This window comes from Marmota flaviventris, chromosome 8, assembly GCF_047511675.1.
Source record: "Marmota flaviventris isolate mMarFla1 chromosome 8, mMarFla1.hap1, whole genome shotgun sequence".
In the NCBI taxonomy this organism is placed as follows: Eukaryota; Metazoa; Chordata; class Mammalia; order Rodentia; family Sciuridae; genus Marmota; species Marmota flaviventris.
This window is the reverse complement of record NC_092505.1, coordinates 108,176,241-108,248,329: the sequence shown is the minus strand read 5'-3', so window position 1 is coordinate 108,248,329 and position 72,089 is coordinate 108,176,241. Positions and strand designations below refer to the sequence as shown.

General features: G+C 42.1%; 1 protein-coding gene across 1 annotated transcript; it reads right to left on the bottom strand.

The window, feature by feature from the left end:
- Nucleotides 1–42,075: 42,075 nt before the first annotated feature.
- Sucnr1 (succinate receptor 1) lies at nt 42,076–54,758 on the bottom strand. Its single transcript, XM_071615525.1, has 3 exons — nt 54,684–54,758; nt 47,419–47,484; nt 42,076–46,685 (listed from the first exon to the last, which is right to left on the bottom strand). The coding sequence occupies exons 1-3, from the start codon at nt 54,684–54,686 to the stop codon at nt 45,738–45,740; spliced, it is 1,017 nt and encodes a 338-aa protein (XP_071471626.1). The 5' UTR covers nt 54,687–54,758; the 3' UTR covers nt 42,076–45,737.
- Nucleotides 54,759–72,089: the final 17,331 nt, after the last annotated feature.

Genomic DNA, 72,089 nt, shown 5'->3' with positions numbered 1-72,089 from the left:
GAAAACTGGAAATCCATATGCAATGAAATGAAACTAAACCCCTATCTCTCACCATTCACAAAATTCAACTCAAAGTGGATCAAGGACTTAGAAATTAAACCTGAGACTCTGTGTCTAATAGAAGAAAAAGTAGGCCCTAATCTTCATCATGTTGGATTAGGCCCCAACTTGCTTAATACGACTCCTATAGTGTAAGAATTAAAATCAAGAATCAATAAATAGAGTGGATTCTAGCTAAAAAGTTTCTTCTCAACAAAAGAAACAATCTGTGAGTAAATAGAGAGCCTACATCTTAACAGCAATTCTTTACCCCTCACACATCAGATTGAGCACTAATCTCTAGGGTATATAAAAACTCAAAAAGCTAAACACACACACACACACACACACACACACACACACACACAAAGTAACCCAATCAATAAATGGACCAAGGACCTGAATAGACACTTCTCAAAAGAGGATATACAATCATTCAACAAATATATGACAAAATGTTCATCATCTCTAGCAATTAGAGAAATGCAAATCAAAATTACTCTAATATATCATCTCATTCCAGTCAGAATGGCAGCTATTAAGAATACAAACAACAATAAATCTTGGTGAGGATGTGGGGGAAAAGGTACACTCAAACATTTCTGGTAGGACTGCATATTGGTGCAGCCAATATGGAAAGCAGTATGGAGATTCCTTAGAAAACTTGGAATGGAACCACCATTTGACCCAGCTATCCCTCTCCTTGGTTTATACCCAAATGTCTTAAAAACAGCATACTACAGGGACACAGCCATATCAATGTTTATAGCAGCACAGCCTAAATGCACTTCAGTAGATGAACGGATAAAACATATGTGTTATATATACACAATGGAATATTACTCAGCAATAAAAGAGAATAACATCATGGCATTTTCAGGTAACTGGATGGAGTTGGAGTTGGAGAAAATAATGCTGAGTAAAGTTAGCCAATCCCAAAAAACCAAATGCCAAATGTTTTCTCTGATATAAGGTGATTGACTCATAGTGGGGTAGGGATGGGGAGCATAGGAGGAATAGACAAACTCTAGACTGGGCAGAGGGTGGAAGGGGAAGGAAGAGGGAAGGGGGCTAGAAATGATGGTGGAATGGGATGGACATTATTATTCAAAGTACATTTATGAAGACACAAATTAGTGTGAATATACTTTGTATACAACCAGAGATATGAAAAATTGTGATCTATATGTATAATATGAATTGTAATGCATTTTGCTGTCATATAAAAATAAATTAATTTAAAAAGATATAAATACCTATAGATCTTCCCCCCCAAATTGGAAAGAAGTACAATTTACTGTCATTACAATGCTTAACCTTTTGCCTTATGATAGAAACCTATGAATGATATCGTATCATGAGCAGTTTTCCATGCCATTATATCCTTGCAGGGTGCTATGAAAATAAATCAGACAAAAAATATATGCATCCTTCAAGAAATTTTTACTGCTTGTTTCATCTCTGTGTTTGAATATCTAATACAACTCAATTATTCTAATCCTTACATAAAAAAATAAAGAGCGAGTTTGGGCGTCCAGTCTACAGATGAGTCCTGTTGATACACACCTGAAAGTCTTTCAGATGCTTGGTATTTTTAAAGAATACTATGAATTTCTTGCTCCCACAGTGTAACCTGAAAAAAGATTCACATACTGTAGTATTAGGGCCCCTGCTGGCCCACTGGTGGTAGGTGTGGCTAAAAAGCTGGTAGAAATCCCCAGCTCCATGACTGCAAAGATGCTTGTCACACTAAGGTATTAGAAATATCCTTGTGTGTCTGCCTTCAAAGAGGCATAAGCTCTGTGATGGGAGTCACGAGATGACGGGTTGTCTCATGAAGTGTTTCCCACACAGGCCCTCCTTGGTCTCTAGTTTGGGGGTTAGAATTGTGTGGAAGGAGTTGGTGATGGAAGTTCAAGAACATGGAAGTCTTTGTTCTTTCTGTTGACAACTGATCCCTCTTTTATTTACAGGTAATTATTCTTATTTGAACCAAGTCCCTTTTTCTCTCACTTATTGTTTTTCTGTGGCTGCGTCTACGTGAGAATAGATTTGATTTTAGGCAAAGTGTTTTAGGCCAAGCAGCTCTCATGGTTTGCAATTCGTTAGCTCTACCTTGGTGGCCAATGCCGAGCACTTGGAGCTACCTTGCAGCAGAAGGTTCTATGAGCACTTCTGCTTCCCATGCCGTGGTGGGGTGGGATGCTGTGGAGCTGGCTTGTGCACCAAGGCAGAAGGCTGCCTCCAACCTCATTGTTAGTAACATTTTAGTGGAAAAACTCAGGAATCACAGCAAAGTACATATTAAAACTCTTGTTTTTCTTCCTTGGAGAAGCACTGGCTTTATACAATTAAGGGTCAAATTAATGAGTTTTTGTTATTTTGTTTTATTTTAGCCATCAAATCAGGCTTTCAGGGCTTGAAGTACTCTTTTATGGCCTTTGTGAACCTGAAAAAAAAAAGAAAAGAAAAGAAAAAAAAAAAAAACCTCTGGATACTCAAATCTCCTGCTCTTGATGAGTCTAGACTCCTCTAATGGACCTCACCACAAGCTAAAATCACACTGTGGCATGAAAGGAGAGCAGATATTTCCCAGAAAAGCCAAAGCAGCAATGAGTAAATATCCATAATTTTGTAAGGTGGCTTTTATATTCTTATAAACCACTGACTATAACCCTGGGGGAATGAACCCCATAGTTATAAACTGATTTTTCTCTTTAATGTACTTTTTCTAGTTTATATTAAAACTATAATATTTTAATAAATTTAAGGAGATGAATAGGAATATAAAATCTCAGACATTTATTTATGGAAATAAATAGACATAAATATACACATTTCCCCTAATGATGAATTGTGATACAGCTGGGCCCATGGACACACAGTGCTAGTCCCCTTTATTGGCCAAGAGGCAAAGAAAGCACCATGTGGACGGGAAGCCAGCCTCTGACCAGCCCTGGCACCTACACAGGAGTCGTACTGGAGGAGATGTAAATTTATTTTGAACAGTGAATCAAATGTCCTCTGCACAGATAGGGTTTTCTCTAACCCTATGGGCGGGCCTTTTCTACTTACATTTCCTGGAAAATAAGCACATATTTGTAACCAGTTTATGAATACTGAAACACCTTCTCATGAATGGCAGACTTCAGAAGGGTTAGAATTTTAACCTGGGTAAACAAGCATATATTTATAAGTCTGTCTAGGTGTATGTGTACCTACCCTCCGGTCCACAAACCGCCTCACAAAAAGGGTTTCTGAAGCCCTCTCCTGCCCCCACTGCCCACTTTTGATGAAGGGGGTGGGTGAGCAGCTCTTCATGCTAGGGCTCTGTTACGTGCTTCTGTCTCAGGACCGGCTGTGGAAGCTTTAGAAAGGAGAGCAGCCTTCCTCACAAGCTCTCCCTGCCTCAGTAGCACTCTGGGAAGAAGAGAGAGTAAGTGTCCTCATTTATCAGGGAGTACAGATGCTTCTTGCCATTGGAAAGAGCCAAATAAGAAGTTGATTACTGTGAAATAGAACAAGAAAGACCTCTGTGCCCCATTAAGTGAGGAAACAGAGGTTGAGGCCAGTGGTCATTGTCCAAGATGTGCCAGGCAGGGGGCTGGTCAGGCCTGAGGGACTGTTCTCTGGATATTGGCACCTCTTATTGCATTCAGCATTTAATTTAAAAAAACAAACAAACAAATAAAAGAAAAAAACCTCATGTCAGTTATGTCCCATAGAGCTGAGGGAAAAGGTGAAGTCACCTCTCAGTCCCCACCTCATATACAACTTAGGTGGACAAAGAGCTCTCAGGACCCCTGAGGCCACAGAAGGTACAGTTGATCTGCAGATGGCTACTGGCATCTCTCCATGATCAGGTTCCCAAGACTGAATGAGATGGAAACTCACAGACAGAGATACTCAGATGAACATTTAGATCCCATTTACTATTTGAAAAAAATTATTTTAAAGAAATCATAATTTATATGTTGTTTAATATCTGGAAATTTAGATAAATTTATCAGCTTTAGTTGGCTAAGTAGAGGCTGGGCTTTATTTTTATCTTAAATAATTCCCCTGCAATTGGTATCAGTTAATAAGTGGCTCACGGTGCCTGGATATGGTTCCCTTGACTGAATGGGATGCAAACCTTGGAAATGAAGATTGTTAACCAAATGTAAGAGTTTGCTTTCTACTCAAACTCACAATTGTACAAAAAGAATTTAAAAAAAAACTCCTGAGAAAGTTCAGTGTGGTTGCTGTTCTTGTGTATTTGACTTGTATGAATTACTATTACAATATAATCTTAAGTTTTCTTTCTTTATCAATTTCAAAATGCTATTAATTTGAAAATGGTAATGAATTGCAAGTTGTGTTTGTGCTATTGCTCAACAGTGGCACCCGTATAGGTGCTGAACAGAAATACCAGCTCTGTTTTGTTGTAATGAATCCTGGGTTTTGCAAGGATTTGTTACGCAATAGGTTCAGAGATGCGTCTATTGCATAAATGTGGCCAGCTGTAATTATGTGACCGTTGTGAGTTATCCAGGCAATAAAACAAATGAAGAAAGTCAAAGTCATCAACCAAGCCACTAAGAAACACGATTATTGTTGTTAACGATTAAAAAATGCTAAAATAATTAAGAAAATGTGGATTTATATTTGTTTACATGATACAAGATTACAGTAAGGTTAGAAGAAATGCTGATGTCAGTTAAGTATGCATATAGTTAAATATGGAACCCCCAGAAGTATACACCACCCCTATTGCCACTTCTAGATTGGAAGGGGCACAAGTCCCTGGGTGCCTTCAACCACAGGGTCTTTCTCCTTAGGTCCCTTCACTCCTCATGGCAAAGGACTGTATACTGTGTTCTTCCAAACTACACCTCAAAGTGGGCCCTGTTCCTCTACCTGGGTTGGCTCTGCCCTGTCCAGTCCTCCCCACATGTCCCTGGACTACACCCAAACTTCCTGAGCAAACTTCCTCCCACTCTGCAGCCTAAAATTGCTTCTTGGAGCAACAGTGGCCAGTGTTTGCTATGCCCAGCATTCAGGGCCCGGGACCTACTTTGAGTCTGGCACCCTTCGAGGCCTTGAGGCTGAAGCCAGCAGCCTGCTGGTCTCCAGCTGCTCCAGCTGTCCCTTGCTTGGGCTACACACGCCACCCAGAATGTGTGTCCTCCTACTTCTTCCCCAGGTTTACTTGCACCAGTCCTAGCAGATTCAGCAGGAGGCATCACATTCTTAAGGGAGAACGCTGTGGCCCACCTCTCCCATCCCTCACCCCAAAGCCAGGTCAGGAGACGTGGCTAGGGGCTCATGGCTGTTTCAGAGTTCCCTGAGAGTTCCTGTCTCTCAAGCTGACCTGAACTTTATTGTTGTAGCTTATTACTTTTCTTCTTCATGCTGCAGACTGTGAAATCCTCCCGAGACGAGGAGCTGGGTCCCTGTATATGGCTTTAGACCATGACCCAGGACTTGTTGGAACACTATTAAGGAAAAAAAAAAGGCCCAGACAACTGAAATTCAGCATCACAGAGTTATAAGGTAGAAAATGAGAGAGTCTCAGGCTCAGAAATCCACTTTGGAATTTTCCTTTTATTCCTTCTCCAAAGGTTTTAGAGCTTGGTTGGCTGTGAAATGCCTTAAGTGAGGCAGGGATCATGGAAGAGGAATAGGCTTGTGGAGAAGAAAATGGACACAGCCAAAACCAAACCACTTTTAAGCTTCCAGCTGGGGGATTATATACAAGTTATATAAACACGCGACTCCGTTTTTTTCATTACTTTCTCAATAGTTGACACCGAGGTCATGGACCGATCCATCTTCCCCTGGACAAGTTAAATGTGGTGGTGACGCTAATAGCGAGATGAGCCCATGAGGCATGAGCTCTATTTAGAGGAGCCCAGTACAATGTGACCTGCGGTTTTGTTTTCCACAGTTTCAGTTACCCACAGTCAACTCAGGACCAGAACTACTGAGTGGAAAATTCCAGGAATAAATAACTCACAAGTTTGAAATAACTTTTATTGTAGTATAGTGTTATAATTGTTCTTTTTTTTTTTTTTTGCTAGTAGTTATTGTTAGTCTCTGACTGTGCCTGACTTATAAATTAAACTTCATCACTGGTGTATGCAAATAGAAAGAACCCAGCATACAGGGTCAGGCAGCCAAGGGGGTCTTGGAAGGCATCCCCCCCGCCCCCCCGGAGGAGAGGAGGGCTGTTCTCCTGCAACTGGAGACTTCTGGCTCTTGTCCTGGAAGTCGGGCCACCCCTCAGGGCCTGTCCTCTGCATCCTCCTACTTCTCCGGCAGAGGAATGCCGTGGGGTGTATTGGGCACTAGTTTACAGCCAAACATCATTTTTTCTGATCGTTCAGAGAATGTTTTTCTAAGGTTCTGACTGAGCAAAGAACATTGAATCCACATGTGTTGTTTTCTCTTGTTGCCACCGACGTCTAGTAGTCGACATCTGGTTCTGTCTTCAGTTTTTAGATTTTTTTTCCTTTCTTTTTGTTCTAATGTGCCTTTCCTAGTTTTCTAAACTGACTGCAGATGCCAAGACTGCCTCCGTGCTAACTTTTTCTCCAGGGCTTTATTTCCTAGTGTGGAAGAGTCAACGGCTACAATCACTCTGCTCTGTAAATAAAGGATGATAATTGGCTGTTTAAACAACAACAAAAAAAAATTTAAAGCCGAATTTTTATGTTTTTCTAATTAAAGGGAGGGATTTTTTAAAACTAATTGACAAAAGTTGTCCATCCGCCTGCACAATACTGTAATATCACTTTCATCTTGGCTCAGGATGAATCGAGTTGGTTTTCTGAAGGCTAAGGGACTTTTTCTGTCAGTGCTAAATCCATTCATTTCTTAGGCTTGGTTTGAAATACATAATGGTGTGTGTGGAATGGAGGTTGAGGAACTAAGGACACCCTCTGAGTGTCACTTGGAAGAAAAAAAGAGTCATATTTGGATGCCTTGGAGTTATTCTTATATTCGCCCATGATCACCTACCAAAATAAAAGGACCCTGTATTTTTGGGAAAAAAAGAGTGATCAGAAGCTCTGATTAGCCATAGTTTCAACCCCTTAAAAGAACCAAAATGCTCTGTTTTAATCTTAAACCCATGTGAACTTCTCGAATCTCAGCTGCTTCTATTTGATAGTTGGAAAGTACCAGACCCACCCTGAAAAGAAAAACAACAGAAGATTACTTTATCCTTTAAAAAGAAAAAGGTTCATTAAGTAAATATTGATTTTCAAAAGAAAATCTCAAACTGCAGACATCCACACCCAATATCTAGCTAATGTAGGCTGAATGCCCAAGATGAACAGGCAGAGCTAGAAGATGGAATTCCAGCTTTTACCCACAGCAGGACAGGTGTGGGAAGACTACCAGAAGATCTCAGCTGCCGAGAGCTTGCTTAGGTTGCCAAATGCTTCACTGCTTTGGTTTTAAATATTGAATGGATTTTTTATCAAATTGTTTGAATAGAAAGTGCTGCTTAAATAGATCTTCTTGGTGTTCTCACACCCTTCCCTATGACTAATGATTGAGAAAGCCCAGTCAATTCCCCAAGATGGTGTTCCAAGCTCTGTCGCTTCTTCACCTCCAGTGTTCGAATGAGCACCGCTGTCATTCACACTTCCTGCTCAGCACCCTCCAGTAAGAACAGGAGGCCTGGGCAGGTATGAAGTGATCTGCGAAGTGTTCACACTTCAATCCACTGCCATCATTTCAAATGCTTTAATGTTAATATGGGAAATTAAATTATTCTCTTCTTGTATTTACTAATGGATGTCACTATGTTCCAGAATTTTCTTTTATGAAATTGATTTGTACATGCAGTATTATGAAATTTGTTATTAATATAGAAACCCATGATTGTGGACATACAGTCAGAGCTAGTGTATATTGACTAGTCCTATTCATGACTTATATTTGTGGAAAACAGAATCATAACAAAATGTGTTCTGATGATAAGGATGAGAGTGTTTCTCAGTAGAACACCACCTGAATATTTTACGCAGTACCTTATTGTCTAGAAGTCAGCTTAGTAAATAATATGGAGATAAGAAAGCTATTCCCCTCACTCCCTAGCAATGAAGGCCTCGTCAGTGCCTTGGTCATCTTTCTGAAGGATTGAGTGTCAGGGTTGTCACCACCATCTGGCTTCGTTTTTCTCACTCTGTTTTTACCAACAGTTAAGTTTCCTTCAAAGCAACTCCAGAGCTGGGGTAGAACTCAGAGGTGGAGCACGTACCTGCATGTACAAGGCCCTGGGCTCAGTCCCAATGCCACACACACACACACACACACACACACACACACACACACACACAGGCAAACTCTGCTCGGGGTTTGAAGCAGAGATGAAGTTGAGTCAGGTCTCCCGGTTGCACTCCCTCTAGGTGGATACGGAGCCACAGGAGCCCACCCTGTCTTCGTGTGTTACAGGAATCATGTAGCAAACAAGGAAAAGGAATAAAGACAAGATCCAAGAAAAGGGAACAACCTCCTTAATACCACGTCATGACCAGGCACTCTGGTGTCTGAAGGTTTTTTTTTTTTTTTTTTAAAGAAACGACTTTGTCTCATCGTATGAGTTTCTTGGGATTGAGGAATAAACGTTCAGCATACAGAAAGCAATAAGTTAGTCACTAGAAGTCACACCTGCTGGAGGATGCCCAGGGTGTCATCAAAACTACAACAGCAATGGTCTTGATGATGTAGGACAGGCACATTCCGGGCCTACCCTGTGCTCTGGTGTCCACCTTCCTCACCAGGACAAATTCTCACCAGTGAATCCAAGTTGGATACTCCAGAGGCCTCTACAGACATCCAGTTGTTGACAGAATCATTGTAATCCTTGAGATGGATTTTTTAAATTTTCCCATTCTAGATCAAAGCATGAATAATGCAATTTTTTAAAAAGCGACCTTGGTTTTCTTTCTTCTCTGTCTGCACAAACTTGCTTTCAACCACTCAATGGTTTATCTGATGGGGATCTGATTGACAAGCAGCAGGACTGAGCCACCCCGTGCCTGGATTCTCACATGCTGGGGTTAGAAGGGACCCTCAGATCACCGACTCCCTTGTTTGTAAGATGACGTACAGGACCCCAGAGGTGGAGGATCACTCAAGGTGACACGGCTGGGCAGTGGAAGGCTTGCAGAAGGCTGGCTGGTGGAGACCTGTGTCATATGTCCTTTGGATGGTGAAGCTGCTCCTGTGAATTATTCCTCTGTCTACTATATAAATGTTCTTTTAAAGTGACCTAGCCTCCCGCCTGACCATGGGAGTGGGCCTCACCAGGCTGGCCACAGGCAGTGCGGGCTGCTGACACATGCACCCGCATCCTTTCTTGGGCAAAGAATGGGGTAAAGAGTCACTCTTGGCTCTTGTTTTATGTGATACTATGGATTATACCCAGGGCCTCCTGCAAGCTGGAGGGCAAGTGCTCTACTACTGGGCTACACCTGCAGCCCCCTTTTTATTTTAAACTTTATTTGTGAGACCGGTACTCACTAAATTGCTGAGGCTGGCCTTGAACTTATTATCCTCCTGCCTCAGCCTCCCATGCAGCTGGGATTACCAGCACACACCACCCTGCCTAGCTCTTCAGTGCTCTCAATGGACATGAGAGTAAGGAACGACAAGCAGTTACTTTCACAGCTTTTGCAATATTTAGGGTTCGGACGTGCAACCTCGACATTGCAAGTGATGCAGGTACAGAAGTTCTCCTGCTGCAGGAAGACAGTTCTGGAGGCAGTCCTGGCAATGGAGCCATGTGACGCCCAGGGTGGGCAGGGTGCTATCTGGCATCCTGCAGCTGTGGCCGGAGCAGTCATTTCACTGTTTCCTGAGGAATATTTGTGGCCATGCTCCTGGTACTATCTTCCTTAGTTCCTGTCTGTTTTGAGCTTAACACTCTGGCTTTTTTGGAAACTCTGTGATAACATTTTGAGAATTCCTTTAAGATTTAGCTCATTTTGAGTTAGTTTTGGTGGCTTCCAATGACAATTCTTGGTAGCTGTGACTGGGTTTGAGTAGGAGAATATGCCCCGGGTCTGGGACTCTCCGGAGAGGGTGCTTTCTTGGCTGTGGATGGCACCACCAGGTCGTGTAGTCAGGGCAAGCTTAATCCCTCAACTGCCAGTAAGTCCTGGCTTCTCTTTCTAGCCTTTCCAGAATTTTCTGTATAAAATCAGCAACTTGTGAGAGAGAAATATTCCATCTTGGGCTGGGGATGTAGCTCCGTGGTGGAGTGTGTCTCGCATGCACCGAGCTCGAGGTGGGCCCCATCCCCAACACTGAAAAACATGCCCTCCCTGTTTTCTTTTTCCTGATGGTGGATTCCGTTCTTCCTCTGTTATGTCGGCTCCATCCAGGATTTAATAGAAAATTGCATCTGGTGTAGAATTTTCTAATTTACTAAAATTTTGTTATTTTTATGTACTTCCTCCCACCTAGCATCCTGATCAGGAGAACACAGATCACAGTCGCGTTTCCCTGATTATCTGTCACTGTTGCAAATCTCTCCAGCCTTCTGGACACCAGTTTCCCCAGGCACAAAATATAGGGAGGACAGTGGGGAGATCTGCCCTGTCTTCTTCTCAGTCCACCAAAATGTGCATCATTCACTGTCTTTCGATTAAATAGATGATAAGAGAGGCAATAAGAGAGGACAAGGGGGAAATGCCAAGCCTTCTTTTTCTTTTGTAGCTGCTCATGAAGTAGAGCCGGTTAGTTTCAGTTTTTGGTAGTTTGGCTCCATTAGTTAATCATTGCCTCAAAAAGCCAAACACACGCAGGTCCAAAGCTTTAAAAGAATTCATTCATTAAAATGAAGGCAGGATCCAGGCATAGGTACAGTGGTATTTTTATTTTTATGAAGCACTGGACTTGTAATTTTCCAACATCTGTGGGGAGTTAAAAAACAATCAGTACCATCCTGTCGGTGACTCCACAGCACATGAGTCATGCTTAAGCGCTTTTACGGTCCCACAAAATCATCAAATAGATTTTTCAAAAGTGTTTGCAGTAAGAACCGCACCTCTTTTTTTTTTTTTCTAGGCATGGAAAAACCACGTAAAACAGGCTCTCAATGAAGCTGCAATTGTAAGTAACAGACACAGAATTTATTTTTAGAGACTAGGTTACCATTAGCACATAGCTGGACACATTTTAGTCTGTCTCAAAAATGTAAAAAACCTTCCCTAATCATTTATAGAGAAAGGTCTCCTACTCTGCCCTACACAGAATATAAAATATTAAGAATTCTAATAATAGGGGCATACTTAATGCTTTCTTTTGCAACACAATTAATTTGCTCCAAGCAGCCTCTGCTTTCTGAGGTCTTGGGTTGTCAGTCTGGATAGGTGTGTTCTGCCCGGATTTCAACACCAGGCAATGGTAGACACCATTCTTTTCAGCTACTTAAGTTGACCTTGGAGTCTTTTCCCTCCCTATTTAATATCCCTTTAGGGAGATCCAGTCAATGGACTTCCTGTTGTCTGTCACCTGCCTATAAAGCCTGTCACAATGCCACCAAGGCTGCCCTTGGTTGAAAGCTGACTATTAAAAACTGCTGGCAAACAGCTGGAATGGAGAAGCGAGTGAGGGAAGAGACAGCTCAGCGCCTTGTTCCCTCTTATCATGGCCATAAACAGATGCTGTCTAGAAGGCAGGAGGTCCATTCTGCTGCTGATGAAAACCTGGGGGAAACACGGAGTGAAGGCCAGCCTCAGGCAAGATGAAGACGGGAGTGTATTTAGACAGGCTGGATTCCTAGAAGTTACTTTATTTAGGTTCTAACTTCAAATTTCCCTAGGAAAGGAAAACTGCCTTCATTCAACTTTTCAAACTAAGATGTTGAGGGGTGCTGTGCTGACCTCCAGTCCCGTGACAGTGCAGGGCTGACTCCATGGTCTTCTGAAGGAAAGAAGAACATGAGTTTTTAAGAAAGTCTGGGGAGTTGGGAAGAAAGTGTAATTCATCCACAAAGAAAGGCAGGAATCTGGGAGGCGGCATGAGTGAGTGACTGCGGCACCGGGGGCTGGAGGGCACCTTCAGGGTGGCGGATCCTCTGTCAGGCCTGGCTGGATGAGCCCAGCCCGTGTCAGGCCGATGTGGGCCACAGACGTCCCCTTGAACTTCTGCTTACTGAGTGTCCTCGGCTCTGGTACAGGAGCCCTTTGAGTGCAGGGAACATGACAGTTTTATTCACTACTTGATCCCTAGCTCCTAAAAAGTCCCTGGCACATGGAAGGGACTCAATAAACACTTCTCACAGGAGGGAAGCAGAGAAGGAAGGAAAGAAGGGCGGAAGGGAGGGAGGGAGGGAGGGAGGAGCAGAGCCCCCCGTTTGGTGGGAGGAAATCTGGGGTGTGTGGTTTTCAGTGTCCAGTGTGCATGTGTTTGCAGAACCTCTGCAGGATATGGACAAATATATTCACAGAACCCCAAAGTAACCAGTAGTGTGACAGCTGAAGCAACACCCTCTTGTTTGCTACAGTTTGTCCCACCCCCTGTGCCCACTCTCCCGGAGGTTCTCTTTGCCTACTGAAGTCCCCCCCCAGGCTTAGTGCCCCTCCCAGTACCCAGACCTGTCTGCTGTGTCCAGTGTGCCACCTTAGACGTGGGGGTAGCTGCTGGTCCTTAGATGGCACCCTACATTTATTCTTGCAATTCACCTGGGATGACTGGCCTTGAGATACCAAGTCTGCATACAAACCTGTGACTCCCCTGAAGTTTCAGGTGGGCAGCGAACCCTCATTCTCAAGAATGCACCAATCTGGTCACTTCCCAGCCTTTTCTAGACCTGTGAGATTCAGTCTTCAGAGGAGGGAACCAGAAGGTCACTTGTGAGGAGCTAGCAGCAGAAGGGCTTCAAGAAAGGGGAAGAGAGAAAAGGAAGAAGTGGCCAGGATCGGGGAGCAGGGAAGCGGGGTGGGAAGGAGAGTTCTCTGTATATTTTAAAGCATGGCCCTGGATCCCTCCTGTCCTGAAGGCTCACTGTACCAGCCTTAAAGCACCCAAGAAATTAACAACTATGCAGACAAGGCAAATTGCAAGCCAGTTTTAGTAAGGGATCACCCTGCCTTTCCCTGCAACCTCCTGTCTTGCAAGCCCAAAGGGAAATGGTTTGTTCTAGTCAGGCCTGTCATTGCTTGTCCCACCCTTAGCTCCTGGCAGAGGAGCTTTCCTTCAAGTCCCTGCTGAACACATATGACATGCTCAGTGTCCTTACCCATAAACTTCCTTCAAACTAGTGTCTGCCTTGTAAATTGTAATTGGGATTAAATGAATCCCGCCTGGAGTGCTCACAAGATTGCTGCACAGACAGCAACTAAGACGCATTAGCAGCGCTGTTCACGGCCATGATAAGAGGAGGCACTAGTGATTGTGATGGTAACAGGTCACCGGCTCTGCTAACAGGACCAGAAGTGCTTCCCAGGGCGGACCACCCAGAAGCTGCGTGGCATTGCGTTCAGCGGTCCTGTGATTGTGTGGTTGGTTTCAGAAGGTCAAGTGGACAGACAGACCTCTTACAGACAGAGCCAGGCCACGGTGGCTGGTGAGCGTCAGGAGGTGGGAGGCCCAGGGCGCAGTGTTGTGAACTTGGAAGAGAAAAAGCAATGGAACAAAGAGCAAGAGAAAGGGGGCTGCTTAAGAAAGAACCAAGAAGCAGAAACTTGGGAAGAGAGTTCAGGAGAAAAGCCCAGGGCTCCCACCCGCGCCTGCCCCCCACTCCACCTGTCTCCTCCCATCCTGAAATGTCCCCTGTGGTCCGACTTGCACACTCAGTAGCTCGTTGTAAATTGCTATGGTCTTGAGTGTTTCTGGTGTTTCTTGAGCCCAAAGAATCTTGACTGGGTTTTCAAAATACTTTGATAGCATAATTAAGCAGAGCACAAAAGGAGGTAGCTATCATCTGACTGCAAGACTTCCTCTCAAATATGGCTCGCACACTTCAGAGCATACCAGTGATTCTAAGCCTTGATTGACAGACTCGTACCTGGGAGCCTTGGGTGTAATGGAGAGGCCTCCTACACAGGCTTCCCCAGGTCCACATAAGAAGATGGCTGGGCAACCGAGGCTTGAGCCAAAGACGAGCAGCAGAGGACAGGGGTGCCAACTGAGGTGCCACAGGGACACTAGCACACAGGTTGGGGGTACGAGAGAGGCAGGAGTTCTGCCAAACAGTACATCATTGCATCCCTCCAGCTCCTTCCTCAAGATGGAAATTTTCTTAAGATCAGAGTTCTTTTGATGGATGGAAATAGATTCCCAATAAAAAAAAATCCTGGAAATACAAACTTCTAAAATTTTTAAATCTTCTGCTCTTTGAAAAACAATTGAACACAAGTAAGATATGGCCCAAAGAAAATGCCAGCTGAGCTGCCCGTGGGCACCCTCTGGTGCAACAGCCGGGCAGCACCCTGTGGAGGCAACAGAAGCCTCACACGGTATCACACTTCCTGAGAGCATGGCCATCTCTGCCCTGTGCTGTCAAAGTCAGGAGGGAAGATGCACTTTGAGAGCTTTTGCAAGAGGGAAATGAATACATTTACATCAACATTTGTTCAAAATATTCAAGCAAGAGTGAACATAGTGACCGAATTGTGGATCCTGGTGATAATGATGCACATATGAAATGGTGTCGCCTCCCTCGGACACCTGAGTCTCATTATGCAGCTGACCCACCACCTCCATCTCAGCAAGTGTCTAGGAATTCATTTTGTGTGGGACATTTTCAAAACTAAGAAAAAGAGAAAAAAAATATCCTCGTGGATTAGATGACATTTGTGACTTTTGGACATGTGTTTAAACATTTGACTGTGGAAATAAAGTAGTTTAAATGATAGACACAAATATTTTAATTTCTACAGAATAATGTGCTCTAAATTTTTCTTTTCTTTCTTTCTTTCTTTCAATTTTCAAGACTGGCCTAATTAATTAACACAGGGTTAAATAGGTTTTATTTGTCTAGCTTGGTTTGCAGGTGAAAATGTTTCTTAAAAAGAGCCACGATACTTCACTGAAATACATTCATTACACAAGTGGGTTCCTCAAGTTCAATAGATCTCAGTAATAGGCAAGTAGCATGAATGAAGCAAGAAGGGCCAGGTGTCCTACCATGGCCGGCAGGGCCATCATTTCTGGGGTTCAGGGCCATCCTGAAGCTTAGCTTCTACATCAGAGAAACTGTAAGGCGTCTTATATTTTCAAGAAAAACCAGATACTTATATGTTTATATCTAAAACATTTTCAGCTTATTCAACCAAAAGAAAAGGGTTTTCCCAAGTGCAGGGGCCCTGGGAGGTAAGCGTGGTTGGAGATTATAATTTAGTAATAGCCTTCTCTCTATGGTCCTTGCCTTTTGACTTATTTTCAAAGGACCCCTGGATCCTTTTGTGAAATGTGGGTCTTTTGTGCTCTCTCTTTTGCTCTAAATTCTTTAAACTGTTTTTAAGGGAGACACACCTCCTTTCCCCATCCCTCTTCAACCTCCTGGTGACAAAGCCAGTGAGTGCTCTTTGGAACTCTGTCTCTAGTAGGAAGACGCACTCGCTATTCTGCTGTCAGCCCCGTGAGTAACAAGAGGCTCCGGATAATCACTCACCCTTAGAACAAAAACCAGCCAAGAACTTGGAAATCAACAGCTGTTCTTAGAATCCTTTGAGAACTGGATTTTCAAAGCACACTGATACTGGACATAGGATAGGTGGGATGGGCAGGAAGATGGCCCCCGGGGGACAGGGGCTAACCCTGGGACCCATGCATACTCTATTTCACACAGCAAAGGGGCACTGAGGTAAGAGATGGAGCTGTGTTTGCCAGTCAACTGCTACTTAGGCAGAGAGATCATTTGGGATGACCCCCTTAGGTCCAGTATAACAACAGGGTCCTCAAAGGCAGAAGACAGAGGCAGAGAGAACTGCACAGATGCCCTGGGCTCACAGGAACAGGCGACAAGGGGTTGAGTCCACCACCCCAGGAGTGCAAGTGGCCTCCAGAAGGTGGAGAAGACAAGGCAACCTTCTCCTCTGGAGTGTCCAGAAGAAAAGCAACCTACCTGTCCATCGATTTTAGCCCATAGCGACTCATTTTAGAATTCTGACTTCCAGAACTTCAAGATGATGAGTCTGCATTGTTTTGAAACTCCATGTTTGTGGTAATTGGCTGCAGAACTAATGGGAAAATAAAACAGGTGAATCTGGAGAAACACGGGGCAGCAGCTGAGTAGGAACAGAGGTCACCAGAGGCCCACAGGCTGGAAGAGCACCCACATGGTAGCCCACTCGATGGCTGGTGGCTAAGCGTGCTCTAGTTGAAAGACCTGGGCCACAGTCTTAGAAAGCCTCCAACACTCTTCCTGGGTTTGACCTCCTGGATCCAAGAAGACCCCTTGTGGCTCTGGTAGGGGAAGGAGAGGCTAATCCATATGAAGTGCACCCACAGAATTCTCCCCAGTAAAGGACACGTTCAAAGAAAAAGACTTCAGCTGAGCTGTACCCCAGCTGGAGAAGGGCGATCCTGCCACTGCAGCACCCTCTCGCCTTCTGTCTTCACTAAGAGGGTGAGGGAGGTACCCTGCAGGCACTAGAGAAGGCCACAGCCCAGAGTCAAAGGCTGAGACTTAGTCCCTAGTAGTTGCAGGCTTCCCCTCCCCCACACCTCACCACCACACCCACAGGACTCCAGGTGACAGCAGAGGATGCCATCTGAAAGGATTGTGAGATGCAGACCCCAGGGGCCCAGGTGCTCAGGAAACACAAGTCCAGAGGAGAGAAAGTCAAGGAGAGCAGAAAGCATCAAGCCTCGGGCACCTGCAGCCAGGACAGAGGTGGAGCTACCCAGAGCCCCTCCAGGTTCCTGAGTCACAGTCAAGGGCTGTTCTCCCAAATTCCAATCATGCAGGCCACTCATCAGGCTTTCAACAGAGATTACAAGACATACAAAAGAAGGAAGCAGCAGCACCCCTGTGCCCCAACACACTCCCAAAGTCTGCAGAGGAACAGCAGCACGAGGATCAGACACAGGTAAGACACAGATATTTGAATTTCAGAAAGAAAATTTAAAGTGACCATAATAAAAAACCAAAATAACCATGATAGATATGTCCAAGGCAGTAAAGGGGACAAACAAAAAGTAAGTTAAGGAAAAAACGAAAGTAAAATAAAATGTAACATGTTTCATTCTTAATTGGGTTAATATCAGTTTAAAGTAATGATAACAATGAACTGGAGGGTCATGGCCTATGGTGACCACGGTCAATAAGGCAATTCCGAAGGGCCAGCAAGGGAGGGTGAGGAGAGCCCGGCAGGAGCACTCTGCACCATGCGGAAGGTGGTAGATTTGCATTCATTAAGAAAGGATGCTGGGCACGCTAAGGCACCAATAAACAGGCTTGGAAAGAAGCACACTTAATACAAAAGAGAGATTAGATGGAATCTGTAAACGGTCCAGTGGAAAGCAGAGGGATCAGAAAAGAAGTGTGACCCCCAGGGAAAAAAGAAGAAAAAAATTGAAAACCGTTACAAACATGGAGATATCAATCCAACAATAAATGACCACAATTACTTTAAATGTGAATTGTCTAATCATGTCAATTAAAAGTCACAGTTTGTCAGAGTGGGCATAACACACACACACGCACGCACGCACGCACGCACGTGAGCGCGCGCGCACACACACGGTGGTCAATGTGTTGAACACAAAAACCCACCTTTACCCATTAAGTCCCAAGTTTTCAACTCTATGGATATTCAACAAAATCAGCTTTGTACATTACACTAGGTTAGAAATCATAATCTAGAGCTTCTCATATAATTTCAGTATCATTAATAATGTTAATGATATAATTATTAATATTAATGAATATTAATGAATAAATGCATATTAATTTTCTTAAGAAAATATAAATACTTACTTCAAAGTTTACCTCTACGGTATATCTGTTGCTCAATTTAAGTTTTATAGCTGTCCCCTATATGGGACAATGGGACATAACAGATTAAATATAGACTGACCGGTTAAAGGTGGAATGGAGAAAGGTTTTTCATGCTAATACTGGTCAACGGAACGTTGGATTAGCTCTGTTAATTTCTGACAATGCTGATATCAAAACAAGGGAAATTTTCAAGACTAAAAAGAAAAATAGCTGTAATATTCAGCTCCAGAGTCCATAGCTAAACCCCATAGATTTGGCAGCTTGAGTAAAAGAAGCAGTTAGAAATAACACAGGAGTCAAAGAAAACTCACAGGACATCAAAATGAAATTAAAAGAAAAATACAACTTATCAAAATGTGTAAGATGCAGTGAAAACTGTTTGTAGAAAGAAATTCACAGGATTTAACACATGTATCAGAACAGAAAGAGAAAGATCTAACGATCAATAACCTCAGTGTCCATCTAGAAAATGAGACAGAAAAGAACAACCTAACCAAAAAGTGAACAGGAGGAGAAAAATAATAATTACACAGAAACTGATGACATTTGAGAATAGGAAAACAACAGAGAATATCAATGAAATCAAAAGCTGTTTCTGGAAAGTCTAATGAAATTGCTGAACCTCCTGCCAAGCTAAGCAAGGGCAGAGGAAAGAAGAATCTAACTGTATTGAATCCAAAGAGGAATTGCCACCAAAATTCCCATGGAAACCTGAGGATCAGGAGAAGAGTATAAGGTTACAAACAGGTAACAGATAAAACAGGCCAATCCCTTCCGGAACACCAACCATCAAACTCAAGAAGAAATGACAATTTGATTAAGTATAGATATGGGTATTGTAATCACAAACATATAGAAATAGCTGAATGAGTATAACATATGTAAATATCATATATAGTGTACAAATATACACTAGTTAATGGTAAATAGCAGCACAAGAATGTGTAGCACTTTATACTTTAAATTGAATAACTAAAAACTTCTCAAAAGCAAAGCACCAAGACAAAATGTTTTCTCTAGTGAATTCTACAAACACTGAAGAAGAAATATGTGAATTCTCCACAATCTCTTTCAGATATGAGCAGAAGGAATGTTTCCTAACTCATTCCATGAGGCCATTATCACATTAATAACAAAACCAGATAAAGATATAACAAAAAGTGGCATTACACACTCATGTCTCTCATGAACACAGATGCAGAAATCCTCAAAAAGTATCAGCAAATTAAACCTAACAATTCAAAAAGGAATTATATGCTGTGACCAAGTGATAATTATTCTAAGTAAGTGTACATGGTTGATACAATATTTATAGTGGTTCAAGGTAATTTACCACTTCAACAGGGTAAAGAAGAAAAGCCATGTTAATTGGAATAGAAAAAGCATTTGACATAATCTGGTATCCATGCATGATAAACATGCTCAGCAAACTGGGAAGACTAGGAAACTTCCTCTAGTTGGTAAGGAAACCCCCAGGAACTGCACAGCTAACACTATACTTAATGGTCAGAGACTGTGGGCTTCTGCCTGTGACTAGAAGCAAAGCAAGAATGACCTCCTCCATGATTCCTTCTAGACGTCGTGCCTCTGCAATAAGATAAGAAAAATCAGTGGACACAATTTGACTAAATACAGATTTAAAAGAAAGAAAGACAATTATATCCGCAAATGACATGATTGTCTATTTAAAAATCCCAATTACAAAAAGTTTCTGTAACTAATGATGACACACTGAAAGATTAAAAGATAGAAGATTGATACAAAAAGACAGTTGATTACCATTTACATCAGTGAACAATTCATCTTTGAAATAAAATATTCCATTTATAATAGACGCCAAATTTAAAAACTTTGATGTAGATCTAATGAAATATGTATATGAACTGTCTGTAGGAAACCACAAAACATTGATGGCTAAATTCAAAGACCTTAATGAAAGGAGAGATTATACACACACACACACACATATATATATATATTTTAATTACGTATGTATACGTAAATATCATACACACACATAAAAGAGAAAGAGAGAAGGAAGGATGGAGGTAAGAAAGAAAATATTCTATTCTATATTATCACATTTGTAGGTGTTTACCTAACTGGTTTGAAACTTTTGTGCACACAAATATGTATACATATTTTAGGAAAAACAAAGCTCAGTACTTTGTTTTGTTTTCCTTGTTCAATCCCCGGCACCACATACACACACAAAAAAAATTCCTTGTGTTTAAAATTAATTTCCATTCTTATCAGAAATTTCAAAAATAAACTTTTCAGCTGAAGAAAAGGAAAAGACTTCACAGCTTGTAAACAAACCACCATTGTGTTAAATAATTTTTCATCACGTGCACGTGGGAATAAAGGTTTTGTTGAGGGTAACTAACCAGAATTTGAAATCTTGATTAGGAATCTTTCAAACATAAAACTTTATATTTATGAATTGCATTATTAGAAGTCAATCATTAGGATATTTGGGAATTATTTTAATTGTAGTTTTTATAAAATTATTTTATATCAATTAAAATCACTATAGCAAAAAAAATCACTATAGCATTTGCATATATCATTATCATAATGATATAATAAGGAAAATGTAGTGAACACTTATGCCAATCTCCATTGATAGGTCCCTGGGTCCCCTTAGGTTTACCTTTATGTATTTTATAGTACTTGACATGGACTTGGTGTGAACAATTAGGGGAAGTGCTAGTTTAGGACAGAGGCTTTAAAGGGTGGTCCCCGAACAAGCAGACCGACATTGGAGCTCGCCTAGTCTACGGAGTCGGAAGCCAGGCCTGGGTCTCCCTCCCAGGGGATTCTGATGCAGCGAGCACTGGAGCAATGGGGGCTTTCAGCAAAAGGAGGGCTGGGGGGTGCACACCTGTGTCGTATTTTGAATGTGTCCCCCAAACCCTGTGTTGGAGACCATCATACTGCAGCAGCGTGGAGAGTGGGCCTTCAGAGGTGAGAGGGACCTGAGGGCCGCTCTGGAGAAGGGACCTATGCTGCCATCTGCAGTGCATCAGTCCTCACGAGTGGGCTCCTGGTGAAGGGGGTCACCCTTCCGGGGTCTCTGTAGTCATGCTCCCTTGCCCTCCCACTTTCTGCCATGGGATGAGCAACAGGAAGGTCCTGGCCAGATGTGGACCCCTCGGCCTTGGATTTCCCATCCTCCACAAGTGTAAGAAAAAAAAAACAACAACTTTGTTCATTATAAATTACCCAGTCTCTCAGGTATTCTTTTATAGCAGCATAGAAAACGGACCAAGATACCTGCCTCAACACGGACTGGCTCTTGGTGTGAAAATACCCTGACATTTATTTTGCCTCCCACACTTGGAAAAGAAGTCAGGAGAAGCAGGAGGCCTGGAACAGTCCCCTGAAGGTCACGTTTAGGAATAAATACACCAGGAGAAGAAGCTGCAACCAACTTCCTAAGCTGGAGGCTGGTGAGGGGGTAGCAGGGAGGGGAGGAAGAGGGATCAGCCAGGGCCCAGGGCACTGGCAGTCCCAGGGGAAACCGAGGCAGCAACATGGCCCTGGACATTCAGGCTGGTAAAGCCATTGCCCTCAGGGAAGCTCAGGGAATTTCCTGCACCCTCCGACATTCTCCAGGAAGGTTCACAGGGAGGAGAGAAATGTTTACAAAAGGCTGAAGCTTGCATTCAAAATGTTTACTGAAATGAAGTGTCTTTAAGGGACTAACCTCGCCCCACCCCTCCTCCCAAACACTGACCAGATGTCTAAGAGCTGGTGGAGTCACAGATCAATCGCAAAAGAACAAAAATGTTTTTTGCAAAGCAGTACAGAGAGGACATGCTTCAACAGACCACATATAGTCACCTGATATTTTATTTTGTCATTTAGAAAATATTTCAAATAAAATATCATTACTCCAGATTGCCTTTGTCAAATAGCCTCTAAAACGTGAAGGCTGAGTGAATTTAATGGAAAATATTCACTCTTGGTCAGAGATGCTGCAGTGACAGATGAAAACCGCAGGGGGGCAGTAAAAGCACACGTCTTACTGACATGGTAGATCAGTTCATTACAACCTCCAAAATAAGCACTTGGCCAGAAGATGCGTTTTGTCTCTTAACCTTGCATTATTTGCTCTGTGTGTGTGTGTGTGTGTGTGTGTGTTTGTGTGTATGTTTTCACTCAGAGATGATAGAGTAATAAAATGAGCTGCAATCCTCGCAGAGAGCAGGCAGAGCTCCTTTGGATACCCCTGCAGCACCTTCACTTTTTCTTGTCACTGTCCTGCAAACCCGCCATCCTGCCTACTTTCCATCACCACGTTAGAGCAGTCTTGGGCAAGTCTCAAGCTTCTTTAGGTGTTAAAAAAAGAGAATTTTCAAGTTAATGTTAACCCCACTCCCCCCAAGAAATGTTTCATTTTTGTCACCATGAGACCCAGCTCTGTTTGAAAGACCAGTTCCCAAATATTAGTGAAATATAATACAAATTAAAATTTATATTTTTCATATATAAATACATGTTAACTCATTTTCATTCACTTATCAAACACTACAAATATGCTTTTCTTTTTCTTTTTTTTGCTTTATATAACAGCCGATATTGAATGTGGTAACTAGTTAACTATTCACCAATTTTTATTGCTTAAATTTCTGGGAATTTCATGTAGATGGTGAGTCTATTTTAGGAAATTCTGAAGAGAAACTCCATTCAATTCAAGCTACTGCCTGCACAGAGGAACTTGTTAAGTTAATCGGGGATTTATTGTATGCTATGTGAACAACACAACTTCTTTGGAGGACTGCTTGGATGTTTCCAGGAGAGAAGAACATACACCTGCGATGTTTCCATGGAAGTTTTTCCTGTAGATTCATACCCAAGAGAAATACAAACATATGTCCACTAAAAGGCAATGATGTTTACTACGTCTTTATTCATATATAGAAAAGCTCTATGGTGGTGGAATGAGACTCTGGGCAGTGTTCTCTTCACTGAAGACGAGCCAACTGTGTCTACCTGTACCCACACAGACACGGACATCAGAGACTGTCGTGGGACGGCAGCTTAAGCACAAAGATGTAAATACTATAGGATTCCTTCATCATGAAGTTCAAGAACTAGTGCGATTCATAGATGATGTATTAATTTTCCTTTTCTGCTGCACAAATAGATGAGCACACATTTAGTGGTTTAAAGCAACACACATCTATTATCCCTCTTCCCGGGGCAGGGGGGGGGGAGGTCTGGAAGGGGCCAGGTTGAAGGTTCCTGAGCAGGGCATTTACAGAGTAGTCCATGATTGGAACAGGCTGGCCAGTCCTGTCTCTCTGGTTCTGAGCACAGAAGAGACAGGCAGACCTATCACACAGTTCGATAGCAGGATCATTTCCACATCGGCTGACTAGCCAGGTAATATTTTCCTAAGGGCAAAGAGCCACATTTGATGTAAATGTCATCTGCCTTATCACACCTTCCGACTGGATTGGCGCCGACTCATGCTGTCATCACTCAGATCAGGGGAAGAAGAACCCTGTTCCCTAGTTGTGACCACATCTGCCAGGCGTGGACCAGGGCTCTCCCATGGCCAGAGGTGAGTCAACCTCACCAGATTGTTCGCCTTTCCACTCCCTCTCACCTGCACCTCCAAACCCTCCCAAAGACCCTCTGGTAGTCCTCTGTTTCCACCAAGAAGAGGCTGATTTACAGTTGTACAATCTCAACTGCTGTTGCTCTGACCCCTGGGGAGCCCCAGATTCCTGCTTATGTCTCTGCCGACACCAGCTCTCTGAGGCCCAAGCTGGTGGTCTTTACTCCCACTTTGAGGAGGGCACCAGGGGTCTGAGGGTGGCACGGCCTCACAGGGCATTTGCCTGTTCTGGCTGAAACCTGGCAGGGAACCAGCATAACATCATAGCTTGTGAGCCCGACAGTCTAGGATACGAGGACATGTGACACTGTCCCCACTAAGGCACTCTTGCAAAGGGTGTCCACCACACACTCCAGAAGCCTATTGTGTGGCCCACTTCATGGATAAAAGTTCTAGCTCAGGAAGAGGCCCACAGCTTTGACCAAGGACTAGCAGACCCCGGGCGCCCTGTCTCCAGTTGTTTAATTTTTAAGAACATAAACACCACTCTTATAGTTTCTAGGTCAACCTCAACATTTGTTGTGTAACACTGACTGGAATCAGCAGAATTCTAATGGAGATAGATTGATTAAAATATGTTCTGAACTCTAAGCACTGAAGTCACCTGGAAAAAATTTTAAAAGGAAAACAGAAGACTTGAATCAGAATTTCTAATCGAAACAAATATCACCCTTTATTTCTGTCGATATAAAATATTCATATATAGAAAAGCTCTGGCCCCCCAAGCCTGGAAATCCCAGGTCTCGGGACTAGAACTCTTCCTCAGAGCTTCCCTGGATGGGTAGGGCCTTCCCTCTCCTCTTACAGCTCCAGGGACATCTGCCCACAGACGGGAGGGAACACAGAGCTAACCAAGCTCTCCCAAGTCAGCAGGGAGGATCAGATGTACTCTTTGACCTTAAACCTCAGCTGAACTCCCAAACATGCAGACTTCTCCAAGTCTCCTGGAAGGAGGCCAGCAGAGAAGGCCAGCCTCCGCCTGATGAGAAACTGCTTCTAGTGCACAGCAAACAGGGCAGAGGTTCTGCAGAACTGACACTTCTTACCCCCAATTCTGCTTCCCTGAGATGGTCTTAACGCTCTAAGAATTCAGCTTTTCCTTCCCAGATTCTTCTCCAGTACCATCATATTATCCAAACATTAAAATACCTTCAAATGGCACCCATATTGGACAGGTAGGTAGATGGGATCTGGAGAAAGCCCAATTCACGGTTTCAGATGGAGCCAGGATTGCTCTGGACAAATAAAAGCTCAATTCTGTCACTTCCTTCAGCTTCAGAATAGCCATTCCTTAAATCTCACAGTGAGAACCGCTGTCCCTTGCAGGCATCGTGGGACATGCCAACACTGAGACTATTGGTCAGATTTATGCCTCTCATTTAGTATTTATTTATGCCACTAATATCTGTTTCTGATTTTTCAAGATTTCTCAAGACTCATTTGAACTAAAAATCTCAGTTCTGTGAGGACCAGGACTTCATTCGTCAGAGGGTCAGTCATGTCACCGTTCCAGTGGGTACCAGACCCCATCCCCACAGCCCACCTAAGTCCTATAGTATAGCCATCCCCGTGGGGGAGAGTTCCTGTTCTCCCTTCCAGGCCTGGTTCTGGATGGTTGCTGAAGTCAGAATTGTCTCAACTCAGCCTTCATGATGCTCCCTTTGAACCCCCTATCTGAAACATACTGGAAATGATGTCTTAGGGCCTTCTGACATCTGTCAGTCTTCACAATCATGTGGGTTAGTTAAGTCCTATTCACTTACTTGAAAAATGGACAGAATATTATAATTCAAAGCTTTTCCTGCTTAGGACCCTAGTCTTCCTCTTCTGCTCCCAAGTCCTCTAAATGGAGATATGGGATTGGGAAAAGGAAGCAACAATCTTTTTACTTAACTTGCAGCCTCTGGTCTTTGGAGTCCTGTAAGTGAAGCCTCCTCTTGGAGTGTCCTGGCTCTGGAGTCCTGTGCTGTAGGTCCTCTGCTCTCCATCCAAGGTTCTCCACCTCTGCGCAGCTCCAGCGTGCTCCTGGGGTTGTCTCACCCAATGACGGTTTCCTGGATTGAGGACCAGTAAGATGGTCCAGGCCTAGTGACCCTCCACTAATGGGAAACCCACAAATCCTCGCCAGGCTAACAAGGCTGCCCTGCTGCTGTCTCTCACATCTCGGCCACATGGGTTCACTCAGCGACCTTTTAACCTTCTCAGGCTCCTGGATAAACAAATGGCTGGAGCTGCTGCCTTCATGTACACACCCAAACATCCAGGGTACGACACTGGTTCCCTGAGGATTCTCTGTGTTCCTGCCTTAAAATCAACTTTGTCTTCTTCACCAATCACATAAAAAACAATTTTATCATCTGAGGGTCCTGATGGGTCTTCTGCTTCACACCCTTCCTTTGAGAGAGAAACCAGTTGGCGCATGCTGACCCGGGTACACAACTGCTGGGGCCCAGGGCAGAGGCTCTGTAGTGTCTTAGTCTGTTGAAGCGTCTACAGAAAATCTGGAAGACTTGGTAACTTACACATTCATCACTCAGTGTCAGGCAGGATGAGAAGTCCAAGATCAAGGAGCCAGGAGATTTGGTGTTTGGCGAGGGTCCACCGTCCAGAGACAGCAAGCGGCTTATTGCTGTAGCCACAGGAGGAAGAAGCCCCAGGATGCTCCCTGGAGGCCCATTCCTGAGGACAGAGGGCTCCAGACCTAATCACCTCCAATGATGACATTAATCTTGAGGGCACACCAAGATTCTGACAAGAACCTATGGTCCTTGCTCATTCAGGAGTTGCTCTGGAAGCAGAGTCTCTAATCATGGGGCTTGGGAAGATTTATTAAGGCTCAGCTCAGAGTGCAAAGGGTTGGTAATGTCCACTTTATTTACAAAGTCTCCTTCTCCAGGTGTAAACATCAAGGATAGGAGAGAAAGACTCAAATTTGGATACAAAAAGAGGACTGGATTTTTTTTTTAAATGCTATTATTATAAATTCTTTGCTAGCCTCACTAACATCTAACAAGATAAGTAAAATAAGTATAAACAAAGTGGTTATATTTTTAAAGTGAGAAAAGACAAATTGGAAAAATGGAAGTTTTATTTTGATTGGGGCATTATGGTTGTACATAATGTGGGATTTTTTTGTTACCTATTCAGAGTAGTGGATATTTGCATAGCCAGTTATTAAAGTTATTCTGCAACTACATGAAAGGAATTATATTCTGTGTGTGTGTGTGTTCCATGCCCTTTTGACACATCCCCTGTCTGTCCCAAGATACTTTACATGCATCTCTGTTATACATAACCAAATGGCTCCAAAGAAGCATGAAGCACTTGAGTCTTCAGCAGATCTTCAGACAACCACAGGATTTCCCTTTTTTTCCAGACAATGTCTCGTGAGAGCAAGTGGGGCTTACCAGAAGTAATGTGACAAGGCTCCAGAAATTTCCTGGAAGAGCATCTTACAGTCAAAGTGTAGGAAAAGCCTGAGGCTTGGCTGTGAACTCTGTCATCCTGATAGCAAATCAGACAAGGAGGGCCAGCAGGGCACCCTGGGCGTCAGGAACATCGCCAAGGAGCTGGTGATGTATGAGGAGCAGGTCCTACTTTATGTCATGTACTCTCGCTATTGGGTTTCTTATCTCCCTTGTAGTAATATTTATGTGCATTATCTTCTTTATGAGACCATGAAGCTCTGAGGACATGGTTTTTAACTTATCTCCACCTCTTCCTATCAATCAGCGTGAAGTGTTATTAGCCTTTAGGATGTACTTGATGGTTTTGAATGGGTAAAAAGGATTTGGGGGTAGGACTGACCCAATTCCCACAGAAAATTCTGACCATTGGGGATCATTTGTTTGAAAACAAAGGGGTTGTGTCTTTAAAGAGAGAGTGTCCCTGGCCACTATCTTGCAGCTGAGCAGTGGTTCTCCTTTGGAATGTCTCCCCAGCCACTCCTGGGACATTTGATGATTCCTGCAGGTGCTGTTTGGTTGTTCCCAGTAGGATAGGGAGTGCTACTGTCCCCAGGTGAGTAAAACCAAACCGAGGGATGGAGCTAAATGTTCACCACGCCCAGAACATCCCACCATCCACCCCTGGAGAGATATCTGGCTCCAGCATTAAGTGTCAAGGCTGATAAACACGGAACTGGACTTCCTGTGCTCAAAGGCTTGGTCTTGCTCACAGGATCAGGAAGAAGATCCTGAGCTTTGGCTGCTAATCCCAACAGCTGGTTGTGGGCTATGGAAATACAGCATTCTCTGTTTATTTCTTTTATTAAGAGTCCAGGGTCTTGCCTACCTACTAGAAACCATATTTCTCATCTTCTTTTATAGCAAGAATTAATGGTAGGAATGAATTCTAGTCAATGGAAGGAATGGAAGTGATATCGACTTTGGGTCCTTAAAAAAAAGGAAGCTCTCGCCTAATGATTTTGAATTAAGTTTTTCTATCCTATCTGCTAGCCAACTCCTTCAGTTTTTCTTTAGGAAATATTTGCAGTTACTGACACAAAAATGATTGAATTATAAACTTGTGTTAAAATGAATCTTTTCTCTAAATAAATCAATCAGAAACTCTCAAGTGTCTCCATTCTCTCCTCCCTGCAAGGCCTAACCCGGTTGTGGAGGTGCAGGGGTTCTTGCAGATATGGATGACATCACAGAAGATGGAGGAGCAATGGAATGGAAGGAGAGGTGTCCCTTTGTGACTTGGTGGGGCAGAGTCACCTACTGGTGTTGCCCTACCTGTTTTCTGCGAGAAAGACATGAACCACTTTGACCACAGCACTGTTGGGACTCTGGAGATTTGGTGTTTGGCGAGGGTCCACTGTCCAAAGACAGTGTCTTGTTGCTGTAGCCACAGCGGGAAGAAGCCCCAGGATGCTCCCTGGCTCAGCTTTTTCCACTAACTCACACAAACTGAGAGCAGGTGTCACTCCAAGAGGCAGGCAGCCTCGCTCCTGAAGCTCAGGACATGGGAGGCAAGTAATGAAATCGGCTCCACAGGGCATGATGCCAGACAGAAGCAAGCAAACCACATCCCCAGGGAGGCCACACCTGCCACGTGCCACAGCCTGTGCAGCAGCAGCCAGGGAACCAGTGGGTCACACCAACAATGGGGCATGTGAGGACCTGATGTCACTGGGATGGTGCAGTTGCAGGAGTTTGAAGACACATTGATACTTTACCTGTATTGGTATTGTTTTCAATGTGCGTGTTGATAAGCTTAGGAACTGTGTTAGGATATATGTCTAGTGAAAAAAGACACTGGTGTTTTCTGGAAGAATGTTCTATAGGTAAAAGAGAGAGACGTTTGACTGTTACTGTGAGCATTAGAGATCTTAAGAATAATGCAGGAAAATCTGGGCACTCGAGCTTCTTCAGCCCCTACCCAGTGCCTGGCCCTCTGCTGGTCTCTGCGGTGGGTGGAACTCAGAGGAGGTCACTGCATTTCCCTGCGATCCTCTCAGGTTGCTGTCCTGATCTCCACCTGGCCAGGGAATGGCTTTTGCTCCTCTCCAGGGAGGGAAAATGCAGCTGAGAAAAAGGAAATCCACTGATTTCCTGAAGAGAGATGTTAAGCCAGTTGCAGCCAAGCTTTCTGCGAGCCAAGGTTTTTGAGATCACAAAGGATTTTTGAGTTACAAAAGGTTGGGCCTCTGGAGACAGCTGAGCAAGGAGTCTGGGGAGAAAGCTGGGGAAAAGCTTCCTGAGATAAGAGTACTTTCCCACACAGAAGGAGGGGCGTTTAGCAAGTGCAGGGGAGAATGTGTTTACAGGGAACCAGAGTCTGGAAACTCAGACTGCATTTTGTGAGGACTCCCTCCCCTGCACACTCTGGATGGTAGAATGCAGAGCCCCAGGGCTTTGGCAGAGACCAAGGACATAGGCTCTCTGAAAGCTGAGGAATTGAAAGTCTTGAGGATCTGTCCTCTCCGGACACACGCACTTCATCCGGTCATCATGATTTAGCAAGAGGAGAACATAATTAATCATAGAAGGCCACATACACCAGATCCCAGGTTCCTCATCCTTTGGGAATAGCAGAGAAGGGCTTCAGAAAGTTGTCCATGTCCTGGTGAGAAACACAGAAGGCTGAACGGGGGTCTGGCCTGATTTACAGGTGGAATGCACTGGATGCAGAGTGGATTGCCGGGACACAGCAGAGGGGAGGGTGCAGGGGCATGTGGTTGCCATGGCAGCAGGCACTTGTGAGCTAGAGGCTGTTGATACCAAGCAGACCCCAGTCCCAGATGGAGAGAAAAAGAGGTAGAAGCATCTGCACTTCAATATATATTAGTAGAACCTGGACTCCCCCAAAATAATGTATATTGGCCATTCATCCAAAGGAAAGCAGAAGCCTCACTAGCAACTGAGTTTCGTTTTAATTGTCTGGGTTGTGTCTAGGACTTCAGCAGAAACTGGAGAGCAGGTAGAAAGGAGGGTGAGGTGGTCACCAGATATGCAGAAGTTGCGAAATGTCCATTTTACACCCCTAAACTTTCTGGCTATGTAATTTGTTCTGAATATGAAAGTTTCTCACCCCAAGCCCACCTGTGGCATGGCTTGCAGCTTGCTTAGAGCAAGTGATTTTGGAAATAAAAAATGTCCTGGGCAAAAGGAGAGGGATGGAAGATGATTTTAGTGTTCAGAGCATGAAATCTGATGCTAGATATGTCCGAACTTTTTACAAAGTGTAAAACAACTACTCCTGCCTGTCGTCTCTGTAGTCATAGGTGTGATCAAAGCAGAGTACAAAAGTCCTCCGCTATTCCTTGCAATCCTTCCAAGACCCGCTGGGTGCTATACCAGGGACAGAGGCAAAACCTATGTGCGTTTTTCCTATACAGACATGATAAAACTTAATTTGTAAGTTAGGTACAGTAAGAGGTTAACAACAATAACTCATGATAAGATGGAGTGATTAGCCTCGTGCTGTACCGAGCTCATGCTCTTGCCATGTGTGAGATGACACAATGCCCTTAGTACCAGAGGAAACTAGGAGGCCAACATCTAGGCGTTGTGACAGACTGTAGGGCTGCTGTGTCAAACTCAAGCACTGTGATGTTATGACAGTTGACTTGACAGCCCAGGTGATTGGTGCATGAGCTGTGTCTAAGGCACAGATGCAGTGAACGCAGCAAACTCTCACCGGCAGGATGGAGTGAGAGGTCGTCACAGAGAGCAAGCCATTTAAAACGCATGAGTCATTTAATTCTGGAAATTACCAATTAATATTTTGGGGCTGTGATTGGCCTCAGAAAACTGAAATGGTGAAAAGCAAAATTGCCAATTAAGGGTGCTACTGTATAGAGTCCTGTCATCGCCAACCCTGATTAACCCTTGACTTGAAAGAGAGAGAGAGAGACTGAGTGTGAGAGAGGAGAGAAGGAAGGAAGGAGGGAGGGAAGGAGGGAAAGAAGGTGAGTGGGAAGCTGAGACAACCCACTGTCTTTGCCAGATCCAGCCCAACCTGGACATCCTGAGTTAGGGGCGAGGTGGGGAAGGTGTGGGGTCCTGGGGTCCAGTAGTGGGAGGAGGGACCCTTCTACAGGAATACACAGTGACCTCCAGTGAGACAAGGTGGGAACCCTCACCATCCATGAGACTTAGGCTAGATACAGGGGACATGCCCCTCCACTGCCCCACAGCTCAGAGCATGGAGACATGGACTGGGAACAAAGGTTAAAGTTTCCAGATTCTAAGAGAGAACAAAAGTAAGTGCTTTCTGAACACAGCGGAGCAGGAGATGTGGTAGGATAATTTTTGGGGGGGTGACACATGAAGCTTCCCACAAACTTCCCAAAAGACTTTGATGGCAATTTCAGAGTCTGGGTAAGGACTATGTCAGAAGGGCAGTGGAAGGAGCTTAAATAGGTGATGTCGGTTCCTGTGGTTAGATCCTGATGGTCCCCATGGGTCTTGAAAACCAGTGCTTACTAGAGGAAGAGCCAGAGTGGCAGCAGCACAGGGTGTTGAAAGGGCAAATTTCTAAGATGTAAAGAGTGCCAAGCTGTGAGTGGAACTGCCACAAGAGGAAGAAGGCCTGGGGATCGGAGTGTGCTTTACTCAATCAGCGACACGGGCAGCCAGGCACCAGGGCAGGAGCCTGGAACAACCAGGGCACCTCCAGGGACTGTTGTGTCGGAAGACGGAGTTTTCAGCCTCCCTGCCTCACCACTGCCCCACTGCTCAGAGCAGTGGGTAGCAGAGGAATCAGCACCACTGTGGTTCAAGTTCCCTGCTCATGGCCAAGTCTGTGTACAGCCATTGAAAAAAAAGCTCAAAACACGTGGTAAAAGCTCAGTTATTAAGATTTTACCTGTAGAAACAAGACAGAAAACAAAAAGATGGTGTGGCCTAAGCCAAGATTAAAAAATATATATATATGTGCACACATATGGTACTGTGTGTGTGTGTGTATTGCCTTATTTTTACTGGATTTTAAGAAATAAAATATAAGTAACTCAAGTCCACCCCTACTCCACGCCATTCCCTTACTCTTTTAAGAATACCTTGTGTTTGCTTTTCATAGATGTGAATCCTATGCTGTACTACCCACAGAAAACTATGACCTCTGAAGTGGTCCCTGGGTCTTGGGCTGGACCTGGGCCTGGGGCTGGGACAAGGCTGAGTCAGTCCTGAGCCTGGGTTGCCATTGTGGCTTGTTCTACGCTGGCTTGGCCAGGAGACAGGGCTGAGGTCATGGCACAGGCTGGCCCTGGTGTTGGGCCTGGGACTAAGTGTCCATCTAGAGGTCAGGGCCGCTGCTGGGTGGCAAGAGGCCTTACTCCTGATCAAGCCAGCTGATAAGGGAGGTTTATCTAGATGGACTCTGAGAAGGTCACCCACACTGTTACTATCAACACCTTTTAAGTGCAAACTTTCATTTAAATTTAGAAAATTCAACATCTGAACTTTAATGTTTATCAAGAGAACAAAAGTAGAGATGCAGCTTTAGTTTTGTCAGAACACAGAGTCTTAATAATTCATTCAGTTTAGGGTTTGGGGTTATTTTAAATCTTGAAAAATTTTTAGTTATTCATATTTTATAAATTTGAAAGCACTAATTCATAATTTAAGCAAAGTATTCTTTTGTTAGTTATTTGTATTGTTTTTGGAATCAACATTTTGTGAATATCTGATTTTGTGAAGCTGGATCATGTTTTAGACACTGTGTGTTAGAGACCTCATTTCGTACCTTGACAACAACTTTCCAAGTTTGGCTTTTCCTTTAACTTGACTTTTGTTCCAGGTGGCTCTTCAGACCTCACTTGGATAGAAGAGCACTGTCTCACGGAGTTGTGAGGATCTGCCAGCTAAGAGGAGCGACCTAAGGGATAGACCAGCAGCCCTCTCTAAATGTCTGTTCCCTGGGTAGGTCCAGGACGGCAGTAGTCAGCTCCTTCTTTCAGCGCTGGTCTCCTGGAGAGAGCAAGCTACTTTCAGCAACAGCTTTTCAGTTGAGCAAAAAAGGCTGCAATGACCTCAAGGCCATAAAGCACTCATGCTAACTGGCTGAAGTGGATTCGCCTGGAACCCATTTTGCCTGTTTGGTTCTTGCTGAGGGAAAATCACTGCCATCAAAGTTTCCCGGGCATGTCTGGCAGGAGAGACTCAGGTTCTCACTTAATGTTCGTCACGACATCCAAAGGGGCATTATTTTCCCTCCTGGGAATATGAATCTGAGAGAGGCTTCCTAACTTGCCCCTGGCTGTGTGAATTACCAGATGTCAAGTTCACATCCTCTGACCCCGTCTAGGAAGCTGTCTGCCTTGTCTTGTCTCTGACTGCCGTGGTGCCTCAGTAGGTGACATTGGTAGCTCTGACATGTAACCTAGTGCTTGCCTTCTGGTTCCTGACACTTGCTAGGTCCCCGTCCCTGGCTGTTCTTTAGCATAGAGACATGACCACTCCCCTCTTGAACAGGAGCCTCAGCCTGTGACTCACTAACCATTCTCTTGACGTGGTGCCCAAAGCTCAAGTCTAATGTATATGAAAAGTTACTTTAGTTTGGACTCATATAATGATGTAGAAATTAAGATATATGATGTATAAGTTGAGGGAAACTAATATAGTAATTATGTATTTTCCTAAGTGTGTAAGTATATTATTTAAAACAAATTACAAATTTTTTAGACAATTTCTCAAACCTATCTAGCAAATACACTGCTGTCTCCACCAGTGTTTGCAAATTAATTTTAATATTGACATAAGGCATTTGCAAGGAAGGGAAATCTGTTTTTAAAACATCATATAATTCAAATTTCATTTGTATGTCTCTTTGAATAATATTGCCTGTGGCCTTGCTTCATCTAGTGGCACAGATGGTAGAAGTGTGTCTGTATATTCAGTTTTATTGTGTGTTTCCTACTGATTTTGTTCCTATTCTTTGGCCCTGTCAGTTGAGACAATTTCGTTTATGGAGATTTTAGCCTAGGTCTAGCAAGTAACCTGTTCAGCTGCTTTGAGTAAACTGGTCCAGGAAGTGCAGGGTCATGAGAACATCATTAGCCATGACCTTGACGAGTTAGCATAGCAAAGAAATCCAGAAAGAAAGTGTCCTTGGCCACACAAACTTGCTCATACCACTTATTGTAAAAAAAACAAATATTAAAAGAAAAATGAGAAAGCCTTCCCAGAGCTGCTCCTTATTGCTGCCCTGGAGTGGCTGACATCATGGTGAACGTTGTCCCTGCCACTGTGCACATGCTGCCAGGAGTCACCATGGAAGAACTCTTTTTACTTTATTATTTTCCATTAAGAGGAACTTGTGAATGGTAAGCCATTCAATTAGCTTGACGAAGCTCTGGCTATTAAAAACAGTTTAAAGAATGCTGAGAGGAAAATTGAGGAGAACTAACAATATCATCGAGTCCTAGAAAGGTGGCCTTGAAAAGGAGTTGTGCAGCTGGTGCTAGGTTCATGCACTACGACCTGCCTAAATGCTGACCTGCTATGCATTCTGTAGTATTGCAAAAATAAGAAGAAAACTTATAAAACTCATGCCATCTTTGTTCTCCCTTTAAGTTAGATTTTTATACTCTAATCGATGCAGGCAATTCTCTCTGGAGGACATTCCCCAGATAGCTGCTGCAAAGACGCTTACAGGAGAAATGCAGCAGAGTGGTAGGAGGGACCTGCTGAGTCAGTTACCTCTCAAGTCCATACAGGCTGATTTTCTTGGAGATGCCAGAGTCCACGCCCCTTCCATTCTGCTCTTTTATTTATTAACTCCACAACCCTTGCAGGATACTTGCCCGTGGACATTCCCATCCCTACATCTGTAAAATGATAGTCATATCCAGCTTATAATTAAATATGAGGACACAATGACTTTATAGAGAGCCATTGGATCCCACAAATAGTAAGCACTCAATAAATACTAGCTGGGATTCCATCTATGTAATTGTAACTACAGGTCAGGATGAGTTCCTCTTTTATTAAATCTACATTCTTTCAATTGCTTCTTATAGGACAGCAGGATGCAATCTCAGATCCTGACCTTGGCAATAGACTGAGTGGACAAGGATGCATTACTTGCAGTGTTCATTAGACACTTCTGACATTTCATTGCTTCATCTGGGAATAGGCTGGCAGCATCTGATTTTAAAGTTTGCTCTGGGGAGTAAATGTGTGAATATCTTCACAATGCCAAACACCAAATAGACACCAGTCACAAGGGACTCTCTTGACAATTACTTTTTTACATGGCATGCTTCTCCTGCCATCCTAGGCTGTCCCTGATCAAAGGGTTTAGTGCATCAACATGTGGAAGAGAATATGTGATCACTTCCACTTTTGTGGGATGTTCTTGTATTTGGTTTAATCTTAGCTCTGAGGACTCTTACAGATGCATGGAAATTTCTTGCATGTGAAAAGTGTCTTGATAGAACATATGAGGGTCACTCATTGTGCCAAGTACATAAGGCTCATCACACAGTATCTTTTCCAAAATAACACCATGAGGCACAATGTCCTCATTGTGCCCATTTTGTGAAGGAGCTGTGTGGCTTGCATTCCAGTTTGGCCCGTGAGTTGGTCAGTCCCTGTGGACTGAGGGTTCTTTCCTTCTCAGGGCAAATGGTAGGACCCACTGGTCAGACTCAGCCATGGCACAGTTTAGTCTACACTAGTGTCATGGCCACAAACATTCATGGCCAAGTTCAGCATCCACAGGTGAGGTCAAAACTCAGCAGGAGAGGCATACAGGGAGGCACTGCAGAGACATATGACAAAGGTCACAGATGCTCAGAGCGAATAGGAAAAAACAAGATCTCAGCTGATAAACAGTGTTGCTATCTAAGTGACAGCAACACTGGGGTTCACTTACTATTCCACCTTTTTATTATGTTTCATTTTTTGCTAAAAAGAGCTAAAATGTCAGATTATTTGAAAACAAATATGGCAGTGATCCTTTATCAGTATTTATAGACCATAAAGTAATAAACAAATACATGTTAATCATCTTTAGATAATATACACATATAAGTGGTTAACTCCATCTTAGATAATTTCTTAACCATGAGGTATTTCTAAATTGTGAAAGATCAAATGAGAAGCCCACCATGCTTGCTCTTTCTCAGAAACTTCTGAGTAATATGTGCTAACCTAAGCGACTGTTTCCCAATAAAGCCATTTCAGTTATATGATTAAATACCTCCATAAATATCTTCTAATGGTTACCCAGTGACTTCGCTAAATGAATGATCTTTGCTCTTTTCAGTGTATCAATATTATAGATAACAGCAAAAAAATACAATTCTGATCCTTTTCCCTTAACAAATTCTACATGATCAAATTGTTGCCCAATTTACAAACCCTTTATTTTTCTGTTCCCAGGATTGCACAATCACTTCACATTTTTGTTTGGTGGTATGATGTTATAGAGATTATTTAGCCCTTCCCTTTATTCATCTAAATCTTACAATATTTAAATTCACACAAATCCTTTAGAATTATGACATGAGCTTCATCTTCATTACTCTAAGGCTCAATATACCTTCCAGAAACGTGAGAAAGCAGAGGCAAACATGTTTAAGAAATGTTTATTAACAGTGCTTTGCCTAAAGAGACAAACATTGACAACTGACCTATCCAGCTCATTGAATGTAGATCCTTATGCCTTAAACAACAATAAGAAGTTATAAAAATAACACAATATTCTAACAAATTAAAATATTTTTTTAAATTTTTTTTATTGGTTGTTCAAAACATTATAAAGCTCTTGACATATCATATTTCATACATTAGATTCAAGTTGGTTATGAACTCCCAATTTTACCCCAAATACAGATTGCAGAATCACATCGGTTACACATCCACATTTTTACATAATGCCCTATTAGTAACTGTTGTATTCTGCTACCTTTCCTATCCTCTACCATCCCCCCTCCCTCCCCTCCCATCTTCTCTCTCTACCCCATCCACTGTAATTCATATCTCTCCTTGTTTATTTTCCCATTCCCCTCACAACCTCTTATACGTAATTTTGTATAACAATGAGGGTCTCCCTCCATTACCATGCAATTTCCCTTTTCTCTCCCTTTCCATCCCACCTCATGTATCTGTTTAATGTTAATCTTTTCTTCCTGCTCTTCCTCCCTGCTCTGTTCTTAGTTGCTCTCATTATATCAAAGAAGACATTTGGTATTTGTTTTTTAGGGATTGGCTAGCTTCACTAAGCATAATCTGCTCTAGTGCCATCCATTTCCCTGCAAATTCTATGATTTTGTCATTTTTTAGTGCTGCGTAATACTCCATGGTGTATAAATGCCACATTTTTTTTATCCATTCATCTATTGAAGGGCATCTGGGTTGGTTCCACAGTCTAGCAATTGTGAATTGTGCTGCTATGAACATCGATGTAGCAGTATCCCTGTAGTACGCTCTTTTAAGGTCTTCAGGGAAAAGTCCAAGAAGGGCAATAGCTGGGTCAAATGGTGGTTCCATTCCCAGCTTTCCCAGGAATCTCCATACTGCTTTCCAGATTGGCCGCACCAGTTTGCAGTCCCACCAGCAATGTACAAGAGTACCCTTTTCCCCACATCCTCTCCAGCACTTGTTGTTGTTTGACTTCATAATGGCTGCCAATCTTACTGGAGTGAGATGGTATCTTAGGGTGGTTTTGATTTGCATTTCTCTGACTGCTAGAGATGGTGAGCATTTTTTCATGTACTTGTTGATTGATTGTATGTCCTCCTCTGAGAAGTGTCTGTTCAGGTCTTTGGCCCATTTGTTGATTGGGTTATTTGTTTTCTTATTGTTTAATTTTTTGAGTTCTTTGTATACTCTGGATATTAGGGCTCTATCTGAAGTGTGAGGAGTAAAAATTTGTCCCAAATTAAAATATTTGAAGTCAAGAGTATTTTCACATGAGAAGTGACTTGAATAATGCTGATTTGAAAATAAATTGGACCCTGGATGGACTCAAACTTGATTCCATGTGTGATTTGAACATGACAAGATCTATTTACAATCAACTCAGCAGAGTTTGGTGATGTTTACAGAATGAAACTGACCAGGCTGGAGAGTGCTGGAACTGAATTTGGAAATGAGTCAGGATTCTCACAGCTGCTTTTTGATCTATTTGTCACTGATTGGGAAGGAAAGATTTCAGCAGCTGCCTGTGATCCATTTCAGGGAGTGGACAGGCAACTAGGAAAGAAAAAGGCTAGTGATGACCTGGCCTACTTCTGCAAACATGGTAAAATCCCACAGCCTGTAAGACAGATTAACGATGTTTTCTAGAGAGTTCTTATCTATGGAGTGGTTTTGGCAGAATTTTCATGGTTTAGGATTCAGGTATTAATAAATGAAGATATAATCTGACTTCATGAAGCCTGAGTTACTAGAAGCTATCTGGAACTTTAATATCAATCTATCGTAACCTAAATGTTCAAATAACCTGTGAACTTTCCTTGGTACTTCCTCTGTTACTTTGGGTCAGAAAGTCTGGCATGCCAGAGCTCTCTCTGCCTTCTCCTAACCTTGAAGATATTAGCAAATATTGATAAAAGATGATATCTTTTCTGGGAAGTAAGGTTATTTTAAAATATTTAGATACCGTTTAATTTAAATCTTGGTATTTGCCAAAGACTAATTTGGACAATGTGATTCAGACATGGTGTAATCGTGCTAAAGATCAAAACAAGTATCATTTTGTGAATAGTTATAAACAATGATTAGTAAAAAAAAATTAGTTAACTATTCATAAGAAGTATTAATTTTACTGATAAGTGTACTTATGCCAATAAATCAAAAATCATAAGTAAACTGTATACTGAATACTTGATCTCTAATCAATACTTCATTGCTATTTCAATACCTCAATAGAAAAAAAAAACATAGTTATAAAGTGAGATTGCTTGTTACAATCCACAATGAGGTGCAGGTACTTGTACATCTGGGCATTTACCTTTAGAAGTCTGCATTCTTGGGGGCTTTGGAAAATGTAGAAGCATTGAAAATGGTTCGCCTACAGAGGGGCATGAAATTTTTCATGAGTTTGAAAAAAAAAGAAAATAGCTTGAGAGCTTTGCAGTTGATGTTGACCGCAAGGCTCTTAAGATACCTTAAGAAACCCTGCCAAGGGGGCTGGGGATGTGGCTCAGTGGTAAAGTGCTTGCCCAGAATGCATGAGGGCCTTGAGTCCATTCACAGCATTGGGGGGGGGGGGTGGAGTTTGATTATTTAATGTTATAATTATCATGATAAAATGTTTCTCTTTACTGACAGGCCATCTATAAATTTTTTAAATGGAAGATGAAGTCAACCTTCCCTACACCACGGAATTACATAAAGTGTGTCTTCTGTGGGTGGCATTGTACCCTGTGCCCAGAGGTTAACAGAGGTCATGATATGGAGGTAGTCCAGAGAGTGAGCTGGAGGCTGGCCTCTCTGTGAGTCTTTACTCACTTCCTTGACTTCTTGGATCACTTGGGTGTTTCTCTTTCACCACCTACTGCCCCATTTCCTGTGTGGTTCCTGAGCGTGGAGAGATAATAGGCACATGAATGATGTCCAGGAAAGACTGATGGGGAATGAACTTAGGAGACAAATCTACACTAGAGACAGAAGCTGGTAGATTGGACAAAAGGCAGGATAAGGACATGGAGAAGAGGAAGGGAAAGATGCATCCCTGTGTCCCTGAGAGCATGGGCAGACGGTGGCAAGTCTGTTGAGGAGCACAGCGAGTGCAGTTCTGGCCTCATTAATTGATCTTCATGAGAGGGTGCACAGAGAGGCAAAGGCGTGTGGAGACCTGCGCAGGCAGCACAGGGAAGAGGTCAAGCCTAGAGAGAAGGCACGGGTCGAGGGAGGAGGAGGAGGATGGAAGAGGGCATCGGGGCCAGCACAGCAGCCCAGGAGGGAGAGTAGGACCAGGGACACAAAGTCATCTGACTCTTCAGTGAAACTAATTTTCTGTCTTCATTGGAGCCTTCATAAAAAAACAAAACCCTTCAGGAAGAGTCCTAGTTTGAGAACCCTTGAATAATTCCACATTCACATCACTGCAGGCTGAACAGCCCAAGTGCCTGTGTGGTTTCGCCACCAAGAGAGACACCACTGAGAATGGGCACCGGCGAAGGAACTGCTCCCTCATCCGGTGTCCCTGTAAATGCCCACCCTCAGGCAGGTGCTTCAGACCTGGACTCCTTCTGAGGAGGATGGGCATCCCGTCCAAGTCACTCCCCAGCACAGGGACCTGCAGTTACAACCCTCTTCCATGTACTCTGACCCCCGGGCAGATGTGCTTGCCCGAGCACCCCCGTATACCTACTTTCCTACGAGAACCTGCGCTAACTGAAGGCCAGCGATGTTGGCTGTTCACACCTTAACCAGCAGCGACATTTCTGCCAGCACAGGTATCCGGAGAATATTTGTTGAACAGGAAGACTTGTTGTGGACGTGGAAGGCTGCCACAGAATTCTGCCTGTTTCTGCAATACAGTTTTCATGGTCGTTCTGCATGTGTTTAGGCCCCAAGGTCATGCCAGAGCTTAGCACACCTCCCCAGTCCCTGAGACAGAATTTGATAAGCAAACATGAGCTGGAATGAAACAATGGAAGGATGGACACAGGGAGAATTTTCTGGGCCCACCGATGTGTGGACACAAATGGAATCATCGAGTACCAACGCTTTTTCTTGCTTATGCTCAGCCCACTCAACATGTTTAAAATAACGTGATGAGTGTGTTTATGTAAGACCATTGTGTTAGTCAGCTTTTCGTCACTGTGACCAAAATACCTGAAAGAACCACTTAGGGGAGGAGAAGTTTATTTTGGGCTCATACTTTCAGCGAAGCCATCCATGGCTGGTGGACTTCACTGCTCTGGGCCTCGGTGAGGCAGAACATCATGACAGGAGACTGTGCTAGAGGAAAGTGGCAGCCAGGAAGAGAGAGGTTAAAAGGCCAGGGTCAGATGTAGTCCAAGGCCACGTCCCCAGGACCCTACCTCCTCCAGCCACTCCCCACCTGCCTACAGTCATCACCCTGTAGTCCTGAAATGGATTAATTCACTGATGAGGTTAGAGCCCCATGACCTAATCCTTACTTCCAAACCCCACCTCTGAACCTTGCTGTATTGGGGACCATGCTTCCAAAGCCTGAGATTTTGGGGGCATTTTAAAGACCCAGATCATAGTGGCACCAAGATGGGTTCATGCTTCTGCTTCTGTTCTGGATTCTTCTCTGTGGCATTCTCCTGGGGTCATTGAGCATGAGCCTTCTGACTGATCACCTTTCTCCCTCCCAGTGGCTGCTTTCACTTTGCTGCGGGGTCACAGATTCTCACAGGGGCCACCATCACTACAAACATCGCATGTGCCACTCAGACCTCAAAACAGCTTGATATTCTGAGATCAAGTGTGGGAGAGTCTTTCTTCTTCATTTTCAGTTTTGACTGTCTTGGGGTTTAGGGGGTATTTTGCAAAGTTTGTAATGAAGCAACTCATCTCGAATTAGTTTACATCCATATTGCTCCATGGAACTCAGACAGCTATCCTGGGGGGTTGGGACAGAAGAAAACACCAAATGACCCACACTGTGCTGTGCTCAGAGTCACCCTTCATCCTCGAGGGCCTTGATCCTGGACCAGAGAAGCCTGCTTTTGCCTGTTTGACTCTGTGCTTGGCGTGGTTGAAAAAGTCTGTCCTGTTGTGAGCACAGTAAAGGTTAAAGTTGAGGTGATCATTTCTCATTTCTACATATAGGTGCCATAGATTGTACCAGTGTAACAGCACACTGACAGAAATATTTATTACTCAGTTTTTGATCTGTTAAAAGAACCACAGGAAATGTGTATTTTGTGAGTTGAGATGCCAACCGCTTGAGTAACTGTTAGTAAATCTAAGGATGGGTCCCCCCCCCCGTCCTTTTATCCTACCCTGATAACATCAACGTTCACTGCAGATGAACTTAAATGAAAAGTTTTTGAAATGAACTTTTATATATTTAAGCTTAGTACAATTTGGATGAAGGGTGACTCTGTAATTACATCCATTAAATTGGTTTCAATTGCTCTACTGTGTCAACAGTTAAGGCTTAAGTGAAGGAAAAGACATTTTCAGGAAGAAAACAATAATTCCCACCCCCACCCCCGCTCATATTCGTCTCCTCTCATTGAAAGTGATGCACATAACGTTCTCTAAACAGCCTTCCCATTTAGACCTTTGGGGTAAAACTGTTGGTGATCACTTGGATGACATTTCAGAAGAGATTGTCACAGAGAGGTCACATTTCTTCAGAATCAGAAAGATTTAAGTTTCAAATCCAGCTCTGACCCTTTCTTTGAAATCTCCTTCACAAGGCTCTTCTGCAAGATGGTGATACAGGCCAGTGTGGCAAAGCTCTTGGCAGCCTAGTGAGTTACACAATAAAGCTAATACTTTTGAACCGTATACACACATCATCATGCCATTAATTTTTAAGTATTTGTCAACATAGGTTTACATTGGGCATGAAAAGGATCATAATTTTCCATCTTTAGAAATTAGGTCAAACCTCTGTTTCTGCAAATAAAGTTAATGAGTCTAGGAAACTTTGCATTTGAATATGCTGTTTGTTATTCAAAAGGGAAGTTTGACCTGTGCATAAGAGAAAAAGGAAATCAATGGAGAACAACCCCCAAATGACCCCGATGTGACTCTAACAGACCTGGATTCCAAGCATCCCTTAAAACTATGTTCAAACATATAGAAGAAAACATAAGGGGCAGCAGAATGGCATCTGGAACCCGTGTTTGTACAGATACCTGCAATTATCCACATGAAACACTTATTTACTAGTGTTGGCAGAAAATAGCTTGACCGGGTATATCCAGAGGAGCATCAAATTCCAGTTTATTCTGTACATGCACTCATGAATAATAAACAGTAATTTAAAAAAGCTTTCTGGATATTAGGGAAACAAAGACAAACCAAACAAAAAATAGGTCTGATTTTCAACTCATGGACTCTGGATTTGACATAAATCGAAACAAGTATAATAGGTGGTTAAAAAAAATAGTGCGTTTCATATAAACAGCACTTAGCTGTAGCCCAAAGCCCCAGGGGTACTAAGTTTTACTTCCAAATTTGGGGTGAATTGGACATAAGGGAAAGCTTGAAGGAATGACCAATGAACAGATGAGATGAACCTAATCAGATGCTTGGGAGATTTACATGCAGCCAGGGTGGAACAGAAGGGAGCAGCCAGGGTGGAACAGAAGGGAGCAGCCAGGGGGGAGCAGGCATATGGACAAGGTGATCTGGAGAAGGTTCTGAATACAGGAGTGGAGGGAGCAGTCCTCCTAGAGTACATGGTGCACCCAAGGTGCAGAGATAAGGTAAGAGGAGCAGGTGAGTCCAGGTTACAGGACACTGGACATCCTCTGAAGACATCAGGAAGCCAATTAAAGGACAAGATACAAAAGCTCAGTGTTATTTCCTTTGTAAACTACAATTCCAGAAACAATTTCCAAAATTGATCGTAATTCCGACAATTACTTAGTTAAAAAGCAGATGAAATAGCTCTTGTAATTTTAGTGTAGAACCCTTTAGTTTATTCAGGATTAAGTTACCACATGATAGATTTGAGCACCAATTAAGAATCAAGAAATTTGCTATAAAGTTTTTTAACTTTTTAATTATAAGATATATGTAAGTTTATGGTTTGACAAAATATTCCAATGCACTAACAGAAAGAATCCACCCTTGACATTCCTTGGAATGGCAGTAGAGGAAAGAAATTTAATTTTATGTGTACAAAATGAAATCCACACATAAAGCACAAGTTAAAGTTAAATTATAGGTTGTTAGTTTTGCAGAAATAATACTTCTTTCCTAAGGTCTTGTGTGTAATGTGTTCTGATGAGGAAATTAAGGAGTTCTGTTTCTTAGATAACTTACAAAATTACATTGAAAAATTTTAACATTGATAACGTTGAGACATGACCAAAATACCTTATAAATTCTTAGGGGCTGTGGGTTTTGCCAAATTGTATGGTGCTTGCCTAGTATGCACAGGGCTCTAGGGTTTGATCACTAGCACTGCAAAGATAGAAATGGAGATAGAGAAAGAGATAGAGATAGATAGATAGATAGATAGATAGATAGATAGATAGATAATATTAAATTCACAGCAAATGTGTTTTATAATAGTTCAGGTATTTAGGGTCTAGTAGGATTCACTGGAAATATTTGAGGATTTTGAAATATTAGAATATAATGCCATCAGAGTATTTCAGACTGGGAAAAGCAAAGGAATTTTATGTCCCCGAATTCAAAATGCTTATTTTATCCTTCATGTTACTCCTTACAGCTAATGACATCAAAGAAAGGAACTCAGACACATGGCAGTGGTCACACTTGGTTGCATATCAGTGAGTGATTATGTAATACTTGTATGACTTTTAAAAGCAAACACAGCACAAGTCCCTGCCCCCACACCCTACTCTGTTTTGTGGCATGGAATGGTGCCTAACCTCCTGGGACCATCTGTGTTAATATGGACATAATTATTCCTTATGTTCTATAATTGCATAAGGTACATCTTACAGAGAACATTTCCTCCAAGGGTCTTATGCAATGTTCTATGAAAACAAGCCTTCTCTGGATGTGTGAGTCACTGTCTCCCAGAAAACGTCTTCCTTGTAAATGATTCCAGCGCTTATAAAACAAAAGAAGGGAGGAGAGAAACCATGACCTTTTTCCAAAAGGGAAAAACTAACCCAAGGGACAGGGGATTGCCATTCCATTTCCTCTTATTTGCTGGTTTTGTGATAGTAAGACTTTTTAAAGTTGGTTATTTAATCAAGAGCAGAAAGCCTGATGAATTTTGACCTATTTCCATGAACTGGTGGTCAAACGGGGAGAATAAAATTCCAAAACGGCACAATCATCATAAAATCCATGTACTCACTTTTGTTCTGTTTTATTTGGCTTGAGGTTCCTCAGTTGTCATTTTATGTTCTACACCTGAAATTTTTGCAACTATCCTTGGCATGTCTCTAGTATTTTGATACAATACCAAGAATTGTATTAAATTTAAATTTCCTAGATTGCCTAAATTTCCAAGCACAAACAAATCTATTTTCTCCCTTTGCTGAATTATCTCTTCAGGTTCTTTCCACTGATAACCCATCTAACCAAAAAAACCAAAACAAAAACAAAAACAAAGAGTGATTAGTGATTAAATACACATCCACCTCAACACATGGTCAGTGTAAGGAAATATGCTTGAACTCATTACACTGCTTTCTGAATCCTTGTTACTTTCAGTTTTCTTAAGAACACAACTCCTAAAAACGACATCTGACAGAATATATCTAATCTGCTATTTGGCTAGGTCTGGGATGGTACAAATGAGAATCACCGGAGAACTTGGCCAACACAGTGGCTGCGGGTCTGCCCCCTGACTCCAGGCACCAGAAGCTCGCTCCGGGTGAGAAGTCTTTGAGCACCTGGGGCTGGACCTCTTGAGTTCATGGGTGGAGAGCCCCTCACTTTCTCCCCTGCTTCCCACCGCATGTCCAGGTGCCACGCGCCTCTCAAGCTTCAGTTCGGAGCCCCTCCTGATGGACTCTGGGTCTGGAGGAGCCAGGCCGCCGACGGCTTGCTGGGAGCGGGGGCCTTGTGCAGAGCCAAGTCACCCTCTGAGCGCCGTGAGGGACTGCCAGCCCTGCCGCAGCCTGCTGGCCAGCATCTCCCTGAAGTGGTCGCCCAGCAGGAAGTAGAAGACAGGGTTGACAGCGCTGCTCAGGAAGGCCAGCGGACGCGACAGCACGTACAGGCAGCTGATGACCACCTGCGTGCAGCCCTGCCCGCCGCCCAGGCGCGAGGCGATGCGCACGTTGCGCAGCACGTGGTAGGGCGTGAAGAGCACGGAGAAGACCACCACTGCCAGGACCACCAGCGCCAGGGGCTTCTCCAGCGTCTGCGCCACGCTCAGCTGCCGGCTCCGCTGCCGCAGAAAAATAGTGATCTTGTAGGAGAAGAAGCACATGACGGCCAGCGGCGCCAGGAACCCCACCAGGGTCAGGCACAGGCTGTAGACGAGGTTGTACCGCGGGTCCCCAGAGCTGGCGTAGTCGGTGCAGCTCGTACCCTCCTCCGTGGTGACCGGGCCGATCACGTGGAGGATAGGCAGCAGCTCCAAGGTGACCAACGCCCAGATGGCCAAGGAGATCAAGACGGCCAACTCCTTCTTCTGCAGAAGGTGCTCCCGGAAAGGGAACTTCATGAGCAGATAGCGGTCGACGCTGATGAAGGTGAGGAAGAGGATGCTGGTGTAGAGGTTGGCGTGCAGCACGTAGCGGTTGCTCACGCAGAGCACCTCGCCGTACTGCCAGGCTCCCTTGGCGTAGCTTCGCATCAGCATGGGCAGCGTGCACAGGAAGGCCAGGTCCGAGATGGCCAGGTTGAACAGGTAGACGTTACTGCTGCTCCAGTTCTTCAGACAGAAGAGGTAGCCGAAAACCACCGTGGTGTTCCCAAGCATTCCCACGACGAACTCAAAGCCGTAAAAGATGGAGAGGTAGTACTTCTCCAAGGCCGACTGGACCTCCATCCAGTCCTTGCACGTTTCATTCCACGCCTGAAGAAGACAGGAAATGCAAGGGCAAAACATGAGAATGTGATGCAGGACAAGACTCTACAGACCGCCGTTAACAAAAGGAACACTGGAGGAATGATAGCAGTGAGCTAAGCAAAATTCCTAGCTCAGTGTTCACTCTCTTGGGAAATTTTAGGAAATATCCAGGCGTGGTGGTGCACGCCTGTAATCCCAGTGGCTTGGGAGGCTGAGGCAGGAGGATCACAAGTTCAAAGCCAGCCTCAACAACTTAGTGAGCCCTTAAGCAATTCAGTGAGACCTCAGCTCAAAATAAAATATAAAAAGGGTTGGGGAAGTGGCTCAGTGGTTAAGCTTGATTTCCAGTACCAAAAGAAACAAATAAATAAAAATTTAAAAAGTTAGAAAGTCAGGAAATAAATAAATGATGCCATATAATACCAGATGCTATAAATAAAAAAGGAGGAAAGCTAAAATTTTAGAGTTCTTGGAGTAGAGGGTGGCTGTGAGCTATTCTTATATATGATGTTCAGGGAGCTGCTTCTGTATGGGATTACATTTACACAGAAATTTCAGTGGAGAGGGAAAGAGCCATTTCCCTATCTGGAAGAAGAGTGTTTCTGACACAGGAAGGGCATGTTCAAAGGCCCTAAGAAAGAAGTGCACAGAGGGCTTAACAAACAGCAAGAGTCCAAAGCAGAGTGTGGTAAAGGAAGTGAAGAGGAGAGTCTAATTTGCTTTTGTTTCTAGAACATACCACAGTCCCCGGTGCATCATCGCTGTCCAACAAATTCTGCTGAGTTAAACTGAATTGAACCATAACCTAGAGAAGGAAATAGGGATTGTTAGAAATCCAATCTACAACTGCAATCTTGAAATAGACTATTTCAAAATTTACAATGTGAAACTGAGCATCTTACTAATGATAATAGTGCCTACTGTTTTTGAGAGCTGATAGTGGGGCAGGCACTGATGCACTACTTTCCAAGAATTATCTCATTTAATGCTCACAGTGACATAATGAAAGAGGGACTCGTGTTCTTTTCATTTGACACATAATTTCTCTGATGCTTGGAAAATTAAATACCTGCTATTTTAGTCTAACCCTGCTGCTATAGCAATTTACCTTACAGTGGGTAATCTATAAATAATAGAAATGTTTTCCTCACAGTGTGAAGGGTGGGAAGTCCAAGGTCAAGGTGCCAGGAGCGACCATGTCTGGTGAGCTGACAATTGCTCTTTGCTCCAAAGATAGTGCCTTTTGATGCTCACAGCAGTGGTGCAAGGCATCCCCCTGAACCAGATCTCATTGATGAGGCAGAGTCCTCATGACTTACCTATTCCCCAAGGACCTGCCTCTTAGTACTGTTAGGTCCCAATGCATGTACTGTGTGAAGCCCCCAATACTCAGAGCACAACACTTGTTGAGGTCAGATGCTAGGGCTATCTTCTGAATACAGACCATGAAAACAGCAATCTAATTCAATAGATCTCAAACATCTTGCTAACTCTTCATTTTCTCCCTTGTCATCAGACCAGATTGTGGTTGGATAAGGTATTTCAAAGAATTTGAGTTATCTAAAAAATGTGCTGGATTGCCACTATTCAATATTACATCTTACTTATCTCAAGGTTGAATTTTCTAAATAAAAAACCAACTTCTTATTAAATAGGTTTTAGTGGCAATGAAATGATTCCTTCAATTGAAGAATTTGGGTAAGTACAGCAAAATAATAAGTGCATCTGAACTGTTTTTATCAAGAAGCAGCATCAAACATTCAGTAGAATCTTCTACCATAGAAGCTTCTGGAAAAGTTGCACGACCTCCTTCCAATTCAAGTGGCTTACCTAAAGGCTGGGAGGAGAGGGAGCAGGGCCCTGGGTCACTTCTTAGACAGGAGAGCACAATAGCCCTGCAGATATTTGCTAAGAAACTTACAAAGAGGCTACTTTAAAATCAGGACCTATGTGACGATCGGTGACACTCCAAAGGAGGAAAAGTGCCTGGTTGACATTTTGATGGGACTAAAGGCTGCATGGATACACTGAAGCTGTCCCCAGGGTTGGGCAGGGCGGACTTCCAACCTGTAGATCCACACAAACCCCTGTGGTGGGCGGGCTTGGGCGCCTCTCTCATGGGACCAGTCCCTCCTCGGGAGCTCTGCTTTCTTTATGCTAATCAAGTAAATCCTGTTACTTTCTCTCACCCTGTGTGTGTGTGGATTTTATCCTTCAAACTCGTGAGACAAAGTCCCCACCTCTGCAGCACTGAGTGTTGATTTGTGAGGATGAGTCTCGGGCCTGCAGCCGAGCTGGGCCTGCCTGGGGTCCGCTTAGGCTCTCCGGACCACGCTGTTCGTTCCCGATGTCTCTTCAGCCTTCTGGTGGGTCTCAGGGCTGCTTCTCCACCAGGGTCACGGCTGTCGTGGGATAAGCCTCAACAGCAGGAGCAGGAGCAGGTGCAGGTGCAGGCACTGCTCCCTGGCTTCATGGGTCACTGCCCCTCCTGGCCCAGCGTCTGGGAGGACCTGTCCCACTGTGCATGTGGCCCAATACTGGACCCTGGGAGCTGCCCTAGCGCCCACCCACCCAGCCACCCCACAGAGCTCCTCTTCCCCAGGCTCTATTCTGACTTCTCAGATGCTTCTCACACCAGGATTAGAGAAAACGCCCTCCTGTCACCTTCTGTCCCCTCACAGCCTCCTGGTTTTCCTCCCTCCACCCTGGCTGTGCTCTGCAGGCTCTTCTGTGGCTCAACTGGTAGATCCTAGGTTCAGGGCTCAGCTCTGGGGTTCCTTCTCTACATTCGGCCTAGATAATCTCATCCACTTTCGACCTTCCAAAGCTGGCCATCCACCAACAACTCCTAGATTTACAACCAGCCCAGACCTGTTTTATAAGCTCTGGCTTTTATACTTATTGTCATGTATTATTTCTCACCAATGTCTCTGCCATTAAATCCTATGCTAAGTGACACTGGCACCAAAACAGACATGAAGATCATTGGTACCGAACAGAAAACACAGAGACAGACCCACATAAATATAGTTATGTCATACTAAAAAAAATACCATAAACGTACATTAGAGAAAAGATGTCCTCTTCAACAAATGGTGCTGGGAAAACTGGAAATCCATATGTAGAAAAATTAAATTAAACCCTTATCTCTCACGGTGCACAAAACTCAACTCTAAGTGGATCAAGGACCTAGGCTTTACACCCAAGACCCTATACCTAATAGAAGAAAAAGTAGGCCCAAATCTCTATTGAGTTGGCTTAAGAACTGAGTTTCTCAACAAGACTCCTAAAGTGTAAGAAATAAAATCGAGAATCGATAAAAGGAATGGAATCAAACAAAAAAACTTCTTCAGAGCAAAGGAAACAATCAAGAACGTGAAGAAAGAGCTTACAGAATGGGAGAAAATCTTTGCCACCTGCACCTCAGATACAGCATTAATCTCAAGATATATAAGAACTCAAAAAACTAAATCACACACACACAAAAACATATGACCCAATTGGTAAGTGGGCAAAGGAACTGAACAGACATTTCACAGAAGAAGAAATGTCAATAAACATGAAAAAATATTAAGCATCTCTAGCAATTATAAAAATTCAAATTAAAACTACTCAAATTACATCTCACTCCAGTCAGAATGGCAATTATCAAGAATACAAATAATAATAAATGTTGGTGAGGATGTGGGGAAAAGGTAAACTCATACATTGCTGGTGGGACTGCACATTGGTGCAACCACTTTGGAAAGCAGTATGAAGATTCCTTAGAAAACATGGAATAGAACCACCATTTCACCCAGTTATCCCACTCCTCAGTACATACCCAAAGGACTTAGAATCAGCATACTACAATGACACAGCCACATCAATGTTTATAGCAGTTCAATTCATAATAGTAAGCTATGGAACCAACCTAGGTTCCCTTAAACAGATGAATGGATACAGAAAATTGTGGTACATATACCCAATGAAATATTTCTCATTCATAAAGAAGAATGAGACTATGGGACTTGCCAGTAAACAGATGGAACTGGAGACTATCATGTTAAGTGAAATAAGCCAATTCCCTAAAACCAAAGCTCAAATGTTCTTTCTGGTATGTGGATGCTAACACACAATAAGCAGGGGTAGGAGGGAAGAACAGAAGTTTGTTGGGTAGACAAAGGAGAATGAAGGGAAGTGGGGGCTTTCTGGGAATAGGAAAGACAGTGGAATGAATCACATATAACTTTCCTATGTTCGTGTATGAATAACGACCAGTGTAACTCTACATCATGTACAACCACAAGAATGGGACGTTATACTCCATGTTTGTATAACATGTCAAAATACATTCTACTCTCATGTAAACTAAATAGAATTTAAAAAAAGAAAGCCTATGCTAAGTTCTTCCACTTCCTTACCAGTGTTGCAGAATATCCACCTATCTCAGTAAAATTGTGTCATCATGGACCCAAGTGTTCACCACAGAACTCTAAGCAACGACCTCAAAGTCATCCCTTATTTAACCCCAGTAATGAGTCAACTCCCACATCTTGTTGCCTGTCATTCCAGATGTTTCTCAAGTTCATCATTGTACCCACACACCATATTCTAGTCTAAGCCACTGTTCTCTCTATCTTGGATTATGTCACATTCTCTTACTGTCTCACATCTTCTCCGGACCTTTTCAATTTATTGTCGCTATAATAGCCACATAATCTTGAAAATAGAATCACATTGCTCTCCTAGACTTCAATGACTTTCCACAGTCCAAGGACTGCAGTCTGAATCATTGATGGGGACCCCACACCATGACCTGGCTCCTGGGTGCCACTTGGCCTGCCTTAGCGTTCCATGTTCACCTCTCCTCCCACCTGCTCTTGAACACACAGAGTGGTCCAGGGCTGTCTTCCTGAAGTGACTCTATTGTGTGACATTATTCATCTTACATGTAGACTTCTTTCAGGACTCAAATCAAGTGTGAGTTTCCCAGAACAAGCTCTCTGGCCCCCATTCTAAGCCAGCCCCTCCCCCTGGCGCTGTGGGGCAAGTTGAACTTCCTAGCACCTCTTGAAACTTTGTTTGACTCATTGTTTATCTTCTACATCTGGCCCAGTGACTAGCAGATGGTAGGTGGTTGGAAAATGCTTGTTGAGTGAAGATAGAACTGTAAACATCTGACTGTTTACCAGGAGTTTTATAAATAACTCCTCCAAGTTCAGAGAAGTAGCATGTCCACAAAACTGAACCACAAATTGCTGTATTTCATTACAAAATATGACACTCTGTATAATATAAATGATATTAAAAATTGGAAACGGTAGTACCAATAGCTATGGCTTTGAAACATTTATAGAAAATGTGTGTGTCTTTCTAGGATACATTTAATAATCCAAGGCATTTAATTAAGAATTCACACCTGAAATTAAGAAACATTCGAAAGATTTGCATCAAAGTGTTGGTAGTTTCATTCCTAACAATGATATTCCAAATAGTTTTTTCCATGTCCTTTTTCCTTTTAGTCTCTGACAATTTTTTTATAGTAAGGCAGCATGTATTCAGTAATATTAAAAGTTTTAATTCTTAGAAATATAGAAAAAGGGCCAAGGAACTTCTCTGTGTAAGCTAATAGTCCTTGTTTTTTCAGATCAGTGGTCTTTTTCACTAGCTCCAACTCTCCTGCTGCTGCTGCCGTTCCCAGCCTCCTGGAAGCATGCGCTCCCTGTTTTCTATGATGTGCCAATCTGGTCCCTCCAGTCCCTACTGCAGACTCCCTTGTGACTGACCCTTCTTTGCCCAAGTTTTAAATGGCTGGACAGTCTAAAGGTTCAATCTGGATACCTTTGTTATTTGGGGAGCACCCAGAAGGTGGGGTGCACACTTAAAATTGAAATTAAGATAGTAGAAAATTTCCTTCAGACAAGAAACTCACTAGTTTCAGTTTTGAATTTCCTTTTTCCAGTCATAACCAGGAACCAGGTCGTATTTCTGCCTAGTAAGTGCTGGCTTTTGTCAGTAGTTTATGCAACTGTGCGCAGCAGAAAGTTTGGACGATCATGAATGGAAACTGTGTCTATGAGGACAGGCATGACTTGAAGCCAGATTGCCACCGACCACCACTCAGGCAAGTTAGGGACCTCGTGGAAATGATGAGGAGCTCTTCTACTTTCCAAAGAGGCTGGATATTGAGGGAGCTAGCAAGGATAGAGCCCTGCAGGGTGGAGTAAGGAAATTAGGGACTAAACTCGCCTGTTCCTTTCCTCCATTAATTTATACCTGCATGTTGCTTCTCATAGAGCGGTTGCCCCATAAAAAAAAAAAAAAACCTTTAAAAATATATGTATGGGGCTGGGTTGTAGAGCACTTGCCTAGCACCACATAAAAATAAATAAATAAAATAAAGGTATTGTGTCTATCTACAACTAAAAAATATTTTTTAAAATGTATGTATGAAATACATACTAATTGTATAATACCTATCGATGCAAATAGGCAAAAATAAGGGAAAAAAGATCTTTAAACCCATCATTTATAATATTAGGGTACCATTCTACACTTTAATATTTATTTGAATTTGCATTTATAAAAATGAGATGATGTTTTTAGTGATGTTTTATTATTGGTTTCTTTGATACTTTTGTTTAATAATGGAAAGTTTTTTATAAGTCTATAATATTCACAAATTATGGCTTTGTAAAGGCAGGCAATCCAATATTTGTAGGCCAGCTCAAATTCTCAAAGAGCCATGGTTATATTCCAAATTGCGTGATATGTGTATGTGTGTTTTTCATGTGGCCATCACGATTGAAGAAATTGGGGAAGTAAATTGTTTCTTTAAGCACAACTCTCTACTGAAAGGGAAACTTTGTCATAAAAAATTACTAGTCTCTTCCACTGTCTAGTGGTTATACTCTTGGAAATGGAATTAGTGATAAATAGCTTATAACTGATTTGTTTAAATTCTTTTAACAGATCTTTTTCTTTAAAAAGTGTTGTATACTAAAGTGAAGTCAATAATTCTTAGTCCAAAATATCTAAACCTGCTAGAATTAATACACTAGAAGCAATGTCAAATTTACTCTCATAAACAGATCAATAATACTGATTTTTAAATTTGGAATAATATTTCTTTCACTTTAAATACATTCATCCTTTTGGAAACATACAGTTTCAACAACTAAATTTAAAATATATATATATATATATATATATATATATATATATATATATATATATATATGAATGATAGTTTCTTAGACTTTAAATTATTTTCTTACAACCATCAAAATTAAACATAGAAAATTTGTGGAATTTTAATTTTTTACTGTTACCATAAAGTGAATTTACAATTTGAGTGAAAATATATATTCACACTGAAAAAAATACAGTAATTTAACTGGTGACTTAATTTTCATATATTGCATAAGTTACATCAGAAACTAAATTATTAAAAAGTGATAGAATGGCATCAAATAGTATGCACATTAATTTCTTTACAAATATACTACAAATAGGTAGAGTAGCAATGATTTCTGTAATTTTTAATTTTTCTTCAGTAAGTTATATTCTTGAATTATCTTATTTTATTACCTATAAAGGCTAAATTTAATTTTTAAAATACCTTAAAATTCCATCTAATACTTTGCTTTCTAAGCATGATAAACTATTTCATATGATTCAGGATCTTTAATTTTTTCTGTAAGTGATAATACGTATTCAGGTGAATCCAATTACTAATTTTTGTTGCAATATGTTACCGAGATGTCAGTAAATACAGTAAACCTTTCTAAATGAAATAAACTTAGCATTTGGCAATTAACACAAGACATTTAATTTTGTATAAACAAAATGCAAAGGCAACAATTAGGGCTTCCCTTTAGTTTCTTTGGCTGGTTTTCCTCTCCTTGAGAGCGCTTCCCCTAAACAGGACTTTTACCCCTTTGGCTCACAGAGCAGTTTTTCCCAAAGCCCCCAGCAGCAGCCTGCCCTGCGGGTGGGAGGAGGAGATGCAGAGCAGCTTACCATTCTGCTGGATGGCCTCTCCCTTGACAGAACCTCGGCCAGTTCTGGAGACAGCTTCTGACCCAGTGCAGTGTGGCCAGACATGCTTAGTTGGGTCTAATTTGCATATCAGGCAGCCAAGATTAATAATTCAAAAGTCAGGGATAATTTATGCAGTCAAACCTCCAAGTCAGAGACATGCATGCAGGGAAATTTCTGCAGAATGGAGACACGGAACAAATGACTCATTTTGCAGAAAACACATTTGACAAACAGATTTGGAGAACACTACAGTCGGATTGGTTTTATCCACTAACAAAGTCACGGAGAAGCAGTCCTTATTTTCATATTTATTTGCGGACTCAGACAACACATTCTGTTGAGTATACAATTGCATCTGTTTTTTTCTTCAATTTTCAATTTTTTGGTGAATGCTAGGTTGGGCATACAATGACTAAGCTACTGTTATCAACAACTTTGAGGGAGCTATAAAACGGAAACTTTGAAGGGACTGTACTTATATCCTGTTAATGTACTAGGAAAGGGACACTAGAGCTTTTTTTTCAATTATTTTTTCCATTTTACTTGCTGTGATTAAGTTCAAGAGACACTTAAAAATGCATCAGGTGGCTAGGGATTAGGGAGAGAGGTACTATAAAAGCCACTCCAGAGACTGCAGTGTATCCATCCCAATCAATGCCTGAGTAGCACCGGGAGCTCATTGCCTCCGTTTCAGACAGGAAGCACACCTGGCTTTTCCTGAGGATTATGTTAGATTTATGATCAAGTAAACACTCTGTCTGCTTGATGTGAAGCTTGGGGATTATGCTGAGGAAATGCCTAACTGTTCAGGCAGTAGAAATTCAATTTGAGTGCCATATAAGTTGATTGTAGAGTTAGCAGTGATAAGCAGGAGTCCACAAGAAACTTCATTATGTCTCCTCCTAACCAGGAGTTTCCTCTTTCCCCAGTCTCTATGAGCCTTAAACTGAGAATCTTCAAAAAAAAAAAAAACATAAATATAAATATTCTTTAAATATATATAAGTGTACTTAAAATTATATACATGAATTAAATATAAATGTATTTATATGTGAATAAATATTTACACATACAACATGTTTATTTATCTGAAATAGCATATCTTTAATTTGTTGGGTTTTTATGATAGCCAGGCATTGAACTGAAAACTTTTATTTATGTTAAATGCTTAGAGTATGCCTCTAAGTTTGTTATTATTTTTATTTTATAGAATGCAAAACTGAGATCAGAGAGATCATTAACTTTCCTAGGGTCACAGAATCAGTTAAGGGTGACTGAAGTTTAAGCCTCTGCAACTTCTATTCTGCGGACCTCTGACTCCTGTGAGAGTGAGTGACATTCTTCTTGATGTGTACAATAAGTTCTGGGAATTAATGACAGGTACTTTTCTACTTTCTCTTTTCTTTAGAGAAAGGCTAAAATATTATTCCTGTCTATGAATTTAAAAGGGCAAACGCATTTGCAAAACCGTCAGTGTTGTTAATTTTACACCTAAATTAACACAGAGGAGCAAAGGCACCTGGGCGTATTTCACAGGTTTCTGCCACCCTTCCAATGGAGATAGGGCAATTCCCTCTGTGGGGAGGTGGGAGTTCCCCAGAGCTTCCTCTTTCTCCTCCCCACCTCCTGACCACCACAGAAGTGGTTTGCACTTCTCCTTTTCCACAGGCCTGCCATCCAGACTCAGACTGGTGACCTGCTTCCCTGCCAAGTCCACCTTGCCAGGGGCCCCTTCCCTCAGGACGTTGTCACTGGAGGAGGAGAGTGAGTCAGGGGAAAGACTCAGGGAAGATTTCCAGTACTCCTGGTGTTCTCAGTAAGTCCTGAAGACCAGTGAGAGATATCCAGTACTTCTGGTCATTTTGCACACAAAAGGAATCAGCCCAGGGACGAGGTTAGATGCAGGGCCATGGCCCATGAGCAGGGCTGGTGTCATTGACTGCTAATGCAACCTCACAGGGTCTTGCACCCAGAGGGGCCACACACTTAATCTAATGCTTTCCTGTCACATTCGTATATGAAATTCTTCATGATTTCATAATGAACGACCCCATCTTTTCTTTTTGCATTGCCAGCTCCGCCTGCTGAAGTACAAAGCTCCTCGGAAATGATTGCAAATAGTATAGTCAGTTTCAATGGGGCAAAGTTTTTGGTTTTTGCTGTCTTCTTTTTTAGAAACAACATAGTGAAGTTCATGGCTTGAGGAGCAAGGGGAGTTGGAAAGGCAGTTGAGTTTGCAGGAAAGCTTGCTCTCCCAGAGGCAGTAAGGTAGGAGTGAGAGCCCCGCCCAGGTCAGACCTTTCTAACCCAGACTTTGCTCTTGAATGAGAATTAGGATTCAACACCATCAATGCTAGAACATTTTCTTAAGATGACCTTGTAAAAGTCAGCATGACTAAAAAGACCAAGGAGTCATTGTCCTGACTTTGCCTTTTACTAGTTATGAGATCTTAAAAAAAAATTACATATTTTAATTTCCTTGTTTGGAAGATGGGAATAATGATCCCTACCCCATAAAACTTACAACGTTCACAGTAGTGAAATGCAATGGGCTGGGAATACCAACCCAGAGCACAATCAGGAAATTCCAGAGGAAAAAAATGGGAAAGACAACCAAAATATTAATCAAATCTAATACCACCCTACTTATTAGCTTCCACTAGCATCTTTTGAACACCTACTCTATGTACTAAGTTCTTTAATAGCTGCAAGAATTTAAGGCACTTCATGATGTTAAAGTTATTAGGATATTCAGGGGAAGAAACTGAAGCCCAACAACGATTAAATAAAATTTCCACCATTACACAGCTAAGAAATGAGTGGACCATGACTTGAGGCCTTGCTTGTTTGATTCTTCACTCTGAGCTTTTTGAACATTATTGTGCCTCCTTCGGGGTAAAGAAGAAAATATTAAGTCAAAACCAAATGCTACTGATATTGAAGAATTTGACCTTAAATATGGCAATTTTATGTGGTTTGATCTGAAAAAGTAAGTTTAAAAGAATTACTACAACTCATTATGGGATATAAGACTTATTGTTTATCAAATCTGATGATTCTAAAAAGAATTAGACATTTTAGGCAAAAAACCAGAGTCAGTAACAAACTGTGACAGCGCTTCTCGGCAGCTAATGCCAGCCAGCTGCTCTGCACACTGTGAGGTACTTCCTTCCACAGCTCAGAGGGTCTGTGGGGAGAGCACACCATCCCAAGGTCCCACGACCTTCAAGAAATCCCAGGGCAGGAGGAGGATGATCAATCGGTTCAAGGAATTTCCTCTACAGTCTTATGGGGAAAGAAGAATGCAACAGATCCAAGGTGTCCTGTGAAACCAAGGAGGGTATTTGGTGTGCTGGGTAGACATAACCAAGCCTGCCTGGCTCTTCCTCTTTCCAAGAAATGATTCATGAAGGGGAAAAAACGATAGGGAACAGCAAAGGGAAAGTACAGTAGAGGTTGTCTGTGATTGTCTCTCAATTCTCCAGGCAGCAGGAATCATGCAAATTTTATTAACTAAATTTCCTTTCCCAAGGGATAAGGACTATTCAACATGGGCACTAAAGTTAAGGCAAAGGAATCTACTTCCTCTAACAATCAAACTCTCTATCATTTAAGTTATACTTGTAATGCAAAATTCTACATTATTGTTTTTTCTTATTATGTAAAAAGAAAAATGTGTCATATCTATTAGCAATACTTTAACTAAAAAACAAAATATTGTTTTCTGCTGAATTAAAATACATTAAGTGGCTAGGCATGGTGGTACATGCCTGCAATCCCAGAAACTCAGGAGGCTGAGGCAGGTGGATCAACTTGGTGAGACCTTGTCTCAAAATTAAAAAAAAATAAAATAAAAAGGGCTGGAGATGAGACTCAGTGGTTAAGTACCCCTGGGCTCCACCCAGTACACACACACACACAAAAAAACAAATTCCTTGAAGTATTAATATTTTACCTAGAAACACAGTGAACTCACCTTTTATCTTTTAGTTCATTCTCAAATTTTAACAGCTAAATGATTTTTTAATGATTCATGTGATAACTTATTAATGCTTCTGTAAAAGTACTGTTGTTTTGCTTCCCTGATAAAAAATCAAGATATGTGAAGTTCAAGCATTTGAGTGAAAGATGGAGACAAATTTCATTCTTAACCATTGATTATGGTATAATCTTTTTGATTGAGAGTTTGTCTGAAATATCGAAATACCATTCATTTGCTAATTAGTCATTCAACTACTCAGCTTCTCCCAATTCACATTGACTGTGGTTTTTATAAATTTGCTTGATCCGTGTAACATTTGGCATTAATAATGAAAACAAAAGCCAGCTTGTTGGTTATTTTGATGGACATACTGTAGAGGCACTTCCCCTTGGCTCCTGATTAACCATTCTCTGTCTTGCTTGCTCAAAAATAAAATTTGCTCCTTGAATAAAGAACAAGAAGTCAGTCCAGTTGAATTTCACTGAGCATTTTAGTAATAGAGAGGTTTTCAGAATTTCAGAGAGAACAAGGATCATGCTCACTAAGTGAGCTAAGTGCTTGCTGATTGTGTTATGAATTCAATAAAGTCAATGATGCGACCCCATAAAAAATTTGGTGACATGATTCTCTTGTATTAGAATCTTTACCTTCACAACATACTCATTAATGCCAATATTAATTTAAATTTATATTTTACACTAATTTATGACACTGAAAAACTAATACAATTTGACTTCAGATTAGATCAATATTGTAATGAACTAAGTGAAGATGTTTCACATTGTAGCAACTAATGACATTATAGTCAAACACTGTAAAGAATTATGAAAATGAGTCAATTGCTACCTTTTAAAATATCTCCTTCATCCTATAGGAATTATTTATGTGTCTATAAGAAGTATTTTTTTCACATTGACCTAATATTAAATTCTAATATCACTTTGTATTATTTATAAGAATCCTTGCTGGTCAAAACACCTAGCTTGAATGTCAGATGTAGAGATGGGTTTAGAAGCCATTGAGTTGAGTTCCTAAGGATGAGGAAGTGGGACTCAGTGGTTAGGAAGGAAAGGGCTGGGGACGTGACCTTGAGAACAGAGGGGAAGGTCCTGAGCATGAGGGAGATTTAAGTACCATCTTGCGGGAGATGAGCATGGTAGGGAGCCCTCCCTGAGAGCCCTCTCTACACCCTTTTTACCTGCCGGAAGAGGAACCCTCTTTCATTCATCCCTAGACCAGAGTCTGCCATTGACTACTTTCATCATTAACAAAGAGGAACGATAGCAAGCTTGAGAGAGGGTGTCCCAGTTTGACCAGGCCAATATATCTTCAGGAGATTGATATAACATCCCAGAGTCGACAAGACCTTCTCACTGCCGAAGCACTTTGGGGCATGAAAGCTTATGCCTGCAGACTTTCAGTGTAGAGAAAACTCTGCTCGTTCACTGTGACCAGAGTGAAAGGCAACAGCTACTGGATTTCTTTTACTACCGGCATGGCCTGTAATTCCCTATGTCCTTGCAAACTTTTTGAATAAAACTGACCCATTCCCTTTATTCTACTATTTCTTTGTTCTTTTCCTAAGATCTTTTTTTTTTTTTGAGAGAGAGAGAGAGAGAAATTTTTAATATTTATTTTTTAGTTTTCGGCAGACACAACATCTTTGTTTGTATGTGATGCTGAGGATCGAACCCGGGCCACATGCATGCAGGCGATCGCACTACAGCTTGAGCCACATCCTCAGCCCTCTTTTCCTAACATCTTTAAAGGGAACTGAAAATGGGAACTGAAGCATCAACAGTTCAGTTCCCAACATTAATTGGAAAATGAAAACTGTAAAAAGTTAATTTGGGGCAGAAATTAGAATATGGGGAAAATGAAACTTTAAAAACTCTTATCAAACTTTTAAAATCAGATTAAATTTTTAAAACTAAATTAAAAATCTTCCAGTGTGTTGATTGTTCAGTATTAAGCACTGGGAGAGGAAGAAAAGAAGCGGAGATTGGAACAAAGCCGTTTCAGGTGCTTCTCTTGTCTCATCGTTACCACTCAGGCACTCGATCCTTCAGGGTCTACCTCACATCTGACCTTCTTTCCATGATTAATTCATAGAACAGAGTTTGATCGCCTACTATGTTCTATGTCCCTGTTGTTGATTGGCTAAATCAGAATTAATTTAATATTTGATTTTGGACACTTCATATCATCACCTGAGCCTGGACTTCCACAGCTATGAAGGACATTGGGGGAGGGGGCTGTAGATGACACAGGAGGGCCTAAGGATGCCTCTCTCAGGTCTGAGTCTGCGACAGATGTCCTGCTTCCAGCAGGCTGTGGCTTCTGCTATGCCCAAGCCTGATGGTGTTTCTCACTACAGTGCTCTAAGAACCTACCAATTAAAGGTGTCGCTCCCGGTATACCTTGGCTTCAATATAAGGAGCTTTCATTTGAATATAAATTTTCTGTTTCTCTGATAGGAAATCTTCTTAAAGGGGTACCAGGAGTTTGCCCCCTACCCCTCACCATTTTTACTGCATATTCTTGATTCCTTATTGTCTGTAATTCCTTATTGTCCTGGTTTCCTGTCACCCTCTTGGTTGTGGTTGACCACAGTTGATACATTAACTAGATTAGCTTACCCTGGCTTTAATGGTTTTACTGTATCTGTATTGTATTTTTGTTATAAACTGCTTCAAACTTGCTTTGAAAAATATCCAGATCTAAGCGCTGTGAATTAACGTTTCCGTGATCATCCCTAGTGACCTGTGTAATCAGGCTCCAGACTCCTATGGTGTCAGTGTCAGCTCAGAGCACCCAGGTGTTGGAGCGTGGGTGGAGTTAGAAGGAAACACAGTGCATGAGATGGCCAGCATTCATTTTTGGGAATATGTGGATTTGTGAATCATGGAGGGACTTTGTTCATCATTGCTTCTTACGTAAGTCTCCTGTAAACAGCAGGAAGAAAATGCATAGAGAACAGAGGGGAATACCAAGTTTCCAAATATTGTTCTCTAGAGAAAGGTCTTTCAGAAGGTCTGTGGTGGGAATGCTGGAAAGTGTCCTCTCCAAGGACACCACCATGCTGTGTGTGCTTAGGAAGGGAACAAAAAGGAAAAGTACATTATAAGAAGGGGGAGGGGCCGGAATTCTAGAACCCAGGACGGTAGAGAGAGGTGCTGTGCTGACAAAGAGCAATGTTTGCAAGCTTAGGTACAGGCATGCTGAGGCCAACAAACAAGAACTTATAGGAAGAACAAATCCTCCACCTATACTAAAAGCAACAAATTCACTGCTGATGGGAGAAATTAGCAAATTTCAAGGAATCTGCCCTATTCTTCTCTTTACTGGATCAGCTGCACATTTGTTTTAGTTTAGACAGACTGCTACTCCCATCCACCTTATAGCTACTGTTTATCTACACAGATGAAAAACGTTGTGCCAGAATTTATACATATTTTGTTAATTCTACTTTGCCTGCTGTGCCTTTAAGAAATTGGTACTCTTTGACAATCAAAATGTCTAATGCTCATTTATGTGTTTTGTAACACAAAGTTCTAAATTTTCAGAAAAAATTTTATGTTATTTTTTAAGTCCTGGTGAAGTTAAAAAAATCATAAAATTATATTTTTCTGAGATAAAAGTCAGTAGTGTGACATCTGAGAAATAAAGAAGAAACACAGTATCCATAACACAGCATGAAAGAGGGGACAATAGCAAATTATTGGTCAAGAGAAAAGACCAATAGGAGTTTCCACCAAAGTATTGGCAAAGAAGCAAATACTAGGAATTTTGCTCACACATATATCCAATTTAAATAAGAGGGTGTGCCTCACACTTGCAGGTTCAGTTGCATGGTGATATTTTTAGTTAAACATTTAGTTAAAATGACTGTACGGTCACATGTAATTGTAAGAAATAGAACAAGAGAGATCTCACGTACTCCTCCTCTGGCTCCCCAGCCGTCAGGCATTGCAACACTGCAGTCCTACACACATCCCATGACAACATTGACCTCTTGATGCAGTCATTGCCTTGCCACGAGGATCCCTCAGGTCGCCCTGTTGCCCACCACTTACCCACCCCGCCCCCTTCTTAAAAACCAGCAACACTGATCCTTTCTCCTTCTCTAGAATTTCATCATTTTGAAAACATCACATAAACAGAACCTCACAGTGCGCAATCCCCTAGGAAAGGTTTTCTTCAGTCTTCATGATCCCTTGGATCCCAGGTTATGGCATGTGTCACCAATGGTAGTCGCATGCTTAATGTTTTAGGAAATGTCCAACCATTTTCCAATGTGGCAGCTCCGGTTTATATTTCTTCCTGCAATATATAAGCAATCCATGTTCCTCTGCATTCTCACCAGCATCGGGTGTGGCTGCCATTTTTTATTTTAACTACTCTGACAGGTATTCAATGGTATCTGGTTGTGGATTGAATTTGCACTTTCCTAATCATTAGTGATACCAAATTTATTTCATGTGCTCATTTTCCATTTGTATATCTTTTACAGTGAATTGACTATTCATGTATTTTCCCATATTTTAATTAGACCAGATGGTTCTTGTTTATTCTTGAGTGTTGAGAGCTCTTTATGTATTCTGGATGCTAGTCCTTCCTGGATGCTAGTCCTTTGTCATGCTTATTCTCTTCTTGTCTGGAGAGGTAATGCACCGATGCTGTTCTCCTGGGGCTCCGCTGACACTGTGTTGGGGTGAGCTTGTTACCACTGGGTAGTGGTGCAAGTCTTGATGCTCTGCTGTTGGTCCCCTCTGACACCCGGGGGAATGAAAGTCCTGGCTTTCTACTTGATCTCCTCTGTCACAGGATGACAGGGGCATTGAGGTGCCTCAGTACATCTTGGCAGGTGTGGACACCTGGGCTCCCACTCAGCCTTTGCTGCTATGATGGGATATGTCAGTTATTTCCGTGGTGTTTGGTTCAGTGAGGGTGGTTGCTGTCTGTGAGTCTTACTAGGATGCCCTTTTCCTGTCCCTCTATAAGAAAGAGCAGACTTTGGCTGCAATTCTTTTGTTGTTTGTGCCTGTCTATATTACCAAGTTGTCAGTTTTCTTAGCTCCTAGTCTGGCATATCCGGGACAAAAAGAAAACCAAGGGAAGTCACCAAAATGCTCCTTCCTTGGGTACTGAAGATTGCAGCTTGCTATTTTCTGCTTTCCATCTTTCAGCTCTCCTCTGTTTAGACAGTGTGTCCAGGGCTTTAGTTGCACTTAGCAGGAGGAGTAGGAAGCCTATACTGACTCCATGTTTCTGGAAACAGAGGACTCTCGATGCTGTGATGTAAGTTGTGGTATATAAATCTGAAAGCCATCAGGATGCAGATAATAAGTAAGCCATCTTTAAAAAAATATTATATGATTGACATTTGTAAATTTTGATATATTAAAAAAAATCAGAGATGAGGTGAGAAATGTTTTTTAAATGACTTGGAGAAACCTCACCACTTAAATTAAGTAGATTTTAGCTAAGCATTACGTTTGCTCCCACAGTATGTTATAAATCTGTCTACAAAGCATGTTAAAATGTTTCCAAAATATGCAAACACAACAAGAAAGTTGTTCTGGATATAAAAAGGTTCAAATATTTTTTCACCTTTAATTACAAAGTTTATCCTTTTTCAAGTGTCATTTGGAGAGAAAATAAATATGTGAGTTAGAAAATGAGTTCTTTATTATGATGCTGAGAAAAAAAATGGAAATATTTAGTTGTACTCTAAATAATGAAACTTTTTGTGCCACTAAAAATATATTTCATATTATGAAATAATACAAAAATTTTTTAATTGTATTTATAGCCCAGGAATTTCTAAGCCAAATGTAAATGCATACTCTAAATTATATGAATTAAAATGTAAAGGGAAGGTATGCATTTTTGTTTGAGTACTAATTGTACTCAATTGAGTTGTATCTGGCTCGGCTCATAGAGAATGCTGATGGTGTCCGTGGTTGATAAGAGACTTGAGTCATTATGTTGTGATGCTGGTCAAGGAAAGGAAATGGCTATTCTGAATGTCCCAAGTAATGTGAACAAAACCTTTCAGGGTTCAGAAGACACTTGTATAAACAGATATCTATACTCACAAGCAGTACCCCAGCATGCAGCTGGCTGTGGCTGGATCTCCCTCATGACATTGTGTAAGAACATATTGCTGAGTTTTCAGAAATGTTTCAGGGTAGTTGATGGCAAGGGGTAGGTTGATCTTGGTCTTGGTGGGAATATTTACATCATGGGAATAGACAAACCAGGAGTTTATGTATAGCAAATAAGTATAGTTAGAGATAAATGTGTGTATGTTCACACACATACGTATGTATATATGTGCACACACACACACACAGTGTGCATTATAAAAACTACCCTTCATGCAGCCTGTAAAGTACAATTTAGTCAGAGAGCCACATTTTTTGTTCACGATTTTAATTATTAAAATGCACAATATTTTTAATATGTAAAGAAAGAGCTTTAAAATCTAAAAAAATAAAAATAAATAAAAACTACCCTTGACCACACACTACTGTGCACATAGAGAACACTAAAATGGCTAGGAGTCCCCTGCCTCAGCCACAAGAGAATAGCTCAGTTAAAAAAACAAACAGTATTAGGACATTTTCTCCTTCATCTTTGCCTCATTTACCCTTTTGAGTCTTGAAACAAGGATTTCTTGAAAAATGGATAGTAGTCCAATAAATGTTTGTGGAAACACTGTGGAGTGGAAAATTCCTCACTCCCTTTGCTGAGTACACTGACGTCCCTCCTCTACAAGCAGGTGAGTGATCCTGACGGACACCAGACGATCCCAGAGCGTGGACCAGTCCTCCTTTTCTCACAGACATGCACTCATGAGCCGGAAACAAGGAATCTGCCCTATTGGACGCAGCTGATGGCAGGTGGTGACAATGGCACGGCCATTAGTGGTCATGATAAGGCCTTGAGGAGCGTCCAAAAGTGCTGTCCCCTTCCTTCTTCTCCCTGTAGCCCTCTGGCCCCAGGGCACCCCCAAGGCTTCCTTCACAGTGTCACTAAGACAAGAGAAGGAAACCGCATTCTTTGTCCCATTAATTCACTTAATTAGAAGACAGCACATCCCTCACTCCTGACTGCAGTAATTTCATCTTTAAGTATCTGAATACAGAGAGAGTAAAACAGCCTACCTAGGCCTACAGGGAGAGAAAGCTACATGAAATAAATGTTGAGTGTGGCTTTATTTTGTTCCTCCTCTCCTTCACACATTCATCAGCTGAACATAGAATAATAAAATATCTTTCCAATGAGAACACATGACTCTGATTAGAATCATTAGGTCTGAAGGGATAATCATTCTGCTCCAATGCCTTTTAGGAGCAAAGTGATAAATGACTTAAAATTGCATGTCCTGCTTAAATCATGAAATTCAAGAGTATTATTTATGTCATCACATAAATAATTGCCACACAAGCCTCAGAGGGAAAATGACTATGTACATCTTGATTTGCACCTGTCTTAGTTTAAAGTTACACATTGCTGTGAGATGCAGTCATAATAGCAAATAAGATATCCTCTTGATAGTCTTTATTGTATAGACTGCCATTTATGTGGCTGCTTTTATTTCTGCCAGTTTAATGTCCTTCATTTCAAACTGTGCAAGTGTTGTAAAGAGAAAGAAATGAAATGTAAAATGAGTTATCTTGATAACTCTGGCAATAAATGTTTTATAAGTGCCATGTGGAGTTGACTAGAATAAACTAGAAGAAGTCTGTTGCACTGTTGTGCTTACAAAGGTGCCCACCTAAGAAGGGAAAATGTCCCTCAGAAATGCTTCTTTGCAGCTGGGTGTGGTGGTGCACAGATGCCAGCAGATCAGGTGACTTAGGCAGAAGGAGGGCAAGTCGGAGGCCAGCTTCAGTGATCTAATAAGACTCCATCTCAATAAAAATTAAACAGGGCTGGGGATGTAGCTCAGTGGTAGAACACCCCTGGGTTCAATCCCCAGAACCCACAATAAAGTTTTGCTCCTGTATGTCCAAGGAACTTCCTCTGGCACAATCTTAGATAGTCAGAATAATAGAGACCTTAGGACCAAGAGATAAAGGTATTCTTTTGAAGAACTGGTGCTCTTCATCTGGAAGGGCTACACTGAACCCATCCTTGAGCCTCACAGCTTCCTGAACAGGAACATCCCTCTCTCTGGAACGCTTGCTGCAGACATTCTTGAAAGCATACCAGGACTAAGGGCTTGTTTTTCCTACCCCGTCCCCACCACAGGTCAGGCCAGTCTTGTGATAACAGATGAGAGCAGCAACCTATGCTGGTCATGACCTTACAAAAATGATGATAAGTTATATTTTAATACAAAATAGAGGAACTTTTAGAGTTACAGAAAATGAGCAAGATGTTTTGAAATAGCTAATTATCATTTCTCAGAAGCAATATTTCCATGTCTCTGCACAGAATTCACCTCACACTTCCTGGGGTCTAGAGATCAAGCCTTACATGGTGAAGGGCTTTTAAAGTTTGAGGATATAGTTAATTATGCTAAACAGACAGGACTTATTTGTAATGCATGTTTTGGATCTGCATAGTTCCTCTGGGGTTTAAAAATCCCTGAGAGATCATATTACAGACTAAAAAAAAGGCAATTTAATAACATCTATGTTGAGAATCCACTGAGGACTGGGACTTTGAATCTGCAGTATTTGGATATCTTTTTAAGTTTTTCTGAATAATGGCATGCACATAGCAAAATGACCCATCAGTACTTGAAATTTGATGCAAATGTTTCATAGATATATTATTTGCTTGAATTTCTCTATTTTCCCTCAAAGTTTATTTTCTTATGTTTCATAGTTGCTAAGCCCCCATGTGCTGTGAGAGCCTGTTCCTTGACCTCTTCTATCTTTAAATCCCACAGCTAATGACTCTGTGATATTTTCATTCCAAGGATATGAACTTTGTGGCTAGTCTCACCCTCTCAAATCTAAGTTCCAAGTAAGGCAAAGTGGTGTGGCTTGCTTAAATATGGAGCCAAAGATCTGCATGACAGACTACTTGTATTTGGCAATTTCCTTAGAAGTAAGTGTAATTTACAACATGCTAGCCTTTTTATAACAAATTGCTGCATGTTATTCACCACCTTCCATAAGCAGATAAATAGACAAGTGCTACCTCCCACATATACTTGGTAACAAAGAGAAAATTAGTGATATGTTTAAATTATTCTTCTTATGGTTTAGTATCATACTGATTGTCCTGGGGAAAGACAGATAAGACAAAAAAAAATGTCCCACCTTGAAAATTTCACTTCATAGCATATTTTCTTGAAATGCTGTTACCACTCAGGAACTACAGCGGAAGTAGCCTAAGGACATGATGAGACCTATAATGGAAGCCTTCATCTCACTTACATTTCCTTGAACACTATTTGACATTTGAAATACTAAATACTGAACTTAGAAAAGGGTGAAATCCTTATGTGGCTCTTGGCTTCCAAGTGCACTGTATTTCCCATCCTTTGATGTGCTGTCTCTGCTACACTTGATATGGCATTCCATTACTAGTGCTTGCAGAGCAAAAGCAGAAGGTGTCTGCTTACTGATGCAATTTCTTGGCTTTCTCTGCGGTGAATTAGATTAAGGGGCATCATTTCTTATCTCATGAAATAAGCATGACCTGTCATGTCAGTTCAACTCTGAGACGAAGAATGTACATGTTTGAGATCACAGTTCATGATTGTAATATGTATTTCTTCTTCATATCATTACCCTAAACTTGCTGAAATAGAGCATCTGTGATTTTTACTGGCCCCATATAGTAGAGTTGTTTGGGGATTTTATAAAACAGAAAACACCAACTAAGTAGATGATCTCCCCCATAATGTTCTAGTGAGTCCATATGTAATTGCAAAAGAGGCTGATGGTAAGAATGCAGTCACTGATAAAAAAAAAAAAAGGAAGGCAAGTATGTGAGGCGTCATCAAGGAACTAGAATTTAAAACTTGAGCAATTCATGAATGGGAGCTAGTATCTCTGTCTAAATTTCTCTTTCTATATCTACCTGTCTGTCTGTCTGTGTATATGTATGTATCTATCAAGTATATATCTATCTCAAAGTTAATTGAGCTACAGAGAGAAGAACTTTTTAAAACAAAGAGTGTATTTGGAAAAAGCAAGCCTCTGCCATCTGTAAGTTGTAAACAAACCTGGAATACTGAGTGAGACCCTGAGGTGTTCTGTGGTGGGCCATAAGTATATCCCAAGATATTGGGGCATGGGAAAGAAAGGAAAACTCTTTTTTTTTTTTGGTACTGAGGATTGAACCCAGGGGCACTTGACCACTGAGCCACATCCCCAGCCCTATTTTGTATTTTATTTAGAGACAGGGTCTCACTGAGTTGCTTTAGCACCTCGCTTTTGCTGAGGCTGGCTTTGAACTCGTGATCCTCCTGCTTCAGCCTCCTCCGGAGCCTCTGAGATTACAGGCTTGTGCCACTGCAGCCAGTGAAGGAAAAGCTTTTAAAAGAAGGGGTGGGAGGAGTCAGAGAGGGAGAAAGCCCATGTAAAATCTTTTGGAAAAAAAAGATCACTGGTGATGGAGGTCAGCTCCTCGGTGGAGATAGCTGTTGCCAGGCAAGTGTTCTTTTGCAAGCAGTTTATCTGAAATTTTGCAGTTTGAGGCAGTCCTCATAATAATTCTTGTCCTAGGAATATATATGTGCCTAAGGGTTCTTCTTTTTTTGGCCACCTGGCTTCGTTTTGATTGAGTTTCTCTCTCTCTCTCCCTTCTTTCCTTCTTTTCTTTTTTAGCACATAAGAGGCTCCATCTTGATACTGGAGGCTTCCGTTCAGTTCTCTGCTGACATCATTGACCCACCATCTCCATTGACCCACTGTGAGCTCTTCCTTAGTGGCCTCCCCACTTGCCCATTCCTCATGGCCTCCCGTATTCCTCTTACACAGGATGTGTATGCCTTATGCTTCACACCTTTAGCCTAATTTCCCTTTTTTTTTAAGAGAGAGAGAGAGAGAGAGAGAGAGAGAGAGAAGAGAGAAAGAATTTTTAATATTTATTTTTCGGTTTTTGGTGGACACAACATCTTTATTTTCTTTTTATGTGGTGCTGAGGATCAAACCCGGCGCCCCATGCATGCCAGGCGAGCGCGCTACCACTTGAGCCACATCCCCAGCCCCCTAACTTCCCATTTTTGAATGACTGTTCTTATTGTTCAAGGTCACGCTTTTCACCAGGTCTACCAGGGGTCTCGCTTAAGTAGGGGGGGTGGGCAGCACAGGGTCACTTGGTCATGGGAGGGTGGTTTTCATCAGAAAGAGAAATGGGTGGAGCAGTGAGGGAAGCTTCCTCTTATACACAGTCACCTCAGTCAAGGGTCCCAACCCAGAAGCTCCCTTCGGCTCTCCACACCCTTCCTCCACCTGTCCTCTGCCTGTCCCCACCTGCATCCATGGCATCTGAAGGGACAGGAGAAGTGATTGATTCCTCTCACCTGTTTCCTTGTGGAATTTTTGGTTTTTTTCTTCACTAAGGATTGACCCAGGAGGGGGTGCCCTACCACTTTGCTGCATGTCCAGCCTTTTTTATTTTTTAATTTGAGTCAGGGTCTCACTCAACTTTCCAGTTTGCTTACAACTTGTGATCCCCTTGCCTCAACCTCTCGGATCTCTGGGATGGCAGGCATGCGCCCCCAGCCTGCCTTCCAATCAGCTCCTGGAAAGGATGAGTTATTGATTTTATGACTTGCTGGAACTTTATAATATATATATATATATATATATATATATATATATATATATATATATATAATTTTATTTCAATTTCTAGACACAGAATACAAATTAAATATAACATCCGTATTTTATAGGTGAGGAAACAGAGGCTCAGAGCAGTTCAGTGACGGACTCAAAGGGACCTGAATAGTAGGAGGCAGACCTGGGAGTTGATTTGAGGCCCTCTCCTCCTGAACTTGCCCCTGGGCCTGCAGAACTGCCCAGGCTGACAGGAAAGCAGGGCTGCATAACCAGGAGAGTCGGGAGGACCTGGGCTTGCTGTGGTCACTCTACTCCTGATGCTAGTCCTCCAAGGCCCAGATTCCTGACCATCCCCACCGTGGCCAGTTCCAGGGAGGCAGCTGTGTGGTCATGAACAGGCCAGGCCCCAGCCCTGCACCTGGTACTTCCTGCCTATCTGCCTCGAGGCAGGGCCCTTGCCACCCCTGCTGCCCCAGTGCCTGGTTGGGTTGAACGCTTGGGCCTGGAAACCTTAAAGGGCCTTCAAGGGACAAGGGTCACTGTATAGAAGCTTTTCTTAGGAAACCTTATGGGTGCTGCTCATAGAATATTGTGAAGGGGCATGGCTTAGAAATCCTTCCCGGGTGTTGAAGGCATTTGTCGATGGTGGGGGGCACTGCAGTCCCCCTTTCTTTTCACAGTGTGAGTTCTGTTCTTTCCATTGACTGTTTTCCACTACCTAACTTGGGTTCTATTTCAGATTGATTAATCAATGGTGACCTCGTCCTGGGTATCTAGGACAGAACTGCATTTATTCTCTGTAAATATTTGTTCCTGATGGTTGTGTGCCCCACGTCTTCACCTCTGTGTTTGTGGATGTGACTGTGTGAGTGGGGAAGAGTGTCAAGTGCATCACTAGGATCATGTGGATTTAACTTGAATAATAGGCATATAATTCCTGCATGTTTGTTTTTATGACACTGATGATTAAAGCTGTGAGTGATTTGATGTTGACTCTTGGTTAGATTCATATAGAAATCCATTAACTATTTTATAATGACCGCTTTCTGGTTTATTTTGCAGCAGCATTTTTAAAGATGTGGATAGGACTGTACATTCATTTCCACCCAGCGTCACAGGATTTGGTTGTCTAGAGGAAGCGTCTTTCCTGACCTTGTCTATGCTTCTGTACTGTCCTTAGCCTTCAAACTCAGCCTTCTCTTAGCAGGTTCCTGTATCTTTGCAGGGCCCACAGTACATCCTGCTGTGTGGACAAGGTCAGGTGATGCTGTCATGTTGTAGTTCCAGAGAACCCCTCAGAGCAGGGCTCACAGTGGAGCTCAATAGATATTAGTGAATTAAATGGAAATCCTATGGAACTGATTGAAGCTTATGTTTTTTAATTTTTTTAAATATTTATTTTTTTAGTTATAGTTGGACACAATATCTTTATTTTATTTATTTATTTTTATGTGGTACTAAGGATCGAACCCAGAGCCTCACAAGTGCTAGGCAAGCCCTCTACCACTAAGGCACAACCCCAGCCCCTTATGTTTATTTTTATTTCATCTTTTAAAAGTATTTTTTATTTGTTCTTCAAGTTTTAGAATAAATTCTTTGGAATATCAACTGAGAAAGCCAAGTGACATATGGTCCACACTAGTA

Bases quoted from the DNA above. Each gene is read 5' to 3' on its own strand.
- Sucnr1 (XM_071615525.1), bottom strand. The intron at 46,686-47,418 runs GTATGTTCTAGA...TGTCTTCTTCAG, and splicing joins ATGATGCACCGGGGACTGTG to GCGTGGAATGAAACGTGCAA.